General features: G+C 43.0%; 4 protein-coding genes and 1 pseudogene across 7 annotated transcripts in view; 1 reads left to right on the forward strand and 4 right to left on the reverse strand.

Moving 5' to 3' along the window:
* Nucleotides 1–508: 508 nt before the first annotated feature.
* Nucleotides 509–6,048, reverse strand: LOC115137023 (calpain small subunit 1-like). The gene is made up of 11 exons (XM_029673008.2): nt 5,920–6,048; nt 5,544–5,615; nt 5,257–5,293; nt 4,008–4,100; nt 2,551–2,608; nt 2,334–2,398; nt 2,149–2,217; nt 1,463–1,541; nt 1,170–1,286; nt 1,004–1,062; nt 509–859 (listed from the first exon to the last, which is right to left on the reverse strand). Exons 2-11 carry the CDS (start codon nt 5,588–5,590, stop codon nt 833–835), a joined length of 651 nt encoding a protein of 216 aa, XP_029528868.1. The 5' UTR covers nt 5,591–5,615; nt 5,920–6,048; the 3' UTR covers nt 509–832.
* A 1,423-nt stretch (nt 6,049–7,471) lies between these two features.
* On the forward strand, nt 7,472–18,238 carry LOC115137024 (transmembrane protein 87A-like; annotated as a pseudogene).
* Nucleotides 18,239–19,743: 1,505 nt separating this feature from the next.
* On the reverse strand, nt 19,744–29,772 carry LOC115137022 (A-kinase anchor protein 12-like). The gene is made up of 3 exons (XM_029673007.2): nt 29,563–29,772; nt 21,180–23,024; nt 19,744–20,163 (listed from the first exon to the last, which is right to left on the reverse strand). The coding sequence occupies exons 2-3, from the start codon at nt 22,831–22,833 to the stop codon at nt 20,141–20,143; spliced, it is 1,677 nt and encodes a 558-aa protein (XP_029528867.2). The 5' UTR covers nt 22,834–23,024; nt 29,563–29,772; the 3' UTR covers nt 19,744–20,140.
* Nucleotides 29,773–36,068: 6,296 nt separating this feature from the next.
* Nucleotides 36,069–53,089, reverse strand: si:ch211-137a8.2 (uncharacterized protein LOC777613 homolog). 3 transcript variants are annotated; one of them, XM_029673014.2, is made up of 12 exons: nt 52,833–53,089; nt 43,089–43,399; nt 42,684–42,834; nt 42,350–42,532; nt 42,088–42,225; nt 41,659–41,853; nt 41,159–41,378; nt 40,876–40,976; nt 39,995–40,261; nt 38,493–38,639; nt 38,230–38,288; nt 36,069–37,777 (listed from the first exon to the last, which is right to left on the reverse strand). In XM_029673014.2, the coding sequence occupies exons 2-12, from the start codon at nt 43,364–43,366 to the stop codon at nt 37,552–37,554; spliced, it is 1,965 nt and encodes a 654-aa protein (XP_029528874.1). In that variant the 5' UTR covers nt 43,367–43,399; nt 52,833–53,089; the 3' UTR covers nt 36,069–37,551. The 3 variants fall into 3 exon arrangements, with proteins under 3 accessions (XP_029528874.1, XP_064880685.1, XP_064880686.1); XM_065024613.1 differs by lacking the exon at nt 52,833–53,089 and adding an exon at nt 48,015–48,103; XM_065024614.1 differs by lacking the exon at nt 52,833–53,089 and having other exon boundaries at nt 43,085–43,213.
* A 6,462-nt stretch (nt 53,090–59,551) lies between these two features.
* LOC115137026 (CAP-Gly domain-containing linker protein 3-like) overlaps nt 59,552–71,566 on the reverse strand; it is a 25,240-nt gene continuing 13,225 nt past the window's right edge. The window contains exons 7-15 of one of the 2 annotated variants that reach the window (XM_065024615.1): nt 65,800–66,036; nt 65,462–65,521; nt 64,601–64,736; nt 64,111–64,260; nt 63,772–63,906; nt 63,538–63,661; nt 63,233–63,300; nt 63,037–63,109; nt 59,552–62,903 (exon numbers count right to left, since the gene is read on the reverse strand). In XM_065024615.1, the coding sequence (XP_064880687.1) occupies nt 62,849–62,903; nt 63,037–63,109; nt 63,233–63,300; nt 63,538–63,661; nt 63,772–63,906; nt 64,111–64,260; nt 64,601–64,736; nt 65,462–65,521; nt 65,800–66,036 (1,038 nt within the window). In that variant the 3' untranslated portion in view covers nt 59,552–62,848. The remainder of the gene's footprint in view (nt 62,904–63,036; nt 63,110–63,232; nt 63,301–63,537; nt 63,662–63,771; nt 63,907–64,110; nt 64,261–64,600; nt 64,737–65,461; nt 65,522–65,799; nt 66,037–71,566) is intronic. The other variant, XM_065024616.1, reaches the window with a different exon arrangement.

Consider the following 71,566-nt stretch of genomic DNA (forward strand, 5'->3'; position numbering starts at 1 on the left):
ACACAGATATAATTTACATACAAAGCGTTTTTGTTTAGTGAGTCCACCAGATCGGAGGCAGTCGGGATGACCAGGAATGTTCTCTTGATAAGTGCGTGAATTGGACCATTTTCCTGTCCTGCTAAGCATTCAAAATATAATGAGTACTTTTGGGTGTCAGGGAAAATGTATGGAGTAAAAAGCACATTATTTCCATTAGGAATGTAGTGAAGAAAAAGTAAGTTGTCAAAATTATAAATAGTAAAATACAGATACCCCCAAAATCGACTTAGTACTTTAAAGTATTTTTCACTTAAGCACTTTCCACCACTGACTATTAGTCGGTGATGGAAGTTAAGAGAGGTGCTGAGGAATAACAATCACCTTTATTAATGAATTGGTTTGTAAAAGTTGTGAAATTACTACAATAACACAAAAATATGAGTTATTTACAAACACATGAGAGAACATTTATTTAATGAGCAAAAGTAGAACATAGAAATGGTAATAAATGAGATAGCTGCAAGTATTAGGTAATATTGCCCCCTTTATTGAGCACTAGAATGTATATATTACATTACATAGCAGTGTGGAATGTTTGACCAAAGGTGTGTTGCCAGAAAAAAGGAAAACACAAAACGTTCAAATATTTGGACTGTAGAAAGGTAGTAAAGTAAATGTGTGCTTTCCTGGTGTTTCTGCAATGCTGCTATCTAGTGATAAATTGAATAAACATTCATGACAATGATGTATGAACATCTGTCAAACAATAATAGCAATGGTAATATAAAATAAAACTCTTAAAATGGAGAGAGCGATTAATGAAGGCTTTTTGTAGGCTTTCCCTGATGTTTTATGAGTACATGGTCAACTGAAGCCACTGTGGAGAAAGCAGAACACAAAAAGATGTGTGGTTATTTAGGTCTAATTTCAGTTCCTATATCCCGTCATTAATCTTAAAAATAGTCCCTAATCCTTAACACACTGTTCAAATGCAAAGAGAAAATAGTGAAAACTAATGTACCTCCTGGATGTTGACTTTGATAGTTCCATTATCATCTTTGTCCAGAGTCTTGAAAGCTCCTGAAAATGCACAAAACACTATTACTGAAGGGTAATGAAAAGGAAATAGTCTGAAATCAAGAACATAATCGGACTGAACAGGGGAGGATTGAGGATCAGTCACTTACGACACATAGCGTCCAGTCTGACCAGGCACCCAATGAAGTTGTCAAAGTCCATGTTGCCCTGTTCATCACTGTACCTGCGAACCATCAACTGGAAGAGCTGGTCGTTGAGAGGGAAGCCTGCACACGGACATAACAGGAGAGAGACACCAATGAGAACAAACACATTAATGCAGGGACAAGCTGGCTTTCATCAGTTGTCATGGCTGTTTGTTGTCACTGTTATAAAGGGCCTTACAGTATGATGTCAAAGATATGCAATTCCATGTTCCGTTTCTCCTGGTCTCTGAGCTCACCTGCAGCTTTGAAGGTAGCAGGAAGCTCTTGTGAGGAGATGAGCCCGGAGCGGTCCGCGTCATTTGATATGTAGATGCACTGAATCATAGCGGAAATAAAGATACACCGAGAGGTCAAAGTTCATCAAATCAAACTTTATTTGTCACCTGCGCCGAATACAACAGTTGTAGACCTTACCGTGAAATGCTTACTTTACAAGCCCTTTACCAACAGTGCAGTTCAAGAAGAGTTAAGAAAATATTTACAAAAAATAAAATTAATTATAAAAAGTAACAACAAGGCTATATACAGGGGGTATCGGTACCAAGGCAGTGTGCGGGTGGTTCAGGTTAGTCAAGGTAATTTGTACATGTAAGTAGGTAGGGGTGAAGTGACTATGCATAGATAATAAACAGCCAGTAACAGTAGTGTACAAAACAAATGGAAGGGGGGTCAATGTAATAGTCATGGTGGCCACAGCACCTTTTATAAAGAGTGTATTAACATGACATTTATAAAACAACATTCTTACATTAATGGAGTAAGAGGACTATTTGAAGTTGTAGGTGGTTTTATATGAATGCCTTGCAAATACATGCAAATCATGTATAGCTCAAGGCAAACGTTTCACTGAAATGTCCATCATTTCACACAATTGTTCATACAGTGCCGATTGTCAAAAAGGTAACAAGAGGACTGAACTCACCTGCCATTTCTTGATGTTGTTCCATAAAAACTTGAACTCATGGAAACCTAGCTTTCCTGTGCTGTCGCTCTGTGTGCCCAGGGTTAAGGTAAATCTTAATATGAACTACTCTGATAGTATAGTATAGTATAGAATAGTATAGTATAGTCCTCCATCCTAATACAGACACTGATGTGGAAGGATACGTCCATGACAGCCACCATGCTCCTGCATGACTCGATGCTAAAGCCATCAGTCTTCAGGTCACTACCTGAAATGAACACAGACAGACCACTCCTTCACTACAATACAGAAAACCATTCCCTGGAACCAGTCTTGCACTTCGACTCCATTATGTGTGCAAGAGGTGTACAAAGACAAATATAGACACAAGCATGGTGTTTGTGCAAGAATAGGACTCACGTTTGCCAATGATCCTGTTGAGGATGTTCATCAATTCCGTGGGGCTCACCTCCATGTCCTATAATGCACAGAGAGATACAGTAAATCCTCATACGCTCTATATGCCTACATGTACTTGGGTCACAATTCAGCTGACATAAGGATAAGGACACTGAGACTACTTTAATGAACATATGTTTTAGGAGTACAATCATGGACCCAATGCATCTCTCTCTCTGGATTTGTGCGTGACATATTAGAACAACCTAAGTCATTGTATCAACTTTCAGCAGACACATTTGCGGCAGCTATATCTTCAGGTTTCATTCCATATGAATCTTGTGTTCCCCCCCTTATGAGTGAGGCCTCAATGAGTTTGGGCTAGTCATCAGTTTAAAGTTGATCGTTGCCAGCTGAGCCTGCCAGTAGAACATGTATCCACCCCTATCTATGACTCACACAATCTACAACCCCACCCCCACAAAACCTAACCAGGCAAGAGAGCCGCCCTGTCAGACAATGGTAGGAAGCACATAGAGGAGGAACCAGTCCCTCTTCTTGTCAGTGGAATAAACCAGGGTTGGGTTGTCAGCAAACCACATCCCCGGTCTCTTACTCCACCACTGCCTGATCCCACAGCAGTGAATCATTGTGAGCAACCAGGCGCCCAATGAAATTGTCAAAGTGCAGTGTTTGTCACAGGAAGGAAATGTCTGTGGAGCCCTGGGCATTAGTGACTATAACCAATGGGGCAGAATCAATGATTTAAGCCAACCGGAGCTCTTCACGGTACTCTTCCAAAAGGCTTCTATTAGTTGGCAGCAGTGCATGACAGACAGCACATTTGAAGCTTCAAATTCACCATGTCTGTGTAGATAGTTGAACCCCATTCTGAAGACTGGCTCCAGATTAAGCAGGGTGGATGGCTGGAGGGGAGGGGTTTGGAATGCAAACAAGACTTAACTGGGATACAAGAGGCAACAACAGGGTTACACTGATTGTGCCAGTGTATCATCAGCCCAAAAATGAAATACCATCCATGCCATGGATAGTTGGCTGCACCTACAAAAGATAATACACCACAAACAATACTGGAACTTAATTAACACACTGGTCGTTGGTCTGCACTATATTACAATAAACCACTAACAGTGGGTTAATGTAAATCATTTTAACAACTGTGTGTTGTCCTTGTGGAAACCCACATAACGAAACAGCCTCTTTAAAACATTCAACAACAGACCTGATTATACAATGGCACACTTATGGAAACTGAATTTGGTAGCCGAAAGCCTTAGGTGAACGTCTCTCAATGACTCATAGCTGGAATCAAGAGAATCAAGAGGCACTCTTGACTTGACTTATCTGGGCTCTTTACTTCTCTGAATAGGATAGGAAAGGACAGTAGGTTTGGAGGTGAATAGGATCAGATATGATAGTAGTAGGAGTGCATAAGTTGAAAAACAATAACTACTTACATCCCCAGCAAGTTGCTGGAACACCTTGCGGAACTGTCTCTCCTCGTCGTTCTCATTCTGCTCCGCGTAGGCCAGAGGTCTGCGTGGTGGGGGCTAGGACACAAACACAGACCAGGTTCTGTTAACACTAACACTCACAGCCCTCTTCACTGCGGTCTAGCATGCAGGACAGCAACAGTTGTGGCTCCTTTGCTCAAAAGAGTAGTGTTAACTTCTAAAACTTTCCAGTCGGCAGTGAGTGCACTATCATAAGACTATCATAAGACAACCCCTTGTGTTGTGCTGTGGCGGAGATCTTTGTGGGCTATACTCGGCCTTGTCTCAGGATGGTAAGTTGGTGGTTGAAGATATCTCTCTAGTGGTGTGGGGGCTGTGCTTCGGCAAAGTGGGTGGGGTTTTATCCTGCCTGTTTGGCCCTGTCCGGGTGTATCGTCAGATGGGGCCACAGTATCTCCCGACCCCTCCTGTCTCAGCCTCCAGTATTTATGCTGCAGTAGTTTGTGTCGGGGGGGCTAGGGTCAGTCTGTTATATCTGGAGTATTTCTCCTGTCTTATCCGGTGTCCTGTGTGAATTTAAGTATGCTCTCTATAATTCGCTCTCTCTTTCTCTATCTTTAAAAAAAAATCTTTCTTTCTTTCTCGGAGGACCTGACCTGAGCCTCAGGACTACCTGGCCTGATGATTCCGTGCTGTCCCCTGTCCACCTGGCCGTGTTGCTGCTCCAGTTTGAACTGTTCTGCCTGCAGCTATGGAACCCTGACCTGTTCACCGGACGTGCTACCTGTCCCAGACCTGCTGTTTTCAACTCTCTAGAGACAGCAGGAGCAGTAGAGATACTCTGAATGATCGGCTATGAAAAGCCAACAGACATTTACTCCTGAGGTGCTGACCTGTTGCACCCTCGACAACTACTGTGATTATTATTATTTGACTCTGCTGGTCATCTATGAACATTTGAACATCTTGGCCATGTTCTGTTATAATCTCCACCCGGCACAGCCAGAAGAGAACTGGCCACCCCTCATAGCCTGGTTCCTCTCTAGGTTTCTTCCTAGGTTCTGGCCTTTCTAGGGAGTTTTTCCTAGCCACCGTGCTTCTACACCTGCATTGCTTGCTGTTTGGGGTTTTAGGCTGGGTGTCTGTACAGCACTTTGTGACATCAGCTGATGTAAGAAGGGCTATATAAATACATTTGATTGATTGATTGATGATGTTCTGAAGGAAAATTGGTGCTAAAGGGTTTACTCACAGGATCTGATGGCACAAATTGACCAGGGTCGATGTTGCTGTTGGAGAAAACAAGAAAGACCTATTACTATTTAATAAATGTTAGAAATGTCATGAATGAAGTCAGTATACTGATGTAACAGTATAACTTTAGACCGTCCCCTCACATGAACCAGGGACCCTCTGCACACATCAACAACAGTCACCCCTCGATGCATCTTTACCCATCGCTCCACAAAAGCCACGGCCCTTGCTCTTGTGTGTGTGTGTGTGTGTGTGTGTGTGTGTGTGAGAGTGTGCCAGGCCTACCTCACAACATCCAGGATGCCACCAATGAGTCTTTTGGCCAGAAACATCTTGTGAAGGGACAGAGGCGAAAATCTACAAAAGGAGTCAAGAGAGAAACATCTGACATCAAACATCTGATCGATTAAACAAAAAGGCGACAACAGAGAGAGAAAACGAGCCATAATACAGTATGTCCGGCTGTAATAAATGTGTTATTGGTGTTGGGGCTCCCTCTGAAAACTTTTTCTCCCTGGCCTGTATTGGTAAGTAGCACAAACAGTATAACCTCTGCAGCAGATGTCAAAAGTGACGAAGAAGACAAAACAAAATCAACGTCAAACAGTCTGATAAACTTGTGAAGGCAATCTGATTCCCTTAAATTGATAATAATACTTACAGGGAACAAATGCGTTGCTGAATTCGGCAGATACTGACGTGACGGCACTCCTTTTTGGTACAAACCCAATTCCGCAAGGAGTTATTTTTCAATGCATCAGAGCTCCACACCCCTGCCCAATAGAGAAGTGCGCACCATAGGGAGAGACAGGTCGGAATGACTCTGGGTCCTACAACCCGTAAGTTTATGTCAAGAATAACTAGCATTTCCCTATTGATGATATTAGGGATGATGAGACTAATTCAGACGACACTTTTACAACACTTGTATTATGTTTGAGTCACATAGATTTCAAATAATGATCAATTGAGGGTACAAGGCCTAATGTTCATTGCATTAGCTGATGCTGTTTTACAAAACAATGGCATATGATTTCATGTCCTAATAAAAACATTTTTAGAATGTCATTTTTTCCTTTCGAACTATAGGCCTATTTGCATAACCTACATCTTGCATGCAATGTAGATGTCTGAAACGGGGGGAAACATTTGAAAACGAAGAAGCTACGCTGTGTGAACTTGTCCAATAAGAAAGTACATTCTCCTTCCCAAGTTGAAAACGTTTTCTCCGGTTTGTTGTCCACGGAAGACCGCCTACATTGTGATGTCAGACAAAGGACCCAGGCAGGATGCCTGTTTACCCGACTCTGACACTGCATTTAACGGGAGTGTAAAGTGAATACAAGTTAATAAAAATGTCACTTTTATTATGCTATCAAAGCATCATAGGTAGCCTAGATAGGCTATGATATCTCGTTAAGAACATTGTTTAGTTCAGCCAGATTAATCTATTTCAACAGTTGATTAAACTGTCGCAATCTACAGAAGGAGGCATTGAAACAATACACTTGCCTTCGTTTTACGCACCGTGCACCATTCTGGCGACAATGTAACATTGTAACCGCTTCCACTGTATTATACGCAATGTAACACTATCATTCTCCCTTGATTAGGCCGGACAAATGATCCTTCTTTTTTTACTCTATCAGTGTTAGTCAATATGGGTTTGTTTCACGACTAGTCAATACAAGTAATAAATAGTAAGTGATCCGATCCATTCATTCATAGACATCCTGCCCCTGGGCAAATATTGAATCTTGGCTCACCATCATGCCTACCTACCTACGTTCCAACTATTCAGCTATTTTGTTCAGATCATTTAAAACCCAACAGGTTTTTAATCTAAATGTTGTCCAAATCTATTTGCAGTACTCATATGTTTGACATTTTTTCACGGCTTGTGTTACAGGAAACTTTGAAAAAGCAGAGCTTTTTCCTCTTCACCAAGACAATGTTTAACAATACTGTCATTCAGCTGAAATGTAAGTAGGCGATAACCTTGCTTATGTTCCTGAAAGTTAGGATAAAACTCAGTTATTTACTGAACCTTGTAGAATATCATATAGCAATAACATGATTGCCCCTTCTTCTAACTAGTATTGTAGGATGGTGTACTGTCAATGCAGGATATTTGTATGATATCATTACTGTATACAATACGCTACTTTATTGTGTCTACAGTAAGAGTATGGGGAGGTTGGGGGAGGAAGTAGTAGCCTCTAGCCCTGGCTCTGGCCCTCAGACAGGAACAGATCTGGAGAGAGCTCTGTGACTAAGTTGTTTTCATAAGATGTCTGCTGTTTCAGGGTTGACGGAACATTGTGAACCTCCGGTAAAACTCAACATCTCCTGATGTCTAAGGAGCTCCCGCTGCTTCAACGAGGTATTCGGTCTCCACGTAAGTTCCTCTCTCTCATTTAGAAACTCACTGCACTCTGAATGGGTTCATTCAGGCTGTTGTATTCCATAAACTCTCCAGCTTTTCCTTTTTTTCAGCTAGTTCCAATTGTTCTCAATTTAACAACAGGCAATGCAAGATTTAGGGTCTCGATAGGGAGAGTAGTGTCATTCATGTTTTTTGACTGTATAGACAGTGTGGTTTGTGCAAATACTTATTAACTTACTTAGTCACTTTATCATACCTGTTTGATTTGCAGCCTCTGAAGGCAGGGAGCTACTTCAGAACGACAACTGTGAAGCAGGAAGGATGCAGTGGGTTCTATGTGTTTTATCAGTACCCTGCCATTGAGTGCAAACAGCACATGACCCACAGTGAGGTACAGTATATGGCAATGGAGGGTCTCATAAGAAAGTATGGTGGCACTTTATTTTATGGTACCTCAGAAATATCCCTGCATTTACATGATCAAATATTAATTACACAGTAATGTTGGGTGCCAGACTCTACAGCTATGCCATATAATGCAATATTCAGAGATACACATCTGTCACGCCCTAACCTTAGAGATCCTTATTTATTCTATATGTTTGGTTAGGTCAGGGTTTGACTCGGGTGGGAGAATCTATGTTTTCTATTTCTTTTTTGTTTTTGCCTAGTGATGTTCCCAATCAGAGGCAGCTGTCTATCGTTGTCTCTGATTTGGGATCATATATAAGTTGTGATTTTCCGTTTGGGTTTTGTGGGGAGAGTTGTGTTTAGCTGTTTTGCTGCATGACAGAACTAGGCACGTTTGTTTTTTCTACTTTGTTATTTTGTTGCGGTGTTCAGTTAATTAAAAAACATGAACTCCTACCACGCTGCACGTTGGTCTCCTTCCTCAACCCACGAGAGCCGTTACAACATCTGGTTTTGTGAGATTAATAACACAGCAATGACCTTCTTTGGTTCTAAATAAGATAGCTACTAGCGAAGTTAACTTCCTATTAAATGGCAAGTAGAACTAGTGGGATCAGTATAGTGAAATAAAGTGAGGGAAAAAGCATACTACAAACAGCACAACGGTGAAACAAATACCACAACGTCATATGTTCCACCTCGCTCTTTCATGTCGTCTTCCTGAGTTTGTTTGTTCACAAAAGTGTGACCTAAATATAGCAGCTCGTAACTGATCATTAGGAAGTGCTTGTAATTCTGAATAAATGTTTTCATACATTACAGCTCATGGCGAGGCTATGTTATGGAGTTCACGGCGTATCATTGTCTAATGGTTGCTACTCTGCTTTGTTTTCAGTAACAGGTCTTTCTCAACAGATTTGGGGAGCCGACTAGGCTTACTGTAAACTAAAGCTTTTTTTTCTAATTCTGTAAACTAAAGCTTTGGTTATTTTACTCTCAGGCTGTCATGTCTTCTCCCTGGACCTCTTCAATGTCCACCTCTGGAACATCAGACTCTGAGGCCTCATCTTCACTGTCACTTTCCAACCTTGTTGAGGATGGCTTGTTGTCAGGATCAAAAAGCCTCAAATTGGTGGCCATCTGGGCAAATTTTTCTTCCCTTGTATTGGTCAGCCTGTTGCGTGCTTTGGAGTGTGTGTTCCCAAACAAGGACCAGTTTTGCTCTGAGGTGGCTGATGTTGGTGGGATTTGGAGGATGATGGAGGCAACAGGGGAAAGAGCCTCTGATCCACAAAGTCCCTTCCACCAGGTGGTGGATGAGATGTTGGCACGACTGCCATATTGCATCTCCATCCCAAAGCCCTTGCTTGGAAGTGTACTTCGCCAGACTGCAAAGAACCTTGCCCTCATCCAGGCCAAGTTGGCGAAACACGGTAGTGATGACACCATAGGCCTTGTTGATCTCTGCGCCAGACAGGATGCTCTTGCAGGCATACATGGGGTCCAACATGTACGCTGCGCTATGTATGGGCTTCAGGCTAACGTTTTCACGCTTTCTGATGTATTTCAGAACTGCAGTTTCCTCTGCTTGGAATAACAGTGAAGTGGGCAGGGCATTACGAATTTCTTCTCTTACATCTGCAAGCAGAGTTTGAACATCAGACAGGATGTTATTGTCTCCCTCATTCCGTGCAATGTCTAGTTTCGAGTTTCAGGCTGCTTACCACTCTCTCCCAAAATACATCATCCCGGAGGATCCTCTTGATGGGGCTGTCTATATCGGCAGACTGTGATATGGGGATTTCATGGAGAGACACCTTCCCCTCCAGGAGACTGTCTAACATGATGACAACACCACCCCAATGGGTGTTGCTGGGCAGCTTCAATGTAATGCTCTTATTCTTCTCACTTTGCATGGTGAGGTAGATTACAGCTATAACTTGATGACCCTTCACATACCTAACCATTTCCTTGGCTCTCTTGTAGACTGTATCCACTGTTTTCAGTGCCATGACGTCCTTGCGGAGCAGATTCAATGCATGAGCAGCACAGCCAATGGGTGTGATGTGAGGGTAGGACTCCACTTTACACAAAGCAGCCTTCATGTTTGCAGCATTGCCTGTCACCAATACCTTCTGTGGTCCAAGGTCATTGATGACTGCCTTCAGCTCATCTGCAATGTAGAGACCGGTGTGTCTGTTGTCCCTTGTGTCTGTGCTCTTGTAAAATACTGGTTGAGGGGTGGAGATGATGTAGTTAATAATTCCTTGCACGCAAACATTTGACCGCCCATCAGAGAGGATTTCAATACAGTCTGCTTTCTCTATGATTTACTTGAACTCTGTTGAACTCTGCATCCAGCAAATGAGTAGATAAAGCATATCTGGTTGGAAGGGTGTATGCTGGGCGACGAACATTCAGAAATCTCTTCCAATACACATTGCCTGTGAGCATCAGAGGTGAACCAGTTGCATACACAGCTCGAGCAAGACATTCATCAGCATTTCTCTGACTACGTTCCTCCATTGAGTAAAAAAAAACGACGTATAATTCCAGGAGGAACATGAGCTGTTGCTATCAATAAAGGTGTCTGTTTCATCATTTCCACCTCGAATATAAGTAGAGGGACTTTTGTCAGAGGTTGCTTGTGAGCGCTGAGGGAAATTTATGCACTTGGCCAGATGATTCTGCGTCTTTGTTGCATTCTTCACATATGATTTGGTACAGTATATGCAAATATACACAACTTTTCCTTCTACATTAGCTGCAGTGAAATTTCTCCACACATCAGATAGTGCCCGTGGCATTTTCCTGTAAAGATTAGAAACAGATTAGTTAAAAAAACACAAATGCAATTCCATGTACAGATAAATAGTTAAGCAGTTAGATTAAACAACTCCTTTGTAAGATAAATGTTTTAAAATAAAACGTATAGAAACAGGTGAATTAACACTCCTCAGTTAGCAGGCTCAAGTAAGCTAAAACCCACATGTTAGCAAAAACTAACTACCAGAAATTGTAAACAAGTTAGAAATGATAGAAACACTTTGCAGTAGGCTACTATTCGCTAGTTAACAAAAAAATAAAGTATGTCATATGAAATATATTCACCCCACCCAGTATTGTAATCAAAACTTACCAGAATGCATGTAGCCCTTGGGCCAGACAGCGTGGGCTCAATAGCATCTCATAAGTGTGTAAGATCTTGAGAATCAGCCGTACATGTGATGGAAGAATGCACTGTGCATGCAGAGGATTGCGATTCCATTGAATTGGGGATAGTTTAACCAAAATATGCCACAAGACCTATAATTGCCTTGTGTATCCCACAAAAAAATGGTTCACTGTTATAAGCTAACTTGTTTGAAACATTTAAGCAAAGTACTCCAAATTCCCGGGCTTGACTTCCCATGGAAAATTTTCTGAAAAGTTTCCGACGCTTTGCAACCCTAATAGTAACACAGTAATTCACCTAGGTGTCATTGGAATGACTGTCTTTATCCCCCTGTTTTAGCCTGTCACTGTCAAGGACAAAGAGATGAGGAAAAGGAGCGCTGGGAATCCAAAGGAGGTAAATCAACTCAAACACCGTCTGATATCACAATCAAATATATGCTAAGTGTATGTAGATGTATGTGAATAAGGCGATCTGGGTCCTGTGATTCCCAGCCTAGCAACAGGCCTCCATATCAGGGAAATCAGCTTAATCATATTTTCTCTCTTTTAGACGTTTGCTGTCAAAGCAGAGGCAGCTGTGGCCACAGGCAAAGCCCCAGCCCCCGCTGCAAAGAAAAAAGTGGTGAGTGTTTCCTTGTCCCCTAAGAGCCATGCCAGAATGAAGACACAGTTGAAGTCAGAAGTTTGCATGCACCTTAGCCAAATACATTTAAACTCAGTTTTTCACAATTCCTGACAATTAATCCTAGTAGAAAATCCCTGTTTTAGGTCCGTCAGGATCACCACTTTGTGATGGCCACTCCAATACCTTTACTTTGTTGTCCTTAAGCCATTTTGCCACAACTTTGAAAGTATGCTTGGGGTCATTGTCCATTTGGAAGACCCATTTGCGACCAAGCTTTAACTTCCTGACTGATCTCTTGAGATGTTGCTTCAATATATCCACCTGCTTTCCCTTCCTTGTGATGCCATCTATTTTGTGAAGTGCACCAGTCCCTCCTGTGGCCAAGCACCCCCACAACATGATGCTGCCACGGGTTTTAATGACTCCAACCTGAGTGTATGTAAACCTCCGACTTCAACTGTATGTATGGTGTACATACACATTGGCTAAACAAACAGTGTGATTTCGATACACCGGCACACTATTTCTTTAATTGCCGTTCTTCATTTCTTGTACCGCAGGGAAAACATTTGTTCAGCTAGCTATTTCCTAATGCCTGGCGGTCTTAGACGTAGAGATCCTATATTGTAGCTCTATGCTCCTAGACTCCCCAGCATCACTTTGATGCAATGGCTCAGACCTGGGAGGATGGCCTTACATGTTCATCATCCCACATCAAAGAGATCAAGGAGAAGAGCAGGGCCGCCACTGACTCTGTCCCACCACAGAACTGGGACATCCAACATAACGAGGTCCACCGATCACATGAAACCTGTGTCCAATACATTGAAACTGCATTAACGAATAGGCTAATATTATGTCCTTCAACCCCTGCAGTGGAAGTCAGTAGGAACAGGAACCCTTTGACTACATCTGTTTCAGAATGACTTATGATCGTAAGTCAATTCTGCCGTGGTAAGTTGTCTACATGGAAAACATTCTACGCTACAGCTTCATTACATGTAGTATAATGAACACAAGTAGCTTCTAAGGTGTGGTCCTATAGGACATACTCTCTATCTTACCGGACAATACAGACTCTCTAGTTCCTTGCCAGCTCACCTAACTGTCCCTTTTGCAGTTCTACATGGTGATGTGTGTCATCTATGTGTTGCTGGGCCTGCGCTGTGGCCTTGGCTGTCAGCCTGCAACTGGAGAGAGCTGCTCGGGATCCAGTTCTGGATCGGCGGGGTTATCTTCCTGGGCATGCTGGAGAAGGCCGTGTACTATGCCGAGTTCCAGAGCATCCGCTATGACGGCCTCTCCGGTCAGGAGGGGGAGAGACAAGAACCTTACAGAAAAGCCACTTGATTTCACTTGTGAAATTTCACTTGAAATTCACGTGATCACTTGAGAAACACGTTTTTGTCTGTAATTGGTCTTTTAAGGAAATCAACATGGGGTTTAAGTGGTCATTTTTGGTGGACACCCCTAAACACACATTTTCAGCCAATTTAGTTTTTCTACCTAAATCTTCCTGGTGGGCAAGGTTGGAATTGGGAAAAAGATAGTTGCTTCTAGTGTGGTGCTAAATGTGCTGTTGTACTCCATTTTAATCATCTTTATTTGTGTGCTGTGTCCTCCAACAGTCCAGGGGGCAGTAGTGTTTGTGGAGATCCTTTCAGCAGTGCGGACCCTGGCCCGTGTGCTCGTCATCATCACTAGTCTTGGTTATGGAATTGTCAAGGGAGTCAGTCCCTTCATAAGAGGTCACATTGTTAAGACAGTGGAGAGTGTTAAACTCTATTTCCAATTATGTCTCTCTCTGTCTCTGTCTCTCTGACTCTGTCTGTCTGTCGCTCTCTCTCTCTGCCTGCCTGTCTCTCTCTCTCCGTAGGCCAAGGCTCAGTGCATTGATATACAGGGTGGTTGGGGTGGGACTGCTCATTTTATTTTTATTTTTACCTTTATTTTGACCTTATATTCTCCGTTGTCGAGGGAATCCTGAGGGTCAATTCGGGTAAGTCTGGTCTCTGTCCTCTCCTTTCTGATCAATATACTACCTCGGTATTCCCCCAAAATATATTGTCCACCTAACTAGACTATTAAAACATTTTGATACGTTTTTGATACGGAACTAAACTAAACAATGCCATGATGCTCTTTGTTGAATATCTTCATCTTTGGCCAAAGGATGCCAGTTTGTGTGTGTAGTAGTACCGCCATTCCACTGTCAGTGTTTGCCTGTCTTTCTCACAGGGTCAGGGGGGCAGTAGCAGACTACTGTGTGACATTATTCTGGTGTTCACTGACTCGTGCGTTGTGTGGTGGATATTCTTTTGGAGTGGTCAGACATTAGAGGCCATCAGTCAGCCTGTCTGTCAGTCAGTGTGTTAATCTAGTTGTCACTGTATGCAGTTAGTCTGTCAGTATTAAGAACTCTTTTATTTTTCTCCCTCCTGGGCATGTTTGTCTTGAGCTGTGTTTCCAAAGCTTACTCAGATCTCCTCATCCCTTTTACCAGTGTCTCTCATAACTTCTCCAACAAGTTTGATTCCAACCCTCTTTGAGTGGCAGTTTGGTTCTAACCCTCTTTGAGTGGCAGTTTGGTTATACACGGGTCCTCTTGGTGTGTATCTGTCTATCTACATGGCTGCCTGAAGAGTATGTGATAATGTCCCCTCGCTCCCTCTGTCACTCCCTCCCTTTCTCCTGCCCCTCTGTGCTTGTATCCGTTCCCCTCCCTCTCTGTCCCTTTCAGGCTGAAGATGATCTGGTGCCGCTTGCTACCATTCCGTTGGCTGTGCTCGACTCTACCCTCTGCTGGTGGATATCCTGTACTGTACTTCCCTTCACATCTCACTTTCTCTCCCTCTCCCCTTCCCCCCTCCCCTCCGACTTCATCTTCCAACGCTCTCACTTCCTGAAATCCATGTGTGCGGACAGTGCCTTGGTGGTGGTTGGTGTTGGCACTTCTCCCTCTATTTCCGCCTGCCTTCGCCTTTGTCTCAGAGAAGGGAATAACCCAGAAGGGAATATTTCCAGAAAATATCCTCCGCCTCACAAAAACAAATGTAGACATCAGCCATAGTCACATGGATTAATGACATGTTTAATTACAGGGCCACTTATAGCAAGGCTATCAATAACTTTATTTTTCTCCTGCAGTTTGACAGGACAGTATTTTAGTGGATTCAGTTAGTTAACCAATTAGCCAGAAAACCAGTTAGTATAGCGATGACTAAGACCATACCAGGTTTTCCAGCCGTGCTTAACCTGGCCATGGGGGGCAGAGGGAAGCTCAACTCCTCCTGAGTGATGAGAAAATGGCTGAAAACCCTCAGAGACTTACACCCTGATTAGCTTGGGTTTACGTTCAGGTATATCAGCTCAGTTGACAAGGTAGGCAAACTCTTCGGTGTTGGTTATGTTGAAAGTCAATGGAAGAAGACTGGTATTATTGGGTTAACTGTTTCTGTTGAGAATTGTATTTCAAACGGTGGGCTGTTTGTTACCCGGGTTTGTTCTGGGGTTATGTTGGGAGTCCTTGACAGCCAATCACATCTTTATCAGCCTGGCCCAGACCATGAAGCTCCTTCGCCTCCGAAGAAACGTGGTCAAGCTTTCCCTGTATCGCCACTTTACCAACACCCTCATATTCGCCGTTATTGGTGAGGAGCTGTCTGCGGCTGTGCTACTGCAACCACTTAACAGAGACATTTCATACATAGTGTACTATACACCTTGGTGTGCCCATGATTACAAGCATTCACTAATCTAATATATTTGGCCTGTCACTGTTCTACTCTGCAGCCTCAGTAATTTTCATGATCTGGATGATGAAGACCTTCAATGTTTCAAAGTGCCAGTCAGTGAGTAGTGTTTGTTTACTACGTTACGTAACTTTTTAAGCCACGGGTGTCCAAACACGTGCGTGTGGTTTGAGTAAAAATAATAATAATCGAACTCAATATACTTTAAAATGTCTAAAACCAAATCGAAACTGTAGAAATGATAATGAACCCACATTCATAGTTTCTTGACTGTTTCCAGCGCGCTAACAAATGAAAAGCTAGACAGTCAGAGAGCATCGGAAATAACATTTTCTTGACAATTTTGACGTCGAGGAAATATAACCAATTTTCCGCACACACACACAGTTGACCTCTAGTGAACTCGTATTTGGCATTAGATATATTATCTTTCACATTCTCTTCCTCTCCCGTCTCTCTTATTCACTCTCTTTGTATCTCTCCAGGACTGGAGGGAGCTGTGGATAGACTGCTTCCTGGCGGTTCCTCTTCTCCACCATCCTTCAGGTCATCATGTTTCTGTGGAGGCCGTCTGCCAACAACCAGAGGTAAGAGGTCACGGCTAAACAGTTCAACACAAGGCCAAAACCCTCTCAACCAAAGTCATGTTTGTTTTTTAATCTAGGGATTGGGTTACTGGCTAGGATCTTTCAGTATGTCAACAGAGACATCTGTGGCAAAGTTAGGGTCAATTCAGGACATAGAATTGCACTTGTATGGAGAAATCCCATGTCCAAGTCAACTCAAATTGAATTGAGATGGCACTGAGCCTAAGTGGGCCACGTTCAGTAGCCAAATGTTGTCGACCGTTGCCGATAGGAATCCCATGAATAGAGCCGGCGTGATCCCTTAGTCTGTATGTCAGAGAAGATTGATTGTTCCACATAGACATATGCTATCTGAACGTTCCACAACATTGTGTCATGTTGAACGTGCCCCTGATCTGTGATGTCATGTCCTGTTCCCCTTAGATACACCTTCAGCCCCCTAGTGGATGAGGAGCGTGACGACGAGGCAAAGGTACAGCTGATGAATGATACATTTGGTAAGAGTCACTGCTGTTTTGGTATTTCAGTCATAGGAACACAAGTTGATACTGCATATGGTTCACTGGAGGATGAAATACAGTATCTTACCCGGTCTTGATAGGTAGCTAGACCTCTTTGGCCTAGTTGTCACACTCCCATAGTGTGTTGATAGTCTATGGGATGAATGTACCTTGGTTCTCTCTCCAAGCAGCCATTTTTGATAGAACGTAATGGACTCAGCCAACATACGGTAATCATATCTGTGTTTCTGATCCTATCCTATTTAGTGTACTTCCAGAGGGCGTGAAGACGAGGGGTCTGAAGTCCGAGACAAGTGGAACAGCCAAGCCGAACAAAGTGGTAAGAGCCTCCTCCATAGCACAGCGATACCACCCATACTAAGAATATAGGCTATAAACTACATTTTCTGGCTCAGAGAAGTTGTCTTGGTGATAGGATTATTATTATTTTTTTCCAGGATGAGGATCTGAAATGGGTCTTCAATGGCAGATGTGTAAGTGCGAACGAAATTGAAGTTATGGCAACGTTATAAAAATTAACCATGATTGACAGTGATAATATAATCACTTTGACTAGAAGTGTATTACATAGTATTACATAGTAAGAACATTGAAACTCTCAACTTAATTAAATCAGTTTACAGTCTGTGATGATGTGTGAAACAAGCACAGAAAGGATAGTTGATTTTTTTCTGACTGAGAAGACAACTGTAATCCAGTTCAGCTGTAAATCAAGTCAACATGTTTTCCTTTCTGTCCCAGTGCACTGCCCCCTCTACTGGACTGACGAGTTAAGACAAGGTGTTATTCCTGGTGTGAACAGCAGGTGGTGCCAGCTCCATGCTTATTAAAGAGCAGTAGCTCGTCTGGTTTACATCAGCTTGTTTATCCCTCCCTGTTTTCTTGCTGGCTTGAACAATGAGAGGGTGTGGAAGGGTGGTGTATCTTTTTCATTTAAAAAACTCCCCCACATCAAATAAAGCCATTAGGATTGTCAATGCAAGGGATATCTTTAAGATATATTTTTTACTTCAAAATGTGAATATACTTGTATGGAAAGGGTCGTCGGTAGATCAGATCGCATGTATCTTTTCTATTAAAGCTTTTGTGAAGATCGATTGACTTCAATGTCCATCTTTGTTTTTCAGTCCACCATGTCGCCTTTGGAAAGTCATTCCAACTATGCTTTTATTTACCCACAGGAGACCATGACAAGCAATTTTGAGATGTCTAAAATGGAATAGACCGAGGGAGACGATGTGCACTGCAGACAGAGACCGTGCGTTGGACAACCCTATGTCTGTATATGAAGGATATTATCCCGTATGAGCTTTGTAAGCAGCGATTGTAAAAACGATGGGATAAACTATGACGTAATGAGCTCACTATTTTAATTTTATTTTTGAATGCCTGCTTATTTATATTTTTGGGTATCTGGTTTCTTTTTTTTTAGCTTCTTTACTACAAATTGTATCTTGCCTTTCACCGTTTACATAGGTAATGTGCGGGAATGTGATTAAATGTGTTTTTTTTTGTCCAGTATGCTGTCTTGCACTTGGCCCAGCACAATCATACACACTCCCCTACAAATCTCCCCACACACAGACTCGTTATTTTTCTTCTGATCTCTGACTGTCCCTCTCTCGCTTTCTCTCACTCACTGTTATACACAGACACACTGCACTACAGTCCCAGGTTCACCCTTTTCTTTCATTTTTCTACACAAGTGGCCATTAGTGACATTCCACTGATCTGTGTATCATACAATAGCCTTTTTAAAGAGTGACTGTTTATCTAAGCGGGTGAAATGCTCCAGACATTATAGTCAATACACAGTGACCTGCCTGAGGGCAGAGCACCATCACTGCGTGGGTCAGAATTGATTTATTGTGTCTGTTCCCACTGATAACCACCAACTATCTGGTCAACACATCCAACAACGAGACCCCTGGGGTGTTTAGCTTACAGCTTCCACTTAGTATTTCCAACAATATTGTATTACAGTTGTGCGATATTGCAAAAAACAAATACCTTTTAAGTCCTATTGTGAGCTTCCGTTTGTTCCTAAAAAATGAACTGCTGACACACATACGCAAACAACGCCGCCTTTATTTGTCCTAATTGATTTGTCATTTGGCAGAACAACAGGAATGTAATGACTATGTAATGATCGTGTCATGAACACCTTTAGATGGTTGAAGTCCACATTCCTGGGATGGCTGTGGCTTGTGGGTAACATCCCATTTCAGTGATGCCAACCCTGTATTTGCCTGTCACTGCAGGTTATCACTTCATGCCCATTTTGTGTCCTATTTTTTATTTTTTAGCTAGCCTATAACGTTACATAACACGTATCTATTATGTTGGGTTAATATCTGTTATAATATGCTCTTACTGTCTGTCATCTCCATAATAACTTAATCCCAGAGATTTCGTTTTAACAGACAACAGTATGGTGGTGATTTCATGTATCGTGCCGTATCAAGCGTATTTACCAGAACGGTAACAGACATGTCCCTCAGCTGCCAGGGCAGTGACACTGACTATAGCAGACATGTTTATCTGCAACAGGATGTCATTTACTCTGAAGGAGCTCACCTGTTGACGTAATTCATTGTGAAATGGAAGTACTCCAGATAATGCATACTGCACAAATCTGCCATTATGTAAAAGGATGTAGGATTATCAAAATAGAGATTAATGACCAATAGCATTTCCAGAATGCCTTCCTACACACAGTACGTCAACATTTTATGCATAAATAGCCTCCACAATTACGTTTTTTTTTAGTTGTTCGATTTGAATCTTTATTGTTCTAGTTTTTGACAATTTCCTAGTGAACACGTGACATCATTGATCAACAAAACATATCAACAGCAGATCAATCTGCGTTACAGTGAGAAGATGTGTTTAGAAAAAAAAAACGTTTTGACTTCATATTTTATGGTGGTTTATTCATGTACACAACAGTCTAAAAACAACACAGAAAGAGATTAGAACACATTACTTAATTAAGGAATCCACATTGGGGGGAGGGGGGGGGGCAGTCTTTAGGGCAATCATTTCAAATGTGCACTTTGAAATATCTATTGACAAAACTACAAACAAAAATGGCAATTGATATAAAACTAAGTATTTTTGATCCTGGAATGAGAGATCATAGAGATTAAGATTTGACAAGGATGGAATGTCTTCCCTTCTGCTGACAATATAAAATCTCACTAGTAGAGGACAAGCAAAACATTTACATTGATCATGGAATGGTAAGCAAGAACTGTGCTGATTGATGACTGATTTATTGCTTTTGAGTATTTTTTCATCTATATGGATTGCATCGCTCTCACCATGAAGAATCGTGGCGAAAAACATGTGATTACTCCGTTGGGGGGGTCAAAGCTCCTTGCTGAACGAATCCCATGTAGATCTAATCCTCTTTGTGTGTCGTCACACGTTTCCCGCCTTCTTCTCTGGTGAATGATAACAGAAAAAAATGAAATGTATTAAAATATACATTTAAATCAGAACATTCATAGAGAACATTTTAATTAGTCTTTGTGAAGTGTTAGTATTACTCAAAGACTATTGGACAGATTCACAGCACATTCAACTTACTCCTTAGGGTGAATCACAATATTGTAGACATGGCCCCTGACTGAAAACTGTGAATCGAACATGCAGGAAAAACTACTTTCATCGATAAACTGGTACCCCAGGGAGAAAGGTGCTTAATCTTGTTCCTAGACAGCCCAAGTGACACTTTGATTTAACTACTAATCCTTTGATTGACTAAATGTTATTGATGTTCTTTGACCCTCTTTCCCTACAATAATGAAGTGGCCCTGTTATACACAGTGACCTGTCTATTGTGTGCTGTGACATGGATACCTATGAGTAACCGTTTGGTTCAGTGGTTCTTTCCCTGACTATTTACATGCTTCATGTTACCTACTGCAGCATTGAGTGTCCTTAAAGGGATTTCAAAGTGTTGCATTAAAGTAGGTGAACGGCTTCCAGTATCACATAACTACACTACGCTTCCACTTAAAGCTTCACCCAGCACCATATTTGTAAACGCTCAATGACGAAAACTGAGGTCAATATCACATGACCTTTTCTTGAACAGTTAGAAAATGAGAATAACTTTCTGGACAACGGTCAAAAGTGTTCCCACTATTGGCACAATGAGAACACTTTTGACCATTGTCCAGAAAGTTCTTCTCATTTTCTAACTGTCCAGTGGCCGCTGACATAATTGTCTGTACGGTGGATGCAGCAGCCTCATAGAACATCCTCTTCCGCGCTTCCTCTTGATCACGTGGCTCAGCGTTGGCCTCCCCTGACTCAGAATGGGACCCTCCATTTTGAGGAATCCCCACCCCCCTCTCAAAGCTAGTCCCTAGTTCTAATTTGGCCTGTGTCATCATGTTAGCTCTATTTTTCTGTAGGTCACCATCACCACAGTCTATTTCTACTGCAAACTCACCAATTTGGGCAACTGCATTTCCTGTACCGAGGTTCAGCATCTTCGTGTCCTTCATGGAGTTTGTGTTTTCTTGTTTGGCCTCGTCTGTTGGTCCGTCTTTCTTCGGGGTCGTTTCATGATTGTGTATGGCGTCTTCTTCGGGCGTGCCGTTCGAGCACCCATTCTCACCGTTGATTTTCACCTCTGCCACGGGCTCTGCTGGTGCTGCGGGCTTAGCTGAGTTGGCCTTCTCTGGCTCAGGACCAGACAGTGTGCTCGTTGTGGGATCCTTTGCCTCTCCGTCGGCGGCTGTGTGCTCATTGACCACCTGAACCTCTCCTTTGTCGTTGCTCTCGCCCTGGGCAGCGTCTGCTTCTCCCTGCCGGCTGTCAGACGTGCCAGCTGGGGCAGTCGCGCCCTCTGTGTTCTTCGCCTCCCCGTCTTCTGCCTCTTCACCCTCTTTCGGAGCTCCGTCTCCCTGGTCCACGCTGGTGCTTTTCCCCTTTCTCATGATGAAGTTTTTCAGCGAAACGGCACGGTTGAAGTGCGTTCGCTTGGTCTTGGCCGACTTGGCCTGCTCTTTGCCTGCCTCTTCCGTCTGCTCGGCCAGTTCAGATGCGGCAGCACCTTCCTCCTCCCCGCTGGCAGCCACCGTGTCTGCTGACCGCTTGGACTTGGGGATCACGCGTTTCTTGAAGGAGGTCCAGATCTCATCTGCGTGTTGGTTCATTGATTTGTGTGGGGCGGCGGTGGCTCCTTTCTCCTCCTCTCCGTCTGTGTTGGTCTTCTCCTGTGTTTCACCGTCTACCTGTGCCTTGGCTTCGTCTGTTTCAGGCGCAGCCGCTTCATCGTTCTCTGTGGGGTTTTCCTCCCCTTCCGCCTTCTCGCTCTTATCGGCTTTGCTGATGCCTACGACTGACGGGTCTCTCTTCAGCCCCTGGAATGTCCATGACCTTTTCAGTTTCCACCGTTTCTGGCCACTGGATTCTGAAGCCTTGGAGTCCAGTGTACTTGTGTCACCAGGTGTGCCCCCAGATGCACCCTCGCTGCCCTCAGCGTCCTTAGACTCTTCTGTGCTCTTCTTGTGACTCTTCTGGGCCATAAGCTTCTTGAAGGAATGCCAGCGTTTCATGTGTTTGGTCGCTGCACTAGAGGCAGGCTTCTCTGACTCTTCTGCTGCCGGGGCATCTTCCAATGTGTCCACTGTGGCATTGAGGGCCTCAGGGTCCTCTAACCTGTCCAAGGATTTGGAACGGACCTTCACCTGGTTCTCCGGCACTTTCTCATTGGCCTGGTCCTCTGCCGCTGCCTCTGTGCCATTGGCTGCCGGCTCTTCTGCTTGGGCAGAGGCCTTTTTCTGCTCTGTGTTGCCCTCTCCATTAGCCTCCACAGCCTCAGTGCTCTGTTCCTTCTTCTTCTTCCCTCCCATGACTTTTCCCAGTCCACTCTTATTCAGGAAGGAAGAGAAAATATTCTCAGAGGCCTGTTTAGCTTTGCCATCGGCCGGCTGCTCTGTGCTCTCTGTGGTCTCTCCGGCAGGTTGTACCTCTTCGGGTGGAGACGTGACAGCCTCTGTGACAGTGTCTGAGTTTGTGGGCTCCACCTCTGTTTTGGTCTCGGTGGTGGTGGTGCCATCTTCCTGTACAGGTGCTGCACATGCATCTGTCGCCGCCATATCCGCAAAAAGTTGTCTGTGTCGTTATATCCCCTCTTTTTCTTCAGTAGTTCAGGTTAGTTCCGTTTGTGCTTGAATGGACTGAGTTCATTGATCACGAGCAGACACGTATGGCAGTATTCCCATCCAACTTCCCTTCGGAGAGGAGGACCTCTGCATCATATTCCGTGGTGAGAATGGGGGTCACGAACCTGGTGGAAATGAAATGAGAAAGGATTCAATGTATAAATCAACAACACAGATAGTCCATTACTTAGTCTAGGGTACTCCAGACAGAGCAGATGCAATACACACTGCATCTCTAAAACAGAAAAGCTCTGCTCAAAAGGATTTAAAGTCAATGCATCCAACCACAAACCAACATAATGTAACGGGACAAATTCTACGTGAGAGGCGATGGGTAATTTGAAGAATGTGGAAATGACATGTATGGCCCAGAGCAGTCAGAGGGGAATAAACACAGGGCATAACATGCCCCAGATAATCTCATGTTGCCACAAGGGTTTGACTCCTGTCACCTAGAGGCTAGAGAGCATTGCTGTTTAGAAAGTGGATCAGTGGTTTTGTTTAGTATTCAGCACCATTTGAAGGGTTTATGTCTGGGCTTTAGTATCCAGGAAAAACAAGCTGACATTCTAGATAGTACGCTTACACAATAACATGCAATGACAGCAGAGGCGAGTGAAAATCTAAAATCTTCAGCAAATCTCCATAATGGAAAATGACAAAGAAAAAGGCGTAGCTAATTTTAAAATGTCTATTGCTTGAAGACATAAAATGTCTGCTTCCAAAGTAAAAGCCACCTTGATAAATGTCTTTATCTGGGAAAGTGTTTATATAAGCATCATAACATCATTACAAGGTTATAGGCAAAACAGAAACGAACAAATGCCCTATTTTCTCTGGCCATGATTTTCTATAGACTCGACCCCCCTTATAATAGACATCTCTTCACCCACAGACAACCCCTTTATCTCATATTGTGTTTTGGAGCACTGCCCTTGTTTTCCAGTCTGCATTGGGTTATTTTGCAACGTAGCAATGTCATCCATGGTTAAACTATCTTTATAGATTAATACCGATTTCACGTTCTCTCCGAATCATCCATCTGAGAATTTGAAATAGATTCTCTCTCCAATCTAAAACACCAGAGGTGCACCTTATGATGTCGGCTAGTCATACTTTGGCATATTCGATGATTCAAACGGTCCCTGTGACTGCATGTGACGTAAAATGAATACAGCAACATACATTGTAATACAATGTTCTTGTATTTCGAGAAAGGAGCACGATACCAATAACACATTTTAATCTGATTTCCCAGTTAGGTTACTACTGCGTGCAAATGTGCGTCTGTGTAGGGAGTGGAGACCACGCTTGCATGTCCTGCCACAAGGACAATCGCGCGCTTTAGCCTTTTTGTCTGGTTTTCATCCGAGTACTCTATTCCCCCTTTGTTATCTTAAACCGGCAGTGAGAGCGAGGGGGTTTAAAATGCCCCTGCGATTGAGTTTAGCTGTGAGCTCCAATCATGCGCTGCAGAAATAGAACATAATTTTAATGAGGGAGAGACCAACAGTGTGAGCAACAATAGGGGCATCGGCAGTTCGCATTCAAAATAAAGGTACCCCATTGAAACTAATGCAAATAGATAACAAAATAGTGGAATCATGCCACAATTGGACTAGATTTTTCTGGGCGAATGTTGTTATATAAAGTCAACAAAGGACAATTATTAGTTTACCTCTCCCCCAAAAAAAAAAATATATATATCTTGTAATTGCACTGCATAGCCTACTCATCAATGTTGTAAAGTACTTAGTTTAAAAAAAAAAATGAAGTACTACTTAGTGGCAGAATTTCACTTTTTGGGCGACCCGACCAAATTCACATAGAAATGTGAGTTATAGATCTATCATTCTACTTGAAGGCAAGTTTAAGAAGCGGTAGATTTGTTCTATGTGCCCTATTTCTATGCTTCCCGTTTTCAAGTTTTGTTTTTGCATATTTTACTTTCAGTTTTGTACACCAACTTCAAATGGCTCAAACAAAAATGTTTTTTGTTATGGAAAAAATATTTCACAGATGGTACAATGATTCTCTACATTTTGTCACGTAAACTCAAATTAGGTGAACTGTTAAGAGTTTTAGCAACCAGGAAATGGCAGAGGGATTTCTTTATAGTGTAACTAACTAAGTAGGGAAAGAGGGATACCTAGTCAGTTGTACAACTAAATGCATTCAACTGAAATGTGTCTTCCGCATTTAACCCAACCCCTCTGAATCAGAGAGGTGCAGGGGCTGCCTTAAATCGATATCCACGGAGCTTGGGGAACAGTGGGTTAACTACCCTGTTCAAGAGCAGAACAACATAATGTTTATTTTATCTTATCAGCTCGGGGATTCGATCCAGCAACCTTTCGGTTACTGGCCAAACACTCCTACCCTCCAGGCCACCTGCCGCCCCATGTAGGCTTTGGGGTATTTGTACTTTACTATTTACTAGGGATGCACCGATATTACAATTTTGGCCGATACCAATATCCAATATAGTTTTTTTTGGCAAGTAGCTCACAGATGTGCATTTCAACTAGAGGTCGACCAATGAATCAGAATGGCCGATTAATTAGGGCCGATTTCAAGTTTTCATAACAATCTGTAATCAGCATTTTTGGACACCGATTATATTGCACTCCACGAGGAGACTGCATGGCAGGCTGACTACCTTTTACACGAGTGCAGCAAGAGCCAAGGTAAGTTGCTAGCTAGCATTAAACTGAACTTATAAAAAACAATCAATCAATCTTAACATAATCACTAGTTAACTACACATGGTTGATGATATTACTAGTTTATCTAGCTTGTCCTGCGTTGCATATAATCGATGCGGTACCTGTTAATTTATCATCGAATCACAGCCTATTTCGCCAAACAGGTAATTTAATGAGCGCATTCCCGAAAAAAAGCACTGTCGTTGCACCAATGTGTACGTAAACATAAACATCAATGCCTTTCTTAAAATCAATACACATGTATATATTTTAAAACCTCCATATTTAGTTAATATTGCCTGCTAACATGAATTTCTTTTAGCTAGGGAAATTGCGTCACTTCTCTTGCGTTCTGTGCAAGCAGAGTCAGGGTATATGCAGCAGTTTGGGCCGCCTGGCTCGTTGCGAACTGTGTGAAGACCATTTCTTCCTAACAAAGACCGTAATTAATTTGCCGGAATTGTACATAATTATGACATAACGTTGAAGATTGTACAATGTAACAGAAATATTTAGACTTAGGGATGCCACCCGTTAGATAAAATACGGAACGGTTCCGTATATCACTGAAAGAATAAAAGTTTTGTTTTTGAAATTATAGCTTCCGGATTTTCCCATATTAATGACCTTAGGCTCGTATTTCTGTGTGTTATATTATAATTAGGTCTATGATTGGATATAACAGTATGACTGAGCGGTGGTAGGCAGCAGCAGGCTCGTAAGCATTCATTCAAACACCACTTTCCTGCATTTACCAGTAGCTCTTCGCTGTGCTTCAAGCATTGCGCTGTTTATGACTTCAAGCCTATAAACGCCCAGGACTAGGCTGGCAATACTATAGTGCCTATAAGAACATCCAATAGTCAAAGGTATATGAAATACAAATGGTATAGAGAGAAATAATCCTATAATTCCTATAATAACTACAACCTAGAACCTCTTACCTGGGAATATCGAAGACTAGTGTTAAAAGGAACCACCAGCTTTCATATGTTCTCATGTTCTGAGCAAGGAACTTAAACGTTAGCTTTTTTACATGGCACATATTGCACTTTTACTTCCTTCTCTAACACTTTGTTTTTGCATTATTTAAACCAAATTGAACATGTTTTATTTGCGACTAAATAGATTTTATTGTTGTATTAAGTTAAAATAAAAGTGTTCATTCAGTATTGTTGTAATTGTCATTATTACAAATATATATATTGGCCAATATATTTTTTGGTCCTCCAATAATCGGTATCGGTGTTGAAAAATCATAATCGTCGACCTCTAATTTCAACAATACTGTGTAACTCCGGTAGGGCAACATCTGAAAAATAGCGCCTACTTGGTTAGTGTGTACTGGGGCTCGAGGTGCTCGACCAGTCAGCGAAAGCCAACATCATCCACGACAGAGAACAGTTGATTGTCAAGGGCAATGAAAATCCATCATCTTGACAATGGATTTCGCCTCTGAGTTGTCTCGCTGAATTTTTTTACTCTTTCAAATGACTGCTCGGCTTGAACTTGTTTAGTTGTTGGAAGTGTCCGCTTAGTAATTTTCTGCTTTTGTTCTGTGTAACGCTGTATTTTCCGTGGCGTCATTACGTCATCTACCTACGTTATATAGGTGCGCACGTCAGCATTGACATTGGTTTTGCACATCGGTGTTAACCTAGACAATCGGCCAATGTCGATGTTGGCATTTTTAACTAATATCGGCCCGATTCCGATATGCTCACCGATATATCGTGCATCCCTACTATTTACTTTTAGTCCACTATATTCCTAAAGAAAACATGTACTTTGTACTCCCATGTATTTTCCCTGACACCAAATAGTGTGTTTGTAAATGATGTCTGAGTGTTGGAGTGTGCCCTTGTACGTCCGCAAAAAAAAAAAAAAAGCAATTTGTGCCGGATGGTTTGCTTAATATACTGAACAAAAATATAAACACATGTAAAGTGGTGGTCCCATGTTCCATGAGCTAAATCCATGGCACACCAGCCCCGTAACTCAGTAAAACACTTGAAATTGTTGCATGTTGCGTTTACATTTTTGTTCAGGATATAAGGAATTTTACTCAAGTATGAAAATGTTGTAGTTTTTCCACCACTGATATTTATATATGCACTGCACAACCTAAGGATTCTGAACCCATTAAATTGGGTATCGGCCTACCCAGTGACACACACACAGAACACAACTCTGAGTTTACACAAATATTAGCGTCTTAGCTCTTTTTGCAGGGCTTTGACTGGGGAAAATCACCTCCCCAGTTAGTCTATCATGCGTATTGAAACTCATATTGCACTCTACAGCCTAACCCAGCGTTTCTCAAACTCGGTAACCCAAAGGTTGCACATCTTGGTTTTGGCCCTAACACTAGACAGCTGATTCAAATTATCAAAGCTTTGTGATTAGTTGAATCAGCTGTGTTGTACTAGGGCAAAAACCAAAACGTGCACCCATTGGGTTCCTGAGGAACGAGTTTGGGAAACCCTGGCCTAACCTATGGATTGTGCACCCATAAAATGTATCAGCCTACTCAGTGACACCCACAGAACAAAAATCTGTAGAGTTTACACACATATTAGCGTCTCAGTACACACATATTAGCGTCTTTTGCGCAATACAAGCCAAGTTGGGAGTTGATTTTCTACAGTCAAAGTCCCGCAATAAGAGCTAAGATGATAATATTTGTGTAAAATCTACAGAGTTATGTTCTGTGGGTGTCACTGGGCATGCTGTTACCCCATTTCATGGGTGCACAATCCATAGATTAAGCTGTACAGGGCATATTAGTTGAATGTAGTCCAATTGTGGCAGGATTCCACTATTTGTATACATTTCAATTAGGGGACTTTTATTTTGAAAGCAAACCGTCGATTCCACTGTTGTTGCTCACGCTAATGTTTTTCACGACACACTGGTGAAAAAGCCAATGCATATGCTTGAGACAGCAGGTGCCCGTGCTTTTCAAACGCTCATTTGCATTGCTAATGTAACAAAGCCACAAGCCCAGTTTTGTGTAGGCTAGCCTAAAATAAACGTCTACCGAATTATTTTAAACTGATGTTTTCCTCTAGAAATGTTTGGGCTATTGCCTATGTAAGGGAATTCAACCCGTTAATTTAACCACAACAACAGAAATGATTTCCAAGTTTTAGCCAAAACGCATTCCCGAACAATAGATGGGCTGGCCTATTGAGAAAGCTGTCCCGCGTTATAACGCGTAAATGCATCATCACTGGCAAAAGTCATGTCGAGGGAAAAAAATGCTTTGTAGCCATATTTTCGATGAATGAGTCAATATTACATTCATATAATCCTGGAATCAACACATGCGTGATTAGTAATATGAAATCCTCACTGATAAAAAAAACAACAGCGCCACATTCCCAACAAATCCAGCGCTTGTCTATTGTGAAGCTCATAGACTAGGCTACACATTCTCTTATGTTTTCCCTCTCGTGAGAGATCACATTTGTAAAACGGAATTAAGGTCCTACTTGGCCCCGTTAAAATTCACACTTGAATGCCCTTAAATTATAACGTGTAAGGATGCAGTCTGGCGAATGGGAGTGGAAGTTGATTTAATGAGGAGCCTCAGGTCCTCAGGCACCAAAGTACGTTTTGGAGCGCACAATTGTCTTCCCAAACAAGTGTCTATCGAACCAAAGCAATGCCAGAAAAAGACAAACATTTAATGTATGTAGGCTATCCAGAGTTGCGATGCACCGAGGGCGCACGTATCACCCATCAACAGCCTGTTCATAGTCCCTCAACGTTGAGATCCTCCAACAAAAACCAAGCTTTGCTGCCCATCCAAGATCTTCATCATCAATAGCCATATTGTATGACTATAAAGGTTAATTAAACGGTAAATGTAAATCACATGAATTAATCATCATATGCATTTAATAGCTTATTTAACAAACAGGCTACAAGAAAAAAACGAATAATCTCTGCAAACCTTGTTTCGTGTGGCTAAATCCGTTTCTGTGTGCGGGAGAAAGGTAATAAACTGCTCCAGACGGGAAAAGACACAAACTAAATCCCTGCTCGCATCCTCATGCCTTGAAGCAGCCAACCCAGTGTGGAGAATTGCGCGGGGACGTGAGGGTCGCGTTGGTATTAACAGACGCGCAGCTGCGGCTCCGCAAATACAGACCATCTATCTCACCCGTTGCCCTTAGCAACCATGGAGATCACCCACCCCACCCCCACTACTAAGCGGGTTAATTTGAGTAATTTAACCTTTATTTAACTAGGCAAGAGGGTTAGAGTACGGTTCGGATTTGTTTCCCCTCAGTAATTTGCCCAGTTAGAGCGAAGAGCCACTTGCATTTGATATGCGTAAAATTGTGCGATTTAAAGCGCAAAATCGTGTAATCTTAGGACAGGTTATCCTCCCATGTGCTCCCATTCCCATAATTGTGGTGTGCAGCCAACCGTTGCTTTGTATCTTAGTCTTGAACTCATGTGACTTGGGAACAATGGCCCTTCAAGCACATGAAGAACAATTGACACCTCGAGTGGATGAACTGTCCATTGAAAAGTCAATTCATTTAATCAATCACAATGTCCACCACCAATTAAATACACAGAGGAAAAGCCCTTTTATTACATGATTTTTCTTCTTCTGGAAACCATCTCTTGATTCCACAGGATGTATCCGCCTTCGCCTCACCAATCAGCATTGTTCAGCCATGTTGGAGAGCCAAGTGGCCATTTGCTTGCCACACAGTGAGACAGCAACACAGAAGACAAATTAAGGTGTATGGAGAGAAATAGCCAATCACAAAAATTCCATCAGTGGGCCTGGGGCACCGGAGCAGAGGGAGGATGCAGTGGAACATTGTGCCGTGGGCTCAGGCAGTCTGTATGGATGCCATCATATCTGTCTGTGCCTATCCGTTTTCATATTGGACAACATTTGTCCCCTGGATAGAGTAAATTGTGCGCTGCACTGGAAAAGCATTGCTGCGTGATTCATATTTTATAAGACAGTACATCTGCGAGGACTTGGTCTCTTTCGTTCCCTGAGCCTTCATTTCCTTGTGGAGGATGCCAGCGTGTCTATCTGTGCAGGCTAGGCTACACTGCTGGCTTTGAGTCAGCAAGGCATCCATTTAATGGTTAAAAGGGCACAGGGGGCATGGTGCAGCCGAGCTAGCCCTGTGTCATGCATGGCTCCATGTGAAATCCTCTCCTTGTATGGGATGTTGCATGGTGAATCAAAGGGTTTAAGAAAGGTGCAGACATTAGCTGAAGCGGGAATTCAGAATGTTACCAAAGTTTGGCACAATAAATCATTTGGTGGGCATGGCTTGGTAGGGTGGAGGATGGCGCCTCTGTTACAGTAGGTGGAGTTTCTACCATCTATGCTTCCTCAACAACAATACACAGTGGCTCTTCCCAGTAGCCCTCAGTTAGCTGTTCTTTTTGGGGTGGTCATTTATCTCCAGAGTGGGGTGTTTGTCTTTTGTGTGGGATCACCCGCTAGAACTGCTGGCTCTCCTATGCCTCTGACCAGCTTAGGCAGGTTGGAGCCAACGTGCCTGAAATATTTCATCATTCCTTCCCCTCCATCACTAGCTGATCCAATCAGAGAATACATTATTTTCAGCCGCTATCCGAGTGAGCAAATCCCAATGTCATTTGGATGTCGCAGACAGGCAGAGGGAAAGCTGTCTGTGCCTGGAGAGGCTCTTGCCGCCTCTAGTGACGTGTGTGTAGGGTAATGACATATTTTCCATTCAAGGGCTTGATCATAAATAACACCCATTCAGATGCACCACTACCTTTCAGTCATTTAGCAGAAACTCTTATCCAGTGATTTACAGGAGTAATTAGGGTTAAGTGCCTCACTCAATGGCACACCAACAGATTTTTCACCTAGTCAGCTCAGGGATTCGAACCATCAACCTTTCGGTTACTGGCCTAAAGCTCTTAACCGCTAGGCTACCCGTCACCATAACAGTCAGTACAAATTAAGTACCAACCTACAAGGTATGGGAGCTTTGAACAGTGTCAAAGTAATGGCTTTAGTTTTTGGCATTCTGTATCGGATGTCTGTCTGCTCTCAGATCCAGACATCCCACAGCCAGCAGACAGCAGAGTCCCTACAGGGACTGAAACATAAAAACAAATGTCCCCCAAGCGGAGGGATTTCAGTGTGAACACATTTAAGTGAAGCCTCACTAATGCCAGGCGACAGCGTGTGCATGCATGTCAGGCTCACACTTCCTGTCAACTCCATTTCCCGGTCTCTTGTCCAGGGCGACAAGGTCTTATTTTAAGAAGCCGGTTTCTGCAGCCTGATGACCAGCACGTGCTCTGACACCCAGCCGTAAACACTCTGGCTTGGAGGCACTGGCAGCCAATCTAATTGTATCTGCAGCCCCTTCATTTACTGCAAATAGATTTACAATAGGTCGACATCACTATCTATAAAAGTATGGTGTTAGAAGGATTAAGCCTTCCATTTAATCAATGTGGACTGCAGAAACAATCACGAACAATAGGAAGACCATGGAGGAGGAGTCAGGGTTAAAAAGAGGAGGGAGGGGGTTACTTTTCAATGCCTGTGCCATGATGCATGCCTCGGTCAGCCTCCGAATATTTCTCACAAGACATCCATTCAGACGAATTACAACAGAGTGGAGGCGATAGGGAAGGGTGAATTTATCTGGGCTAACAGTCATTGTCAACTGAAGTAGCCTAGGCACTGGAATGAAAGAGTGCTCAAAATCGTATCCATCTTAGGAGAGAGCAAGGCAGTGCAAAGATAGGTTTTTTCTTCTGGCCGATTTGAGGCATCCATTAGCATTTAGACCGAAAATGTTTGGGTTTTGATGTGCGCAGTCCTCCACTCTCTTTTTGGGTCCATTTAGGTAATGGCACTTTCCACGGTACATTAATCTGTGTAATTAGGTTTGAGCCACACTCTCCTCTGAAACAGATCGTGACGGGCCAGGGTACCTCTTTTTTTTTTGGAGTTTCTGCCCTGGAGGAAAATATGTGGAATGCTTTATTATTTTTTATCATCTGAATTCAGTGCTCATCGAGAGCAGGGAGGAAGCAATGGAGTACATGACTGTTTGACAATGTTGACTGATGGACCCGCTGATGTACCGTGATTCACTGATGAGGCAAATATGGAACACACCTCTGGTTATCTATCCAAATGAGGGAGGTGGTTTGCTTCCTCTGCGTTGTCAGACCATCCCAATCAACCTTCCCATAACCAGACAAACCAATGATTGGTTAAACCATAGACTATCATCCCATACCTCAACCAATGGCCACTTCAGAGTTCATCCGCACCAAAATGGATGCCATGACTGTGTCTTCACACGTCCATCCACCACCACCTGTAGGTGTCTTATGGGCACGTCTCCCCTCATCGGTGTTCACAATGCATTTAGATACTTCATCTGGATGTCCAGGGAACGGTCCACACACACACACAGCACAGAAAGCTGACCTTTCTAGATGTGCCGACTGGTTGTGTCACTCACAGCGGCGGCCACGTTGACGCCACTGCTCATGCATGGGAGACTTTGGCGTTGCAGCTGTCATAGCCACCCAATACTACAACAATCCTGTCCTGAAGTGATGCCTTCCCAGGGATTTCCCTATAATCTCTTTATGTGTGCACAACCTGTCAATCTCAATCATGGCTGTTGTTGTGCCAGCCTCCCGCTGAGGGTTGGATGGGAGGGGTGTGATGTGGGGCCCTGGCCAATGGTGATCCATTCTGTCGATTAGCTGCATGCTATCTCTCCCCACCAGTGCTAGGCTGAGGGCAGAGATACGATGGGGACCAACCATGGATTTAGCCATTGTGACATAGGGTAGGGGACCTGTCACAGAATACCTATGGAACAACAGAGCTACACAACTGTGAAACACCATTTTGTTAGTCAATCCCGCTGCCAACCCTAGTGGACGTGAAAAACCTCTTTCCACAGGTGGGGAACATGTAAACCCTGTGCCCTAAATCTCAGGAGGTCAACATGTGTGTATTCCTCCAACACTTGACATTTTCATTAGCTTAGTTGTAACCAATAGTGTAAAGTACTTAAATAAAAATACTTTAGTACTTTAAAGTATTTTTGGGGGGGTATCTATACTTTCCTATTTATATTTTTGACAACTTTTACTTCACTACATTCCTAAAGAAAATGTACTTTTTACTCCATACATTTTCCCTGACACCCAAAACTACGTTACATTTAGATTTCGATTTTTTTAACCTTTATTTAACTAGGCAAGTCAGTTAAGAACAAATTCTTATTTTCAATGATGGTCTAGGAACAGTGGAAGGAACTGCCTGTTCAGGGGCAGAATGACATATTTGTACCTTGTCAGCTCGGGGGTTTGAACTTGCAACCTTCTGGTTACTAGTCCAACGCTCTAACCACTAGGCTACCCTGCCGCCATTCTGTCTCCGCTTTGCAGGACAGAAAATGGTCCAATTCGCACACTTACCAAAAGAAAATCCCTGGTCATCCATACTGCCTCCGATCCGGTGGACTCACTAAACACAAATGCTTTGTTTGTAAATTATGTCTGAGTGTTGGAGTGTGACCCTGGCTATCCATAAATTAAAAATAAAATTGTGCCATCTGGTTTGCTTAAAGGAATTTTAAATGTATACTTTTGATACTTAAGTATATATAAAACCACATACTTTTAGACTTACTGGATGACTTTCACTTTTGAGTCATTTTCTATTAAGGCATCTTTACTTTTACTCAAGTATGACAATTGAGTACTTTTTTCCCACCATTGTGTGTAGTGCAGAAAGCAGGATGAAGGAGTTACCCTCACGAAATATCCTGACAACTAGCCAAGTGAGCCAGCATGACAACACTCCCTCCCCTCCATATTGTTTTTTACATGTAGACGTACTCTGACAAATATGCAAATAATTAAATATGTGATATGAGAAAGTTGATACTTTTATAGCTGACAATTTAATCAGACATAAAATTCAAGGCAAAGTATGGAGTAAAGTAAAGGATTTACAACTCAGGAAGCCCAATGGCTTGAGCAATGTGTGTTGTGATTCAATTAACTTGTTTTTCTTATTTACAGTGCTAACAATGCCTCCTTGTTAGAGCTCTGTTGGAATTTTGGACAGCTTATTCACAAGAGCAGCTTCACAATAACATACATTTTTTGCTTCTCTTAAGTTGAGGTAAGATACCGTATAACCTGTGATATATAGTGGGAACACTTCAGGTAAGGCTTCTATTGAGCGTAGAGACTTGTAGTACTGTCTGTCTATGCACTTTTTTTCTGCAAGGTCAGTTGCTCCTTCTGGAGTCCAAACTTCAATAGTTAGCCTGATCATAGCAGTCCTTCTCAGGAGCCGTCTCAAAACTCAGTTGGCGATGGTAACTAACGTGAGTCATGCTAGCTCATATATATATATATATAACACATACATACACACACACACACACCACACACGTATACATACATGTATTTATTTTATAGGCTCTGAAATATACTGCTGGTGCTTTAGCAGGAATATAGCAAAACAAATCACTTTGCTGCAGAGAACCATATCCACAGAGAAAAAAAATAAGTTCCTTTCATCTCAGCTTTTACTAGATTGGCCTAAAAACATTGGCCAGTACTGTACAGTTAGAAGGATTCAGGGACAAATCCAGGGGTATAAAGCAGACATTCTTCACACTGGCTTTTACAGTACGCACACTTGCTGTGCAAACGGTACATCAGTGTCAGTGCCTTAGAAGTCAGCTGGAAAAGTCTGTTTACTCAGAATGTCTCGGGGGACAAGTCTCAATTACTCAGCAGACACCCGTTTCTCCACTGGGCCCGCAATGCTTGTCCTTCAAGGGATAATAGCAGCATTTACTTGTTCCGTTTTTAGTCATATGGCCGGTGGCACCAGATCCCCGGCAGTATATCTCGGTCCAGAGTCCAATCTAGCGTACCATGCCCTTCCATCTTTACACAGGTCCTAAATTGTTGTAACAGTTGTGCCAAACACACAAACCAGCAATTTGCTCTCTATAATCGACTCCCCCTCTATGAGTCATTGGGAAAATAGGACAAAACAACCAAAAAGCATAGATTGAAAACATCACAAATTTGCCTCATTAGCATGGGTGAACTGAGTGGCCCTGTTAATCAAGACTATGTCTCCTCTTTAGCCACACAATCCTGATTCCCTCACCCTATGCATCAGAATTCACTTTCACTGGCCAGCCATGGACAGGTCAACAGCAAATTCTTCCGACATTCTCTCATTTGCGTACTAATTGAATTTATAACATTCTTGGGTGCATTTTTTGCATGCACCAGCACAAAACCCCCTTTCAGTTCACCCACTAGCCCAGATACTTGTAGGCCGTCGCACTATGGAAAAAATCAGAATCACACGACATACCATTGCACACACAGATTCCATAGTAGCAGAAAAATAGATCTATACTCCTCTGTTCACACTGTTCTTTAATTTCATGACGCATGTACAGATCTTGAACTCCACATATATAAAAAAACAAAAAACAAAAACAGGAAACCTTTACTGTATAAAGGGGAAGTTTAAAAATCATCCATGAAAATGCAAGAAGCTGAGGAATCTGATTTGAAGAAATCTGATTAGTTATACTTCGCTACATTTCCACGCTGATACACACTGGATGGACAAGAATCAACTCTGTGCAAATACTTCCCCAAAAACAAACACACACACCTACAAGCATAAGGCAGACATATTCTAACATTTTCAGATGAGCTGCATGTACCTCACATAATATTATGGAGTTTTGATCCATTCACTTCTTAAGACTGACATTACATTTGTGACATACGGATGAGATCCAGGATTGCATCCACTATGTCAAAAACATAGCCATTGACCATAAACCATTACATACAGTATGTTTAGAGGCTTACACGGTCTTCACTGGCCTCAGATGAGTTGGCTTTTGCCTGATTGTTATCCAGCTGGACCCCGTTGGCGTCGCAGCAGATGTAAAAGAAATTCATTGAGTATATACTAACGACCCACGCACATGCAAACAAGGTCTCACCCACAGCGGCAGCACAAAAGGAGTGCTAATTTTTCCTAAGTGCATTAACCAGGTCACCTATCCCATTGACCTACAAATGGGTTATCTCTGCAAGTCGCCCTAGTAAATCCGAACTCGGGCATTCAGTATTATTCATTTGAGGAAACCCCATGTGAAATGGAGAGCTTGGGACTAACGATTACCTGCAAAAAGATGATTCTGAGATAATTGGCTTCAAAGTTCCGAACCCTCAATGGTTTGAAAGGTGTCAGCAATGTTTGTCTGATATTCTTTTGAATTGAACAAGATTGGGGTGTTGAGTACTATATGGGTAGAGAACATTGAACAGAACAAGGCTTGATCAATAAAATTTGGACAAAAATGCAGATCGAACCAATAGTCCCAAGCTCTTGCAATATAGAGTGCAGAATAAATCGAAATCTCTCTCTAGCTTTGACATAATAAATATTGATATACAGATCATTTCAAATGCCCAAAAGAGAATTGCTCAAAGTATTTGCTGTCATTAAGTCGTCCATATAGATTATAATCACCACATAAATAAGTTACAAATCCATCATGACAGACCAATCAACAAAAGTGCTAGCCTGGCATAGTAAGACATTATGAATGCCATTAGAGAACATTATAAAATGAGGCCTATTAAGTCATGAGCTACTTCTGCCAGCAGGCTGGTGGAGGGATTCAGATAATAAATACCAAGGCCACATTTTTATTGGGCCTAATAGTTCTTAATTTCTCTCTTTTCTCATACGGCCTCCTTGTTAATGCCTTACTCATGGTTTTGAAATGGAAAGGCTTTCTGGGACTGTCCCCCCTGAATAAGGTGTGTTCAGGGCTCACCACGGATTTAATGTGACCACCTTCTGGGACACTTCTGTCCCTCAGGTTGGTGGGGGCCCGTTGACGTAGCTCAGGGCCAGTTGGAAGGTACGGGAAAGGGAGTTGGAGCGGTGGCACTCTGGGTCCATGAAGAGTGTTGAGGGCCAGACCAGCAGGGCTAGGAACACAGCCAGCAGGACGACCAGGAACACTGGGCTCCTCAGAGTCTTTAGTGCCCCCAGGGGCCACGAGCTGCACTGGGTTTGTCTGTCAGGGCACTCATTTGGCCTAGAGGAGGAGGGAAATGGATAGAAGGAGCATGATAGAATTACAAAGTCTCAGCATCGTTGAAGTCAGGGGTTGTTATTGACCTTGGGGACTGGGAGTGTGTGCTGTTTTTAATGTCTATAAATCACATGGAGGAGTGAGATTTGCTATCATCTTCTAATTGGTATAGAGTAGAATATCAAATGTCACGACGGGTACTTGCAGTGTTGTAGTTATGAAAGTTAAGCCTAATTGAGTGTATCTACGTATAATAAGTAAAAACTATGATATATTACTGTACTAAGTTGAACCAAAGCATTGAATATTAAAACATATAGGCTACGTTTACACAGGAAGACCAATGCTGATATTTTGTACAATTATTGGCAAAAGATCCGATTGGTCAAAAGATCAGAATTGGTCTTCCTGTTTAAAGGCAGCCAAAGTTTACACGTGAATACGACTTTACTCACAGTTGCTCACTATGGACCACCTCCCATGAGGCATTGCACTGCAGCTCTTCCTCTGGAGACTGGCAGATAAACAGGGGAATCAACAGAGAGGGACTGTGTGCGCACACACACACACCCACCCTCCGACAGGGGATGCATTCATTTTGGCCTCTGCTCTGTAGGCCTATACAACATTTTACAAGGCAGCTGGCAAAGGTTTTTACTTATAGTGTGATCTGCATGCATACAACCTGCCATCTTCATAAATAATGTGATACTGTTACCTGTGGGTTTGATTGAAGTTTACAAGTCATCGTATCAGACTGGAGGTCACATGACTGTGAGTTGCAGGCGGCCAAGCACAGCTCCTGGGTGTGTGTCTGAACAGCTATGTCCCCAAGACTGTGGCTTCCCTCAGAGCAACAAGCACACTGACACACAGCAACAGCAGTTTGGGTTACAGCACAGGCTAGACTCATTCTACATGCAGTGTTTCTATGCAACAAAGGCCAATTGTAAATGAAAAGAGACGTTGAGATGTGGTCCAATGAGGTTCCCGTGCACCCCCCCCCCCCCCCCCTCCTCTCTCTCATGGGACCAAACCACCAGCGCCTCTATCCACTCACTGGGTTCTGACGACCGCTCGTGGCCTATGGTGTGCCTTTATTCGCTCGTCTGCAATTACAACAGACATAAAAAAAATCCAGTTAACGCTAGAGCGTTCCGCCGTCCCTGTAAAGCTGCCAATTAAGCCACGAGCGCAAAGAAATGACAAGAACCCCTTTGAATTGGAAAAGTTTCCTCTGCAAGGCTTTGCAGTGAAATCAGGCTTTCCATCAGCACAGCGATTCACTTTCTTATGGACGTGTCCCCCTCTGGCGAACAGAATGCTTTAGTCAGGCTGGGCTTCAGACAGCTTAATTAGAAAGTAAAAAGCACCCTCCACACAAAACAAAAAAAACAGAAGGGAAATGTTCCTGGGCTGTTTCTGTTCTGGTGACACTTAAAACATGGCCTCTGCTACACCGATATATTTATAAATCTTAATTTTATTGTTTTGTTTACGAGTGAGACGAGGTATAAGATACTCTTTGTAGGCGGTGACACTTCCAAAATAGTGGGCAATGAATTTAAAGCTGCATGCAATGACACAAAACACAAAAGTGTGGATGAGTCTATGGATATTCACTTTGTTCGTGATGCCACTGAATTCTCCATGCATTTTTGCAAATATTGAAAAAGTCGATTCCTAGAGCTCGTCACAGTATAATTTGTATTAATTTTTTTATTTAAAAAAAGTGAGCCTTTTCCACAAAGCAGGTCTGCATAGAACCAAACACCTTTGTGTGTATGTCTCACTATACATGCCCCTCTCTGGACCAATGCTAGTAAAGAGGAACATAAGCAGAATCTAATGAGTGTGGAAGGTCAGGAGTCTTGGGAGGCTCCAAGGCACATCTTCTCAGCCGTTCCAGAAAGCCACACACACACACACACACACACACACACACGAAGATTCTCATGTGATGCAGTACGCCGCTCAATGTAGGCTACTGTTGCTAGTAGCTCATTCCTCCAACTTTACTCGTTTGACTGCAGAGGCTATAATTTTTTGGGTGTGGGCAAAGTCAATGTCCTCAAAGGATCAGAGGGTTTCTGTCTAAGTCATCATTTCCACCAATTAACTGAGACGACAATGAATTCTAATTTGGAGGAGATATGGGTCAGAGGGGACACTAGATCAGTCTTAAAAAGGCAGAGGAGTTTTACTGGGTTTAAGGCATACCTTCCCAGTACTGTCGGTCTGGACAGCCTTGGAGTAGGCTCTGTGCTGTTGGACCGAAAGGACCCTAGAGGGGACGGTGTGGCCACGCGTCTGTCCCAGCCAAGCGCTGATGCGAGCAGGGTCAAAGGTCACAGGCTCTGGGGAGGGTCCGTCGGGCGTGGAGGTCGTCCAGCGGCCAGAGAGTAGAGGTCTGTCATCTCTGACACTCTGGGTTGTGGGAGGTGAGAACACCTCTGGACCTGCATACTCAAACCTCCTCTCCAGACTCTGGAAACACCAGCCACAAGTGAGGATAGATTGTGTAATTTTACCTGGAATGAACTAACACATTTCATTGAGGTTTTCTGCTTTAATGTGCAAAATCCTCAGAGGCTTTGATGTCTTTATATTGCTGGCTTAATCAGATGCTAAAAATCAGTCCTACACTAATGTATCTTCCACTATTAATTCCAATGGGTTTTGGTTTGAGTTCAACAGCAGTGCAACACAATCAGCATTATATTAGTCTCACCAGCAAAACAAAACTTCTCCCTACTGACACCGATGATAATGGAAGTATTGGCTTTAGGGTTAACTAGAAACAGAGCACTAAGATTGCTTTCGCTCTAACACACACATTTTCCACCTCTCGCACACACACACAATAACTCCTTGTTAATCAAATTGAACAACAACATTGTGCCTCATAATTTCAATGGATCATTTGTTTCACCCTGACAGGCGGCTGCACATACTTCAGTATACACCAAATTCCTTTGCCGGTTGAACATAAGTTTACATTCCTGATAATATTGCAAAAACATGTTGACCTGCCTCTGAGCCTAAGGGAACAGTGGCCGAGCGAAGCGCCAGAATACAGATCAGTAGGAGGAGCTACTCACCATGTCCTCTGCTGCGCTGTTATTTAGATCAGACTGAGAGCCTATGGAGCTGAGGTAACTCCGCCTCTTCACAACATCTCTGGCCAATGGCTTCTCTCGATCTGTTTGAACGACACAAGCACACCTCAAATCTTGTGCCAAGCCTCACCGAAAACAGTGACAGCGTCAATCATTTAAAAATGTTCTAATGGTATCCCAATGTTTGAGGATAGAACACGTGGATTATTCTAGAAGCGTCATTAACTTTAAATTTGAATCCATTGTAAATGGTTTCATTGCCTACCTGTGTGAGCGCTGAAATATGACAAGTCAGCGTCGTATTGGGAGACGGGGCCCCCGATGTCGACGGAGGGGTCCCACTCCAGCACCATGTGGTCCAGGTTGGGGGGGTTACGCTGGTCTGGGGCGCTGCTCTTCTCAAACACACCGTCCTGCTCCAACAGGATCTCAGATGGACAGCCGGAATCAGAGGCTTGAGTCAGTACCCAGTCATCCTCATACACCTGACATAGGGAGGAGGGAGCAAAGGGGGAGGTATAAGCGGAAGGTAATAACGATGCTATAAAAACACACTAATGGTAGAGTTGTTCTCGGTGTTTGGCCTGCAACAGCTGATCAGAGCCAAGAGAGAAATTTACATTTCACAACCCAAAAACCACCTCGCTTTTCTTCGCTAGCTTCCTGTAACCCATATATGCCTTTCAGAACAGCGGGCAGAAGCTTAGAAGAGCAGGGTCTTAGAGTGGCAGGTGCAGTTAAAGATACAGGTTAAGCAGACCATACCAGTCTCATGCTGAGCAGGCGTGTGTGCAGACGGCCCACTCCCTCAAATACTTGGGCACAGTAGAGCAGCAGCTCCTGCAGCCCCGCCTCGATGTCCTGGGCGTCCTCTGGCTCGCTCCTCTGGATTAGCGCCTCACCCCGCTCCAGGAGATAGTTCAGGCGCCCCGCATTCTCCCCCACTGCCTCCTGGAAGGTCTGAGGCCACACACACACAGCAGTCAAATCAGAGAGGAGACATTTACCAGGGGAAAGGCCTGGTACTGGCATCTGGTAGCAGCAAGTCAGGGACAGTTCATGGGAATTACAGATAAATTACCAGGTAAAGCAGACGCAAAATTATGTTAGGCACAAGTGAGGACCGCTGATTACGTGGTCAGATTACTTAGCTGGTCAGTCCTGTCCAGTACAGTCTCAGGCCATGTCCTTTACCTGCAGCTCCCGCATCTTGTCACAGGTGTCCCTTCCAGAGAAGTGTTCCACCTCGGTCAGCCTAAGGTCCATGTCAGCAAGCCACACAGCCATCTCCTCCCTCTGGCCCTCAAACTCCTCCCGCTGGGACACACGGTGCTGGGGGAGGTGCAGGAGAAGACAGGGTAGGAAAGAGAGCATGTGAAGCGGGAGGGAATTGGATGTAGCGCAAAAAAATAAATGTCCCCTATATACACTGCCTTAGACATCTTGTGCCTTCTACCTTGAGTCTGCGGCAGACACTCTCAACCGTTCCGTGTAGGCGGTCCCAGCGCTGACCACAGTCCTTGGCAATGCCAAGCAGGCGTGACCGCATGGCCCCATCAAAGAGCCTGGTCAGGGTCCTGTTCCTAAGGGTCAGACTGTCCAGCTGCACTAACCGAGCCCCAGCCTGTGTCCTCAGGCTCTGGGAGGGGAGAGCACAACAACTGGGGGTTTAGATAGAGACTTGTTGTTCTGTCTGTTCTATTATACAGGTGAACAAAACAGTGCCTCAATAACACCACCAACATGGGGCTTTAGACGGCCATTAGACAGCCTGATCTGGTCTCTTTTACCTCAAATTTCTTGAGCTCCTCCTTGGCAGTGACAAAGAGCACATTGGCAGATCTCGGGGAGTCGGCAGACTTCTCAGCCAATTGGAGCCAGTCGCCGAGAGAGGAGCACTCCTTCATGAACTCATGCCATAGCACCCATTTTCTTTCCAGCCTTTGTGAGATAAAAACAAAGGCCAGACTGGTAAACAGAAAAGCACATTGATTAGGGTAGTATGGTTCACTGCTAGGAGAGACTGCAGAATCGCCCCGTTGATCAATATAATCTACTATCCATTAATTAACTGTTCACGTTAATTAGGTCTTAATCCTTCAAGTCAGCAAATACAGATGAGAAAACCCCATAGGGGAAGAGCAAACAAATGTGTTGAGGAGTTGAGAAAGGGGACTTTTCTGATACCCACTTACTGGACACATCCATCCAGAGACAGGCTTCCATCTTGGATCAAGCAGCTTCCCAGTGGCAGACAGTCTTGGGGCTCCTCACTGATATCTAAAAGAGGAAGGAAGTGAGACTCAGAAAGTAGGGGCTCAGTGTGCTCTAGGATCAGGTCCAATCCCAAGGGGCTGTTCACAGACTGGGTAGCGACTCGACGTTCATCCTCCTCCGACATTATGTCACTTCCAATGCTGCAGGGACAATGGTGTCCATGACTACCGGCTGGGAGTTGCACCTCCACAGGCATCTTGGGCTCCACCTGTCACCTGGGCAGCTCCACCTGTTTGGGGTGGGAAAGTGTCGCTGCATTACAACACTCCGAAATGAGGGAACAATCACAACGCATATACCCAATGCAATTCATTTGAAAGCATTTTTCACACGAACGTGTAACAATGTCTATAGTATGTTATCAGATGGAACCTACATGCTTTCAATGCACTCCGTAAAAAGGTGCGATCTTTGAAGAAACTATAAATCAAGGGTTGGATGTCTTGGAGCACTGTGTTGGGTGAGCACCTGAGTTAACCCATCCGGGTTATTCATAGAAGTAATTACAAACAGAGTTCTGAATGACTGCCCAGGAATTGAGAGAGACAGCGCAGATGGTGCGTAGCTGAATGCCTCTCCCAAAGTGTGGCAACTACCCGAACGGTCAAGAGGTAATTTTCTGGGCCATCTAATCGTTTTGTAGTAGCAATCCCTCTTATGAATTATGACTCAGCAGTCCCACACTTCAGACCATTCTAAAAAAAAAGAGGTTAGGAGCTGAAAACAGAGGACGTTTTCACATTACAGACTGTTGGATAGGAAATTATAACAGTAAAGAGTAGTCTTTCAGTCCCGTCGATGTTGACATTAACCATTTCTGCCTGCCTTTAGAAAATCATACAACAAAAGCGGAGGGTGTGTAATTAAACCAGTCTGAAACATGCACTTGTCTGGTCAGTGCATAGGAGATGATGTACCCACCGTGACAATTAAAACCTACCCAGAAACCGTGGATGGATGGCGGCATTCACGCAAAACTGAAAGCACGAGCCACCGCATTTAACCATGGAAATGTGACTGGGATTATGGCAGAATACAAACAGTGTAGTAATTCTCTCCGCAAGGCAATCAAACAAGTGAAATGTCAGCATAAAAGTGGAGTTGCAATTCAATGGCTCAAACACAAGACGTATGTGGCAGGGTTTACAAACAATCACGGACTACAAAAAGAAAACCAGCCACGTCACGGACACCGACGTCTTGCTTACAGAAAAACTAAACACCTTCTTTGCCAGCTTTGAGGAAAATACAGTGCCACTGACGCGGCCCGCTACCAAGGACTCTGGTCTTTCCTCTGTGGCCGACGTGAGTAAGACATTTAAGCGTGTTAAGCCTCGCAAGGCTGCCAGCTGGCTGGTGTGCTGACGGACATGCTTCAATATGGCCGCCACTGTTCCGCAACCCAAAAAGGCAAGAGAACTAAAGGACTATCGCCCCGTATCATGCACTTCTGTCATCATGAAGTGCTGAGTCTAAATAAGGATCAGATCACCTCTACCTTACCTGACACCAGAGACCCGCTTCAATTTGCTTACCGCCCCAATAGATCCAGACGATGCAATCGCCATCGCACTGCACACTCCTCTACCCCATCTGGACAAGAGGAATACCTATGTAAGAATGCTGTTCATTGACTATAGCTCAGAATTTAACACCATAGTAACCTCCAAGCTCATCATTAAGCTAGAGGCCCTGGGTCTCAACCCTGCCCTGTGCAATTGGGTCTTGGACTTCCTGACAGGCCGCCCCCAAGTGGTGAATGTAGGAAACACATCCACTTCACTGATCCTTAACACTGGGGACCCACAAGGGTGCGTGCTCAGCCCGTTCCTGTACTCCCTGTTCATCCATGACAGCGTGGCCATACACGCATCCAACTCAAACATCAAGTTTGCAGACGCCAACAGTTGTAGGCCTGATTACCAACAACGAGAGCCTACAGGGAGGTGGTGAGGGCACAGAGTATACGGTCTGCAAACCAACCTCTCAATCGCAACAAAACATTGGAGATGATCGTGGACCTCATGAAACAGGAGAGGGAGCACCCACCTATCCACATCGACAGGACAGCAGTGGAGAAGGTGGAGAATTAAGTTCCTCGGCGTACATATCCCGGACAAACTGAAATGGTCCACCCACAGACAGTGTGGTGAAGAAGGCGCAACAGCGCCTCTTCAACCTCAGGAGGCTGAAGAAATGTTGCTTGTCACCCAAACGTTTACAGATGCACAATTGAGAGCATCCTGTCGGGCTGCATCACCGCCTGGTACAGCAACTGCACCGCCCACAACCGCAAGGCTGTTCAGAGGGTGGTGCGGTCTACACAACGCATCACAGGGGGCAAACTACCTGCCCTCCAGAACACCTACAACACCCGATGTCACAGGTAGGCCAAAAATATCAAAGTCAACAACCACCCGAGCCACTGCCTGTTCACCCCGCTATCATCCAGAAGTTGAGGTCAGTACAGATGCATCAAAGCTGGGACCGAGAGCCTGAAAAACAGCTTCTATCTCAAGGCCATCAGACTGTTAAACACCCATCACTAACACAGAAAGGCTGCTGCCAACATACAGACTTGAAATCATTGGCCACTTTAATAAATGGATCACTAGTCATTTTAATAATGTTTACATATCTTGCATTACTCATCTCATATGTATATACACTGAATTTTAGATAATCTTGCCTATCCTTTACTTAGATGTGTGTGTATTAGGTAGTTGTGTAAATGTTAGATTACATGTTACATATTGCTGCACTGTCGGAACTAGAAGCACAAGCATTTCACTACACTCGCAATAACATCTACATGTGACCAATAACATTTGATTAGATTCATGCAGGCCGGTCTGTTTAATCCTGGTTGTAGGCCCGGTCTGTTTAATCCTGGTCTTGTCTGTCATTTTACAGTATAGTATAATAGTTTCTCTTTCCTTCTTTCTCTCGCTTTTATTCAGTGATTGATGGCACATTGGGCAGCAGCCTGTGAGATAACGTTTCAGAGTGGGCACAGGTTTCTGAGGCTGTCAGATCTTTAATCGTGAATTATAAACAGAAAAGATTGGCAAAAGGACTAACGTTTATCTAAATACCATTTAGAGCAGTGATATTCAAAGTCGGGGTCGTGACCCCTAGTAGCATTACGAGGGAACTTCAGTGGCGTTACCAAAAACAAAACCTTACGAGTACAGATCATTGTATGGGACAACAAAATGTTTGAGAAAGATAATTGTATTTATTGGTTTCTTTCATTTTGATGTAATGAATTGATGGTTATTTGTTGATGTAAAAATGTAAATTTGTCATTCAATTTTGGGTGGGGTCGCAAATAATTATTGGGAGAAAAATATGGGGTCCCTGCGAAAAAAAAACTACATTTGAATACCACAGATTAAAAATGGATTTTTTTTGCATTCATTAGCTACGGAGGATACTTTTTGATGCAGTCTTCTCATTGTCATTCATTACTAATTTCCATGTTGCCATGCTTCAGGGCGGAAGGCATGTTGCCATGTGAAAAGAATGACAGCTCCTTCCAGGGGAAGTAGAACAGTGTGGAGGATGTTTCCAACACACATCACTGGCAATCTGCAAACACACTTGTGAGAGTCCATCGACCCAACTGTCTAAACTTCGTATTCCTTTCAGATCCTCTTGAGGAACAGTCAGGATTGCAGAAGTTCTTTAGTCAGTGCAGAGATTTCACTATCAAGTTTGAACTCTTGGCAAACTTCTTACGTGGTTCTCAGTTTGTTCATTTATGTGGCACAAAGACGTGAGGAACTCTCCATTTGAGCCAACCTCTCAGACAGTGACATGCACACAACTAATGACTAAACTGAAGTCCATAGGTCAAAGAGACTGCCAGGAAAAACTTTATGTAGGGCAGATGTGAGACCAGGCTGTCGGTGGAGTCTGAACTACTATCATGTGCGATACAGTTATGGACAACATCAATAAAAATGGAAGGGGATGATTATATGACCCAAAAGTAAATATTGCTTATCTTACGGTGACATGAAACAGGGAACACAAGGTTCACATGGTTACCACTGCGTTATGCCAACCCAATCTGCTCACATTACTAGTGTTGTCAATCAAAATGTCCCGTAAACAACTTGATTGAGATGCCCTGGAGACTTAACACTTCACAACAAATCACCACAGGACTGTTCTTTTCCATGGCAGCCATTTTGTTTATGCAGTTAAATAGAAATACAGATTGTGGAAGTAGCCTGTAGGCTCTTTAAGGATTCCATCAGCCTTGGAGGCCGATAAACCACTTCTTCACACTTGTGTCCGGAGGAGTTAAGTGGGCACCACTGTTTCCCTGGTATAAAAAAAAATGGCAAATAGATTTCCCCCGGTCCCTTACCTGATGAATACGCCATGGAAGGTTGGCTACTCTGGTACCAGGGGCTTATTGTTATCATCGGCAAGTCAACGGCCCTCTCCGGACTAATGTCACACTTGATAATCCGGCACAGCAGACTGCTGCCGCACCGACCGGCCTGAGGTTGACCTCTGCCCTTAGACTAATCATCCAGAGTGAGACTGGAAATAACACTACCAATCAGACAGATTTCTCAATGGTCATCTTCTCTTCATATTCAGATAGAAGAGAACGCAGGGCTCTCAAAATGGCTGCCAGCCATTGGTTAAATATGAATATGAACACCATGAAACGTCCTTTTCTTTTTACTCGAGAGAGCAGCGTCAGTCAGTCGCATCTGAATATTCATATGCGTGTGTGGCTGACTGCTCCATTGAAAGAGGGCAAGGAGTCACTGGATTGGGCCTCGAGGCGATGGGAGTTGAAAGCAGTTTTATTACTTTCGTACCTGTTAGAGGAGCTCAGTCCATTCTGGAGTATAATGGAACATGCAGATGTCACAGCTTCTGAAGGGCACTCGTAATTTCTGCAGGCTGGGAGGGAGAGAGGGCTGGGCGGCAACGAGGCTCCAGATCTATGGTGAGAGGTTAATCAATTCTCCAGTGTTGAGTAGTGTGTTTGTGTGTGTGAGGGGGTTAGGGTTGCAGTATATGATGGAAGCTGACAGCCAGTAGTTGAGTAACATGTAATTCCATGGGGACTCGGGTCAGAAGCTCAGGTTTCTACACATACATGCCTGTATCATTTACGCCCTCCATAAAAAAAAAGAGAAAAAAAGTGTCATGTTAGGTTTCAGTCCCCCTCTAGACAGCACAAAGGGCAGGGGGCTTCTCTGTCTGCAGGTGATGATACAGTCTCAATAGGCTACCTCTCAATGACATTACATTTACTCTGTTAAAACCTTCCTCTTTACAGTATGGCAAAGGCCATCCGTGTATATAGTACAGTCCCAAGACACTGGATGTTAAGTCACCATTTCTGCACAGATTAGAGTAACTACCTGCCCATGAATAAATTAATAGGGATATGACAAGTAAACTAATGTCAGCTTACGCCCACAATGTGCATGAGTCATATTACTGTCGGGGTAGGGGTGGAGGGGGGCAAAGCAGGTGCATGTTGGTAGTTTTCCATAACAATACCCGCATTTGAATAAGTGAGAGCTGAATGAACCCAAACAGTGAAACTGCTGTCTGCTATGGAAGAAAAAAAACTATACCTCTCCGGCTCAGACAAAAGGTGAGCTGCTGACGTCATCAGCCAACGATTGCCCAGACGAGCCCTGCTGCGCGAGAGACACATGAAAAATAATGACAGTGTCAACACAGCCATTAAAGCATGATTGGCCGCTGACATTTCCTTGATGGATGCCTCATCAGCTGACACCGGTAGCATCCTGGACCACCTGACGGACAGGCTGGGAGCGAGAAGCAGGAACATTACCAGGGAAAAGAGGTTAACCCGCGGAGTCAGTCTGCTATTCAGACTTTGACAGAAAGTATCAACTGTCATTAGCCTAAACATTGACTCAACCTCCAGGTCACGTACTGCTGGCTACATGTTCTTATTGGGACAGTGTTCGGGGACAATTGCATCCCTTTAGCCATCTGACTTGTGGTGGACACAAAGTTTATAAGCAACTGGGACAGGTCGTTCTTTGTCCGGGTGTGTGAAGGCAGCTCCTCTCCTCTTCTGATGGTGAAAAAAACAAAAACAAAAACAGCCATTGGTATGCAGGTCCTATGCCTGGAGAAGAGGCTCAGGGCTGAACAGACCGAGGCACCACACCGCTGCATGAATCACATTTATCTGCCTGGATACTATTAGATGGGCTCTACAGCACCACCAGTGACCACGTAGTTAGTCTTGCTCAACAAAAATTTACTTTGACTTCAGCACTTTTTAGTCCATGCCAACTAGTTCAGTACTTCAACAACACTCGGAGGGCGAATGCAGTTCAGTCGAAAGGACTAGGCACAGCAGGCAAAATTAAACAAATAACAAGTACAGAGCCATTGGAAACACAACATACTAGTTGTGAAAAGTGACAACTGTGCACGTCACCATAGCTGAAATAATGACATCTTAACAAAACACCTTGATCTGTTCTCATCCCAACAGTTAGCATGCCTATCGACACGTTTACAGTGCTCGTCTCTTTTGCAGCATGTCTCCCTTCTGTGCCATACCGCGGGCAGAGTGAGGAGGAGCAGCCGTGGGGGACATCCGGTGGGACAGCCAGTGCGTAGCAGAGAAAATGGAGCGCAGCGTCACGTCGTCAACTGCTCCCAACCCATCCCCCTCAAACTCGCTCCCCTCACCCCAATGGCCCAGAGACTGCGGCCATTGTCTCGGTAGCACAAAAGACTCAAAGTGAACAAATGTGCCTTTCTGCTGTCCGGATGGAGTGCGGAAGACAGGCCTGGGACACCTGATCTATCCCTCCATCTGCACAGAGAAAGAGGCAGCCAGGGAGAGAAACTCAGCGTTAGTCACCCCCGAAACTGATCCAAGATCAGAACACTTAACACAGTCAGTTGCGGGAGAGGAAAGGAGCAGGTCCAGAGGAGTGATCTGGTGACCCTCAATGGAAACTTTTTCACCCTCCAACTAAGTCTCTGCATTAATTGGAGTGAGAACGAGAAAGAAAATGGCAGAGACAAAAATGGAGGGCGAAGCAGAATAAGAGCGAAAGGAGAGAAACAGCGATTGAAAGACAGGAGAAAGGATGATAGAGTGAGTGAGTTGTGTACTGTAGTACCGAGACTGTAGTATTCAGCCCGAAGTGACTGAAAAACAAATATTAGTTTGTACCACTACTGCACTCTATTCAGCCCTCAGTGACTGAAAGACAAATATTAGTTTGGAACTACTGCACTCTAATAAAAAAATAAAAAAAAGTGGTTAAACATCAAATAGACTACAAAAGCTCTCTCATATTTCATAGGCTGCTAGAATTACTGAGCCTTCCCTACTAATATTTACTAAAAAGGTGCGTTTGGAAGCTATGCTACGTTGGTTAAACCCGACCCCATGTTTCCAACAGCAATACCTCAGTATTTAGATTTCAAGTCTCTGTATAAAAATGCCTAAAGTATGTGATGAGTACAAGACAACAAAGACAGAAAACAGAGAAATTACGTGAACACAATGGAACAAGAGGCCTGGCCGGGAACAGGAAGAGATTGTGTGGTCAAGTACACTTTAGGTTACACAGATTATGTTTGGTGTCAGATAAAATAGATTTTAATGAGGGCTGTATCTAATGTTGTGCTTGATCAGGCATGGGAAACTGGTGCTCTGGATATCATAGCTATACTATCACTAAGAGGAGAGAGAGGGAATAACCCCAGTCACACAAGAGCCCAGGACTGAAGAGAACAATGTTATTTTTTTATTTTGTGGGGGGGGGGGGGGGGTCATCTTTCTCCAAATGCAGAGCACATTCCTCCGTCATTGACCGCACCTCTCGTTAGGGTGACCATCATGCAGCCACACACAATGCCATATAGGATAAGGGAATGTAACTCAATTCTTAGAGGGCTAGAGCACTAAATTAGACTCAGTGGTTCGCAATGTTCCTTGTGTCCTACAATTCATTTATTAGACATCAGGGAAATTAACAGAATGAAATGTGTTTTGCTAAATAACTAAAAGAGCAAGCTAATGAATGCAACAGAAATTGACTGGAATGAAAGCCAAAAACAAAAAACCTTTCTGGAAACAATTTAGAGGCCTGCGATGGACGTCTGTAAGAGGGGCATAGACGGACAGATAGACTTAATCAAAATGGATGTCTGGATGGAAACCAAAATAAATCACAACACTTTAGAGTCCCTGTTAAACAATACAGTTTTGGTTATAGGAGAGCAGCAGGTAAATGAAACAGACCCTGAATCCAGTTCAGAAATCTTTAATCTGTTTATTTTCCCTCTCAGCTCCATGTAGGGAGCTTGGAGAGACACGCTACTGCCAGATGCTATTCTTGAGGAGCTGAGCCCCTGAAGAGGGGACATTTTGTGACCACGATTAAGAGATCTGTAACCTTCAATGATGAGAGGGTATCATATCAATACCGAAATGAGAAAGGCCTGCAATTCTCCTTCTGATTAATGTCCTTACACCCTTTATCTCTATGTCAGGGATAGTAGATTAAATAGCTATCTAAGATATCCTGACATCTGCTCACAAAATCATGAGTTGGGTTTCACCGTTTCAGAGACAGCACCGTTGTCAGCTTTCTGGTCCAGGGCCTGGCACTTGTCTGAGGGATGTTGCTGACCGATTCAGTAGTTAATTAGCCGACACCAATTTCTTCAGGTCAAGCACTGCTCAAAGGAGCAGACTCCTTTTTATCTAATTGCTGGTCACTAATGAAAAAAGGACTGTCAAAGGGCTGTGAAGATACACGGTCATTCCCATTAGGCCTATACAAACTTGCTTTATTCACTGGCATTACAAGGTTTAGACATCGGCCCGCAAGCGATGTGCAATTTGTTGTGTAAAAGTACTCTACCTTTTTTTATTTCACCTTTATTTAACCAGGTAGGCCAGTTGAGAACAAGTTCTCATTTTCAACTGCGACCTGGCCAAGATAAAGCAAAGCAGTGCGACACAAACAAGAGTTACATATGGAATAAACAAACGTACAGTCAATAAGACAATAGACAAAAATCTACATACAGTGTGAGGAAATTAGGTAAGATTAGGGAGGTAAGGCAATAACTAGACCATAGTGGCAAAATAATTACAATTTAGCAACTAAACACTGGAGTGATAGACCTTGTGAAAAAGAGCACAATTTTCAGTGAAAAGTTGATGGCTGAGGAGTATTTGGTTCCACTAAGAGTTGTAGGTCCAGCAGTAAGGCTATTGATGCCACATCCTCAAAAAAGTAATAACCTCAAGGCATGACAGGGAATTCACTTGTAAAAATGAGTCATGCATACTGTAGTTTCATAGTACAGCAGCCAGACATTAACGGTTCCTTGTGAAAACAATTTAAGTGGAAATGACACTTTAGGCCTACATGTTAGTACTACCTGAGATAAACACCATTCCTGCCTGCTCTTGGAATTTGTAATAACATTGACGAAACTCGAATGTTGTTAATGACCCACTTTGTCTCTCGCCAAACAAAACGTGAATGAAATAACATGTTATAATTGTACATTTTAATAGACCTAACCGAACGTTTAAACTATACTGACGTCAAAAAAAAAAATCACCAATAGCATTGAGACAGTGAAACAAACCGGCAACTTACGATTCTACTTCGTCTGGATTCACAGGTGGAATTCATACAGCTGGGAGGTCTTGACACTTGGAAGCCCCATTTCGCTTGACGCCTAAATATGACAAATACCTATTCGAAAATGCGGAGGGACGTTTGTGCACGCTTAAAGAAACAACCATAGGATGTCATTTGTGAAGTTGATCTGCTTTCTCTTGTAGATGTAACCACTATCGAATGAGCACACCGGCGTTATGAATGTAGCAGGTAACTTGACCTGTCACAGGGAGTTTGAAACCACACCCCTCGCGTTCTACTCACCTGCATTAAACTTCCGCCTACCTGCATGTGTCCCAAACAAAAATAGGATCTATCAAAAAATGTTGCCTTATCCATTCTTTCATCACTGAAAAATACAGTGGACAATTCAATTGAAGTTTCTCTTATAGATTTAATTTTTTTTTAACTCAAAAGGTTATTTCCGGACTGTGATACAAAAAATATATAATTCAAAGACAGATGTCTGGATCAATTTAAATAAATGCAAACGTTTACATGTATTATACAGGCCATGTGCACAGCTCTTCTAGCCCTTATATGTAATTATTCAAATGAAGGCATATTGTAGGCCAGTTACATAAGGATGGTATAAAAAGAGGTTGAAGTGGCTTGTATAAGATTTTAATTGTAAATTGCAGTCATTTTATACTCATATGAGTATAACTTCACTGACTTGCCTAGTTAAATAATGGTTCAATACAAAAATGAGTATATTATAATTTTCACCCCAGTTGTCTTGAACACAGAGAATATCTTGGTAAATATATTTGGCTCCACTCAAGTGGAGGACTAGTATAAAGATGTGACTCATAACCCCCATGATTTACAGTAGATCCTGTGGTTTTAGGGGACAGTGAAATAAGATAGAATTTATACAGATTCAGGGTGCATTGTAATTGTATTTGTGTCATTAGAGAAGGCACAGCTGATTAACTCACACTGTACTAATAGGTAGCCCCCCCCAAGGAGTCCCTTTGTTGTTGATTACAGTGAAACAAAGGAGGGGCATCAGCAAGGCAAACATTCCCCTCACTGTAGTCACATATACAGGCTACAGAGCGTCAGTGTGGGGCATGATCCCAGCATGCCAGAGAGAGCGATTGTAATGTCTTTATTCTTTTGAAACTTCTGCGAGTGTAATGTTTACTGTTAATTGTCATTGTTTATTTCACTTTTGTATATTATCTACCTCACTTGCTTTGGCAATGTTTTCCCATGCCAATAAATCCCCTTGAATTGAATTGAGAGAGAGACAGATTCAGGCTTTTACATTGATGGCTTCACTCTCTCAGCTCATGTCTTAGAGGAGGGCTCAGTCAGACGGTTTTCGTTGGTGCTTCAGCAGAAACAGGGGGAGTGAGTGAGAGAGATAGAGATTATATGCTTACCGCGTTCCCTCTCCAACCGAAGCTAACGCCAAATCTCTTTTTAACAAGGGGAGAGGGGAGATGGGGGAGGGGCAAGGCATACGAGATAACTCACTGAGCACGTCCGAATGGATTACCCAATCGGCGGCTAATTAAGACAAAAAACACTGTAAATATACATCAGAGTGGTTTTACTCTCCATGCTCTCTCTCTCTCTGTTTTAATTATGCTATGGAGAAGGAAGGGGGCTTATCAATTGGCCTTTCCGGAGAAACAAAAGAGAAGAGCCACCGGTGAGGAGGCCACAGGCTTCCTTTGGACAGAGTGCAGGGAGGAAGTTCATCATCAGAGCTCCACAGAGAGAATGAGATGGCATCTCAGTAGTCAATACAGAAGACGATGACAGCCCTCACTGGACGGTGTGCGTTAACTCTTTTTTTTCCTACCTGATTTGAGACACAAGGAAGAAACCTAGTTTGAATGGTCTTCTGTGGCCAACTTAATTCATTCCATTGAGATATGTAATGTACAGTTAGTACTATAAAGTGGACACGGTTGTGAGCAAGGTAGGCAGTCAATGGCAGAGTAGGTGGGATAGTCGTTTAGCGAGGCATGCCGAGTGCAGAGGTCTGACAGGGTTCACAGCAGCATCAGCAGGAAGGCGACTCCAACAGCGGATCCCTTCCATTCCAGGAGACACAGCCTTTAATAAAAGCCACATCTAATGGACAAAATGTCTGTCCCTGGTCTGGCCTATTAACCTAGAATGAAATGGTGCCCCTATTCTGTTGATGTTTATGCTGATTGGTCCCTCCAATGTAATTCACAGCCTTCATTTTTGTGACTGACTTGTCTACTGCCTTTGTTAGACTTAGCACATCTATAGGAGTTCTCTAAAGCATGGAATGTTATGTAATGGCTGTGGATGGTATTATCATTTTGGGGCATGTGTATTGCCTACTACTGCCCATAGCCTGAACTACACTAGACAGACAGTAGGTAGGCACATTGAATCTTTGATAAGCAGAATCATTATGTAAGTGGGCTGGCAAATTGAGCTACTTTTACATGCATACTTGATGCGATACTCACATAAAATTCACATTCCCTGTATGGTGACGAATTGAAGATAAATTATGATTAAGTCATTGCCATTGATTTGTAGAGCTAAAACACGAGAAGAATACTACCATTTCGAGCCACTACATATCTATTACTGGTGTGAGACACAATGTACAGTATGTACACGATTCTTCAGGCATTAAGATTGTTTTTAAGATGCCAGTTTAACAAGTCACATCATCTCGATAACCCCAAGAGGATATAATTTCCACAAATTAAACCTAGTAATAAACACTGAGAAAAAAAAAATCTCTTTAACATGAACTCTCCCTCCCTATTTTAGAGTTTCGTACTCCCATTGGAAAAAGCTGCAGTTGTCAGCTCAGCTCTTCATCTCAACCAAGAGTAAATATTTTAGCGTTACACTTAGCGGGAGCAAGGCAAGTAGAAGCCTTGGTTAGCATCCTAGCTGATTGAATCTTAGAGGAGTCAATGATTAAAAAAAAAAAAACATTCCAATGCTGTGCTTTGTCAGGGAGGAATGCTTATGCTGACCAAAGATGTCTCTTAATTTGCCACGCAAACAGACATTATGTATGACTGAATGATTGGTGCAGAGGACATAATATCTCATCGGGAAAGAAGACTCCCTGTATTTTGATTATTCAGTTTAACGAGATTGGCCCTGATGGTAACATATTGTACAATATGCACATTTTATTTCTGTATTTCACATAGGTTAACTTTATGAGAATTAGGTCATTTCTGGGTTAAAGCCCAAAACTCTAGAATAGTCAACTCTCAGTGTGTGCAGACAGGGAAGCTGAGTGATGACGTGAGTCTTGTTAAGTGAATGCTTGTCCAAATCATTCACAGCAGGCAGAGGAAGTCAGGTGAAGTAAATTGACATTGAAGGGTAATATTTTGTCAGAGGTTGTACCTTCAAACTAGGGTACTCGGTAGTAATAATGAATCCTTGTAGCAAAGGCCCGGAATGCTTTCTCCTGTCTGGTTGTGTTTGTGCAATGATGTCTGGTTTCACATGCAAGGATGTCATATGCTTTTCTTTGGCAGCATGTACAATGTCACATACTGCAATTGTCAAGACAATGTAACCACATAAATTACTACGTTAACCATAGAATCCCATTCATTATACATTAAACTGCCACTGGGAGACAGATCACTCCATTCAAAATGTTGTTTTTTATACTTGCGCTCCCATTTAGAGTTCATTGTTACATATAGTTTAACATCAAAGAGCCAGCTATGGTCTGGTTTCTTATCTCCTTCATTGATGAGCATTTGAGTTTCTTTACATTGACGATCAGTACTGTCAACATTTGCAAGTCTAACATGCCTGAGATGACACCTCTTTTATCTAAAACATGGATGTACATATAACCTACATATGATCATATGGCATCTAAATATCATATGGATACTTGTGTCATAACTGAGTTCTAACAGACACATCTTTCTTTGAACATAAACTACCCTTTGGTCAAAGGTCTGAATGGTCATACATAATGTATTCCTACCGATACAGTATGATTTTAAAACAAATTTCCCAAATATGATTGATATTCCTATATAGTATCCCCTCGTGATTGAGGATGCACTGCCTCCTATGTACAAAACAAACCGGATCATATGTTAGTCTATTGGACAGATATGAATAGCGTACATAATAAAACTAATAGAAACGTTAACCTATACTCGGTTATTTACGTAGGGATTTACAAAGCATCTCTGATTGGCTCCAGTAATTGACTGGAATGGAGTAGGCTAGGCGTATTACTCTTGATCCATTCAATGCGTAAACAGTGACATGTGCCGTCTCACACCACCGATCAAAAGGTTTCAAACACGACAATTTGGGGATTAAATATTTCACAAACGTTGTTCGTGGATAGGATTCGGGTGCTAGTATCGGGTAGTTGATTATTTCCTTGTCTCGTGAAGTGTTTTCGCTTTGCTCAATTGATTGTGCTCGTGCCCTACTTACGCTTCTAATCAACAAAGTAAACAAACACATTTTTAGTCTTTAGGAAAGGGCACCACCAGCTGGTTACAAAGATAATTGCAGCATATTTCAGACAAAGGCCACACATAACTGGGTTATGAATAACTATGCCAACAAAAGGCTACTGTGAATGCTCACAATATTATTTTGACGTTGAAAATTGAAGTTTGGGTAGCCCACATATACGAAAGATCACAAGACTCACTCATGCGACTGTCTTTTCTAGGCTACAGGTGTAGGATCTTAATTTGAGCCAGTTTGCTACCGCAGGAAAATAATAACGGTACTAAAGGAAATTTTGAATTATTATGTGCACTATAATTCGACATTTTTGTAGGGGTTGATGCAATTTTAGTAAGGGAAAATCAAATATGACATTTCAAAGTGTAAATGAGAAACTTCAGAAGCCTTTGAAACCTCAAATACACTACAATTTATCCAGCAAAAGGGTGATCAAATTAAGATCCTACACCTGTATTTATATTCCAGAGCGTGTAAAACCTGTCTATGCGTAAAACAAACAAACAGTAGGCCTTTCTTTCTTTGAAGTCTCTGTAGTATGCAGTGACACCTAAATGCACTGTACATAACTGTACATAACCTAGCCTATTATTTAACTTGATAGCACATCTGACATTATAGTTTGACACCATTTTAACATAAATGATTGACATGTTAATCCACTTAAAAAAATAAAATTAAAAATGTATAAACCAAGAAGCACCATAAGGCACCATAAAGTTAGTATCATCCGTTTCGACCGTACTATCTAATCAGTCAGTAGACAAATTCCAAGCAATCACGTGTATTACTTTGATTCAAGGACATCAAAGTCATCATCCTTTGAACCAAAGATGTATATGTTATTTTATGATGAACCAGGACAGTTTGAGATGGACATCTTCAAGAAAGGTGAATCCATGATGCGCCATTAGGCATTTCATTTGACAGCTACTCTTATTTTTGAAGTGTCAACGGAGGAGTATATAATCTGGGGTTCATCATAAGAGTGCACATTTGAAGGACAGTTACCTTGGTTGGAGAGGTGAGACAAAAAGTAGCCCTGAGCACCAACCTAACAATTTTTAAGGACTTTTAACTCTGAGCATGGATGCGACAAAAATCTCAAACTTAAGTATCGATCACATTTTAGGCACTGAATAAGGACCTTCTTTTCCAACTTGGACCGAATCTTTACAACATTTTGGATGTTTGTCTGGCATCTTTCTGCACGGACACTCAAAAGGACATAATGGAAACTGGAAATATGGTATGCCGAGGGATCAACCGCCCACATGCTGCAGGTTTCGACCACACACGTTTGATTATAGTAGCAGTTACCTTAGCTATGGGTCATTTAATTGTCATCATGCAGATATAAAGCTGTATTCTAGTGCAACTCAAAACAGAGTTTTCAACGATGGAAGAGGTGAGATCGTGTTACATTTGATTATTTCACAACATAGACTGCTGAGGCCACAAAGTATTGAACTGTAGAGCTACATTGTTACAAAGTATAAGGCCTATTTTTCAGACCTACCGTTTTTTTTCTCTCTCTCTGCTTGCTTTCGACTACTTAATCATGTTTATTTTATTTGTATCTCAGGGTCTCAGCCTCTGTGCACTTACTTGCACCAAGATGGAAACCAGACCAAACCAGACCAAGATGGACAGCCAGACCAAACAACTGGAACAGCTGTTCGTATAAACGGATTACACTGTCGACGGACGGACGGGCCTAACTAGCCAGGAACACGGGCCTCACGGATGAAACCGTTAGAGCAAGAGAAGGATACGTTTGCTCTTAGCTTAACATTTGTTTAGAAAGTGGTTGTGAAACTGTGTAAGTCACACGTTATTTTCTGGACTTCTCTTAGGTATGGTTAAAAAAAAAGAGCGGCACCAAGGCAAAATCCCCAGATTTGGCTATGACGAAAAGAGATTTGCAAACAGTCTATAACAACCGCAGTTTCCAGGGAAACAGCTTCTCGCGATTCTTCAGACGATAACAAGCACATTTGCTTTCTTTACTCTAATTTATGTTCACTTGAGTTCATAGGTGATTAGGCCTACTCACCATGCGCAAATATCCCCAAATAGCAATTCATTGGTGGACATTTAATGTAAAAACTAAATTCAATTGTTAGACCTGCAATAAATGCACATTTGAGCAATTACAATACATGTCGGAGTGATTTACCTCTAGTTGTTTGAACAAAAGCAAGCAACAGAAAATGTAGAAAACAACATAAACTTTTATTAGATTCATAGTCAGAGTTGTAATTAGAAGCATTTTTATGCTGCGATACACTGCTGGAAAAAGAAACTTTCAGAAAATAAAGAGCATGCAATAAATATTATTCCTGACACTATAATAAATAAACACTATAATAAATCCAACATTACCAACATCCCCTTTACCTGTTTTGGGACACAGACACCAACACACTATAAAACTAAATAAAAGTACACTTAGTGAATTTATCAAAATATATTTTTAACAAACTGCTATGACATGTCTATGAAGAAAATTAACCATTGTTGCGATCACGTTTTAGAATAACATCATGTGTTTAAAAAAATAATAATGACAGTACACCACTTAATAAGATTATATCAATGTTCATAATGTTGAATAAACAAAACATTTGAAGAGTGGAGGACTCCTCAACTTTAGATTCTTGTCATGTTGTTAGTTGTAGAGATGATAAAAGTGACACATTAGTGACATCTACTGGCATATTGTGGGACTTATTATGCTACTAGAGCGTAAAGGTCAGGCAATAACTACACCATTTTGGTCACTTTACTTGAGCATTAAATATGCCAGTCAACCAACTACTCAACTCGACCATTTAGTAAATATGAACAATGTTGCTATACTTATTTCTAATGAAATTTTTCCAACATAAGTAGTAAAGACAAGACATGGTGATGTATTCTTACTCATTATCAAGCACTTCAGCATGAGGCGAGGATGATTTTCTTATCTACTAAACAATGCTCACAATAGTAAAGAAACTCAGTCCTTCTTGACACAATATCATTTTAGTATATTCGGCTAACAGAAGATTTGAACAAAGTGAGCTGTCCTGACAAAGTTTGCAACACTTTGTGTTGACATAGTCATAATTCAATTAAATAAAACAGGAGAAAAGTTCCAATTGCCACAGGTTCCTAAGTATCCCATTACATGACTTTGAGGTGTAATGAATGAGTTCCTCTCAAACTGGATATACTAATGTCCCTTATTCAGATCAAATGAAGCTGAAGCCGACTCCCTCATAGCATCCTCGTTGTTCTGCGGCTCTCTTACAGACCTAGTCATAACCGTACGCTAGCAATATCAAAAACAACCACACATTGTTGCCTTCAGTTCCACATTGTTCAGTACCACATTGGATAAGTGGCGATTTCGGAATATGACATGGTGCACGAGTTTTTAGACCCTTCCTGATAATGAGTATTTCTTGCCGTTTCACGGCGCTGTTATTAACACAGGATGCTCACAACGGTGTTCAAAGAGTGCAGGAGCAAGTTCAGGTGTTTTTTTCTCCTCCTCGTGATGTGCTTACATAGTGTTCAGTGGACAAAGACACTATCCATATCCACATAGCTAAGTACACAGGTTAAACATTTCTGTTTTTATGCACACTCGTAGGTTTTGACATTAAGCACACACAAGTTTAGAAGGTCAGATTGTTATCTAATGCTCACCCTCACAAACCTACCAAAGTCTAACGTTGAGAGAGAAGGAGAGAGAAGCATTGGAGGATAGCCAACAACAGGGGGTGTAAACTGTGGTAGCACTGAGCTAGCAGGTGTTCCGTCTGTGCAGATTTAGCCTGAGATGAACACCATTGCTGCAACAACAAACCTAGAGATGGGGAGGAGGGCACTGGTTTATCAAGAAATGTACCTTTAACAAGTATATTGTGGTACCCTTGTAGATTTCATATTTCTATAAACAAAATGTAACTGTGGGAAAATAAAGCTTTTTGCTAACAGTACGTTTAAGTTAAAGTTAAGCAAAAGTTATGTTATTGGTACTTCATGCTACACAATAAAGACAACAGCTTAAACAATATTAATCTAGGTGGTTTTCCCTTACATTACCTGCCATTACATTTTGGGGTTAGCAGACATTTTGGTTAGCTTAACTTGGATTTGAGACCAACTGGCTCAAAGTGCAATAAACACCTTAGACCAAGTTATGAAAGTCTTATTTGACCCAGTTATTGACAAATGGTGCTGTCTATATTACCACGATTTAAACCATTGCTAGAAAATTGTCTTTCAAGGGTACAGAAGATATCTGCGCAGATAAAGTTCTCCTTCTGCAATTAAGTTGGGACATTATGATGAACATATATGTACGTGGTAGCATTACCTTACCTAAAACAGGTAACTAGTATTTAACAGGGCTCTGTCAACAAATTTAGTAGGCTACCAGAGACCATGAACCTTGTTTTTGTATCACCTGTGATCATACTATAATTTACACAAGCCCATTAACAAGCAAATCAATATTATATACATCATTCCAATTGCATATTTGGGAAAATGCTCAGAGTGCAAGTGGAGAAATAGCAGATGTCGGAATCCTGAATAATATTAAACCCTGTTTACTTTTGAACATACAGCATCAGAAGAACATGACCATATGTTCATATCACATCTTTTCACAATAAAAGGCATCACTCTGTGATGTGCACATTTATTTGGAACACAATTTGACTCACACATCCACATTTTGGATAAATCCCTTTAGCGCAACATGGCCATCTACAGTCGGTTCACACTGACAGACCATGTATTACTTTGAGGCCCTTGGTCTCTGAATTTTTTAAATTTTTTTTTAAATTTTACCTTTATTTAACCAGGCAAGTCAGTTAAGAACAAATTCTTATTTTCAATGACGGCCTAGGAACAGCGGGTTAACTGCCTGTTCAGGGGCAGAACGACAGATTTGTACCTTGTCAGCTCGGGGGTTTGAACTTGCAACCTTCCGGTTACTAGTCCAACGCTCTAACCACTAGGCTACCCTGCCGGGAATACAGGGAATTAGGATGAAGCAGCAGAAAAACAACAACGTACAGCATCATGTACTTAGTCATTTGAAAGGTTCCCAAGTAGAAGCTCCATGGCATAAGAAGTTGGCTGACTGGACAATGGGTGTTGGCAACTTCTGACGTTTTGGCAACTTCTGAAATAGAGTAACTTACAAAAACTAAGTGATTATATCTATTAGATAATTGCTTTTGTAGGGTTTGTATCCCAGATTTCGGGTTACAATGATTTAGTCTCATTATTAGTGTTACAAACGGAATGCGGGATGTTAGTTAACATACAAGGCACTAGGTTTTGCTATAGGACTGACTGAGATCATGGGGGGGGGGGGGGGCTGGGGCGGTGGTTCACTACTGTAATTCTGACAGCAACAGCCAGAGGAAAGCATAAATGAAAGATGGACATTAAGAGGAGGAGAGCAGTAGATCTTTTGAGGAGGAAGAGGAGGAGGAAGGAGAGTGTGGTTAGGACTGCATCTCAGCACGCAGCATCCAGGGGAACCAGCAGCAGAACAGTAATCTGAGAAAGAGGATGAGCAGGAGGAAGAGGAGAGGGATTCGAATCAGTGGACACATTCATAAACAGGAGCTTATTTCTAATCTGCTATTTGTTGACTCAGAGACAACAGAGGCAGGAAAAGTAGAGGCTGTACCTTGATATTGAATTCTCAGAGGTGATGTCCTTGGGTGACCTCACCGTGTTGAATTTACGCCTTGGCTGGTTCACTAGAATAAACAAAGAACATCTTTGGATAGAATGCAGACGTGGGAGTAGAATGTACATCATGACATGGGGTGGCGTGGCACGCTGGCTAACATGGCCGGACGGATTTGACCTTAGATACTTACTAGACACCTGGTGGACTTTCTTCACCATCGTGCCGTCGCCGCTATGACCATCCTTTGGTCCGCAGATTCTGAGAGATTATTAACAGCATTAGCTAGTATTGTTCCGGACGGTCAGTCTGTTCAGAATGAACCTTTACAAATCACAACAGAGCATGTTGTATATTGTCTAGCTCTCCATCTGAGAATGACCGATAAGCATGGTTACACAAGGTAACTGTAAAATGCTTTCTTATCAATAAAGTTGTTACGTTATTTTATTTCCGGGTCCTTTTTTGAACCAGGCGTTAAAGTAGGTGTTATGTTACCTCTGCACGCGAGATGGGGGTGCAAAGACGCCGTACTTGGGCATGCAGTTGAAGTAGCGGACACCAAAAACAGACCCATCATGCTTTCCTGTGGGATTCTCCAGCTCCACACCAAACCAGTAACCTGGACACACACACACCATCAATCATTAAACTTGATTAAACATCTATAATAATTTGTCAAACATTTCGTAAAAACATTGTTGCAGTGACTTGATTTCACAACAGACCCACCTGGGGCAAAGTCTGTCTTTCCGTAATAGCGTATGATTCCCTGCTTCACACCAGCAACCAGCACCTGATCTCCAAGTTCCACCTTCACCCCATCCGGGTCCAGACTGGCTACGGACATAGACTTCTTCCTCAGAGCTGACGGAGAAAATCAATCAAATGTTTGTTAACATAATATATAATAGTGTGTTATAACGTCTATGAGTCATGTGTTATTTATGTGCTGTGCTCCTATCAGAATGAATGCAATGGCCCTTGATGGGAAGACTCTTGTACCTCTCAATTCAATTCAAGGGCTTTATATTGGCATGGGAAACATATGTTAACATTGTCAAAGCAAACCTTTCTCTCTCTCCATTATTTCCTTCTTTTCTTTCTTGTTCTTTCCTGTGACGCGGGAGAAGTCCATGCGGGGCGTCTTGGGTGTGGAGGTGACAGAGGAGGGGGCCAGCTCAACAGCTTTAGCGATTTTTGACACTGGAGCAAAGATACCTTCAGGACAATAGAAGTGATTAGAGAAAACACTGAAAAAAGCTGTAAGCTCAAATCAGGTTTACCACAGCTGTTTTTCTGGAAACTAGCTGTACACAAAAGTCATGAAATCAAGTCTTCTCTTTGCTCTTTTCTCAAAGGGAATCTTGACACACTTCAACAATAGATTCAATAAAAAAAATCCCAAAATGGTCATGAGAAATAAGAAATCAAAATCAAATCAAATGTATTTATAGAGCCCTTCTTACATCAGCTGATATATCAAAGTGCTGTACAGAAACCCAGCCTAAAACCCCAAACAGCAAGCCATGCAGGTGTAGAAGCAATAACAGGTGGTTACCCAGTTTGGGGGGGCAGATGAAGTAACGCACCCCTCCCACACTTCCGTCGTTCTTGCCCTCTGGCTCGTCCAGCTCCACCCCCACCCACTGGCCACTGGCGAACTCCGTGGTCCCACAGAAGCGCAGGGTGCCCGTCTGTGGAGGAGAGACTGTGTGAGGGCCAGGATTCAACATCAGCTCTGACATTTACCTCTGTTGTTCATGTTGGATTTTTACTAGCAAATTGAAATAACCTTGTTGCTCTCCACAGGGGCCCATTGGAGAAAAAAAACATATGATTTGTATTCTTGAAGGTGATACCAGGCAAGATTAAATAGTTAACAACACTTCTCCACAGCACTCAGACTTCTCTAGACCAGGGCAGCATACTGATCTGCTGTTTTTCTGTCATACTTGACTACTGACATACTAGGCTATGGTTAGTAGAGTAGTCTACAGATCTCAACACAATACCATGTTTTAAGTGGTTATATTGTGGTCAGTAGGACATACACTATATATGCAAAAGTGTGTGGGCACCTCTTCAGGTTGTTATAGCAGCAAAGGGGAGACCCTCCCATTATTAATGCCCATGATTTTGAAACGAGATGTTCGACGCGCAGGTGTCCACATACGTTTGGTCACGTAGTGTATGTTTGAACACAGTGAGAGGTGCAATACAGCTGCACATTATAGACAGAAAAAAAAACACATAGTTGAACTGCAGTGAGTGATGCATAGTTAATGTCAAATGAATGCATCAAGTGAGACTACGTCATTTAGTGCAGTCAGTAATGCAGTCAGTCATGGAAATACACCTGAAAACACAATTAAATGTGTTCAGTTACGCAAGTAGACACACAGGTTGAAGGGCTACCCACCTGCTTCAGGTGATGCAGAGCTGAGATGTCAATTTCATCACTGCTCGATTTTTTGGGGAGCTATACGTGTTAACACAAGTTGGAATAAATGTTTGCTAGAATTCACATTTTCTCTTCTCACACAGTACAACAAGCAGCAGGGCTCCACCACATAGGATGAATGCCTCACACTGGCCACTTAAAAAAAAAAAGATAAAGATAATTGAAAGCCATTTAAATGGTCTCATGCACATAAACGTGCTCACAAAAGTCTGCAGTTGATTTTAATTGACGGTTTCAAATCTTTGAGGCTCCCATCTCTCACCCTTTGCTTCCCAATCCCGACAAAACACACAGACCTTCATGTCGTCCAGCACCACACGGTCGCCCAGTTTCAGGCCGATGGAGGTGAGCATGAGGTTGCCAGGGATGTTGTCGAGGTTGAGCAGGGTGGCGCGGGGCAGGTTGCAGCTGAGTGGCACAGAGTCCAGCAGCAGCTGCTTCAGCTCCTTGGCCACCATGGCCGCCTCCGCTTTGTCCAGAGTCATGTCCATGGGGTCAGGGACCACCTCGGCTGGCCCCTGCCCTTTATCATTCTGTCAGAGAGAGAGAGACAGACAGACAGACAGACAGACAGACAGACAGACAGACAGACAGACAGACAGACAGACAGACAGACAGACAGACAGACAGACAGACAGACAGACAGACAGACAGAGACAGACATAGGAGCATGGAGGGAGAGAGAGAGATGGAGAGAGATGAAGAGACATGAGGAATAAATTGGCATATTTTTACTGTTTTGTGTAGAAGTCATCCCTACATATAACAGACATAATCTGTTTTTATCTGAACAGTGTTTTCAAAGAGCGACTGCACCTAAAAAGCAACTTCCCATTTTGAAAATGGCCTATGTGGCTTCAATATGAGCCATAAACATTTATTCTAGTGTCAAAATTTACTACAAAATGTAAATGGGATAATTTGTCTCGTCCAAAACTGAGAGTTAAGAGATGATAGGAAAATATTGTATGTCACGGAATGAAGGCAACTGTAACAGTTTTCCTTGGATTGGGTTTACTTCAATCCTGCTCACATGCCTACAGCTGGCAGCCCCCAAGTAATCATCAATTTGGTTGCGCGGCTGCACGAGACCTGATCATAATGTCCATGGTCAATTTGGTTTGACATTCGATAGCTCTATGGGGCTAGTTAGGGACCATCAGTAAATTACACAATGCGCACAGAACAATATTTGAAAATGCCAATAGCTCCAAATCGCTATGTCTTAACCAACTATAAATTGTAGAAATCCATATACAAATATTGAAATCATTTAATGAGACAACTAAAATATGTGCAACATGAAAATATTGTGCCATTTACATTGTGTAATTTATTGATGGTCCCTAACTAGCCCCAGTGGTATCTAATGTCAAACTAATTTTGCCACGGTCGCACACCAGCCAGCTGAAACTAAGTGGTGAAAGAAGTTGGCTAGCAATAGCTTTCCTAGGTGACTTCAAGACATAAGACCTGGTTAGACTGTTTCATGTTATCTAGAAGGGTGAGTGGCTGTAACTGTGTACAGTTTCGGGAGAGTGAATGTACAAACCATACACTGCTTGCCACGTGAGAAAACACACAAAAGAGACACATATTAACCCCCCCCCAAGACAACTCTGGTTTGGCTTCAGTCATGTCTTAATATCCAAGCTGAAAAACAAAGCCATGATAATCGAAAACTTCAACAAGCATTTCTCAACCTCGGCCAACAGCCCCCCCGCAGCTACTCGCCCAAGCCTCCCCAGCTTCTCCTTTACCCAAATCTAGATAGCAGATGTTCTGAAAGAGCTGCAAAACCTGGACCCGTACAAATCAGCCGGGCTTGACAATCTGGACCCTCTATTTCTGAAACTATCCGCCGCCATTGTTGCAACCCCTATTACCAGCCTGTTCAACCTCTCTTTCATATCGTCTGAGATCCCCAAGGATTGGAAAGCTGCCGCAGTCATCCCCCTCTTCAAAGGGGGAGACACCCTGGACCCAAACTGTTACAGACCTATATCCATCCTGCCCTGTCTATCTAAAGTCTTCAAAAGCCAAGTCAACAAACAGATCACTGACCATCTCGAATCCCACCGTACCTTCTCCGTTGTGCAATCTGGTTTCCGAGCTGGTCACGGGTGCACCTCAGCCACGCTCAAGGTACTAAACGATATCATAACCGCCATCGATAAAAGACAGTACTGTGCAGCCATCTTCATCGACCTGGCCAAGGCTTTCGACTCTGTCAATCACCATATTCTTATCGGCAGACTCAGTAGCTTCGGTTTTTCTAATGACTGCCTTGCCTGGTTCACCAATTACTTTGCAGACAGAGTTCAGTGTGTCAAATCGGAGGGCATGTTGTCCGGTCCTCTGGCAGTCTCTATGGGAGTGCCACAGGGTTAAATTCTCGGTCCGAATCTTTTCTCTGTATATATCAATGATGTTGCTCTTGCTGCGGGCGATTCCCTGATCCACCTCGACGCAGACGACACCATTCTGTATACTTCTGGCCCTTCCTTGGACACTGTGCTATCTAACCTCCAAACGAGCTTCAATGCCATACAACACTCCTTCCGTGGCCTCCAACTGCTCTTAAATGCTAGTAAAACCAAATGCATGCTTTTCAACCGTTCGCTGCCTGCACCCGCACGCCCGACTAGCATCACCACCCTGGATGGTTCCGACCTAGAATATGTGGACATCTATAAGTACCTAGGTGTCTGGCTAGACTGTAAACTCTCCTTCCAGACTCATATCAAACATCTCCAATCTAAAATCAAATCTAGAGTCGGCTTTCTATTCCACAACAAAGCCTTCTTCACTCACGCCGCCAAACTTACCCTAGTAAAACTGACTATCCTACCGATCCTCGACTTCGGCGATGTCATCTACAAAATAGCTTCCAATATTCTACTCAGCAAACTGGATGCAGTTTATCACAGTGCCATCCGTTTTGTTACTAAAGCACCTTATACCATCCACCACTGCGACCTGTATGCTCTAGTCGGCTGGCCCTCGCTACATATTCGTCGCCAGACCCACTGGCTCCAGGTCATCTACAAGTCCATGCTAGGTAAAGCTCCGCCTTATCTCAGTTCACTGGTCACGATGGCAACACCCACCCGTAGCAGGCGCTCCAGCAGGTGTATCTCACTATTCATCCCTAAAGCCAAAACCTCATTTGGCCACCTTTCCTTCCAGTTCTCTGCTGCCTGTGACTGGAACGAATTGCAAAAATCGCTGAAGTTGGAGACTTATCTCCCTCACCAACTTTAAACATCTGCTATCTGAGCAGCTAACTGATCGCTGCAGCTGTACATAGTCCATCGGTAAAAAGCCCACACAATTTACCTACCTCATCCCCATACTGTTTTTATTTATTTACTTTTCTGCTCTTTTGCACACCAGTATCTCTACCTGCACATGACCATCTGATCATTTATCACTCCAGTGTTAATCTGCAAAATTGTAATTATTCGCCTACCTCCTCATGCCTTTTGCACACAATGTATATTGACTCTTTGTTTATTTTTTCTACTGTGTTATTGACTTGTTTATTGTTTACTCCATGTGTTGTTGTCTGTTCACACTGCTGTGCTTTATCTTGGCCAGGTCGCAGTTGTAAATGAGAACTTGTTCTCAACTAGCCTACCTGGTTAAATAAAGGTGAAATAAATAAAATAAAATAAATATAAATAAAAGTTCAGCCCCCATTTAAGTTACCATGAAATCATATCAAAGAGGACATGAAACCTCAACATGTGCACCCATTTTATTAGGTACACCCATCTAGTACTGGGTTGGGCCCCCCTTTAACCCCAGAACAACCTGAATTATTCTGAGCATTCTAGATGTCGGAAACGTTCCATAGGGATGTCGGGTACATGCTGACGCTATGGCATCACACAGTTTCTGCAGATTGGACGGCGGTAGATTCATGCTACAAATAGCGCATTCCATCTCATCCCTAAGATGCTCTATTGGGTTGAGGTCTGGGGACTGCTCAGGCCACTCAAGTAAACTGAATTCGCTATCATTTTCTAGGTGATGTTTTTCCACTCCTAAACTGTCCAGTGTTGGTGATCACGTGCCCACTGGAGCTGCTTCTTGTTTTTAGCTGATGGAGTGGAAAATGGTGTGCTCGTCTGCTGCAATAGCCCATCCATGACAAGGATGGACGAGTTGTGCATTCGGAGATGCTGCTCTGCACACCACTGTTGTACTGCAGCGTTATTTCTCAGTTTGCTGCCCGCCTGTTACACTCTTAGAAAATAAGGTGCCATCTCGAACCGTAAAGGGTTATTCGGCTGTCCCCATAGGAGAACCCTTTGAACAACCCTTTTTGGTTGCAGGTAGAACCCATTGTGTTTCTACAGAGGGTTCAACATGGAACCAAAAAGGGTTCAACATGGAACCCAAAAGGATTCTACCTGGAACCAAAAAGGGTTCTCCTATGGGGACAGTCAAAGGACCCTTTTGGAAGCCTTTTTTCGAAGAGTGTAGCTTGCACGATTCTTACTATTCTCTATCGACCTCTCTCATCCTTTTGCTCCTCCCTTCCTATCGGCAGAAACTCAAAGGGCAGTACCCATGCTAAGGTCTATTCAATGCTGGTCTGACCAATCAGAATCCATGCTTCCAGATTGTTTTGATCACGCGGACTGGGATATGTTCCGGGTAGTCTCTGAGAATAACATTGGGCAAATACACGGATACGGTCACTGAGTTCATCAGGAAGTGTATATTAGATGTTGTACCCACTGTGACTATTAAAACCTACCCAAACCAGAAACTGTGGATAGAAAGCGAGAACCACATTTAACCATGGCAAGGTGACTGGGAATATGGCTGAATACAAACAGTGTACTTATTCCCTCCGTAGTTCATTGACTACAGCTCAGCATTCAACACCATAGTACCCTCCAAGCTCATCATTAAGCTAGAGGCCCTGGGTCTGAACCCCGCCCTGTGCAACTGGGTCCTGGACTTCCTTACGAGCCGCCCCCAAGTGGTGAATGTAGGAAACAACACCTCCACTTCGCTGATCCTCAACACAGGGGCCCCACAGGGGTGCGTGCCTAGGCCCCTCCTGTACTCCCTGTTCAGTCATGACTGTGTGGCCATAAACGCCTCCAACTCAATCATCAAGTTTGCAGACAACACAACAGTAGTAGGCCTGATTACCAACAATGACGAGACAGACTACAGGGAGGAGGTGAGGGCCCTGGGAGAGTGGTTCCAGGAAAATAACCTCACCTCTCCCTCAACGTCAACAAAACAAAGGAGCTGATCGGGACTTCAGGAAACAGCAGAGGGAGCAAGCCCCTATCCACATCGACGGGACAGCAGTGGAGTAGGTGGAAAGCTTCAAGTTCCTCGATATACACATCACTGACGATCTGAAATGGTCCGCCCACACAGACAGTGTGGTGAGGAAGGCACAACAGCGCCACTTCATCCTCAGGAGGCTGAATAAATTTGTCTTGGCCCCTAAAACGTTTACAGATGCACAATTGAGAGCATCCTGTTGGGCTGTATCACCACCTGGTATGGCAACTCCACCCCTTTAACCGCAGGGCTCTCCAGAGCGTGGTGCGGTCTGCACAATGCATCACCGGGGGCAAACTACCAAGACACCTACAGCACCCGATGTCACAGGAAGGCCAAAAGGTTAATCAAGGACATCAACCACACGAGCCACGGGCTGTTCACCCTGCTATCATCCAGAAGGCGAGGTCCGTACATATTCATCAAAGCTGGGACCGAGAGACTGAAAAACAGCTTCTATCTCAAGGCCATCAGAGTGTTAAACAGCCATCGCTAGCCGGCTTCCACCCGGGTATGCAACCCTGCACCTTAGAGGCTGCTGCCCTATATACATAGACTTGGAATCACTGGACACTTTAACCTCTTCAGTCGACCCTCTACTTTTTTGAACATTTAGTTAAAAATCGCGCAACATTTCAGCGCCCTGCTACTCATGCCAGGAATATAGTACGTTCATATGGTTAGAATGTGTGGATAGGAAACCCTCGGACGTTTTTAAAACTGGTTAAATCACGACTGTGGCTATTA

This window comes from Oncorhynchus nerka, linkage group LG11 (genome assembly GCF_034236695.1).
Source record: "Oncorhynchus nerka isolate Pitt River linkage group LG11, Oner_Uvic_2.0, whole genome shotgun sequence".
In the NCBI taxonomy this organism is placed as follows: Eukaryota; Metazoa; Chordata; class Actinopteri; order Salmoniformes; family Salmonidae; genus Oncorhynchus; species Oncorhynchus nerka.

Bases quoted from the DNA above. Each gene is read 5' to 3' on its own strand.
- LOC115137023 (XM_029673008.2), bottom strand. From the start codon at position 5,590: ATGTTTCTGGCCAAAAGACTCATTGGTGGCATCCTGGATGTTGTGAG. The intron at 2,218-2,333 runs GTATCCTTCCAC...CTGGGCACACAG, and splicing joins GCATGGTGGCTGTCATGGAC to AGCGACAGCACAGGAAAGCT. The intron at 1,542-2,148 runs GTGAGTTCAGTC...GCTATGATTCAG, and splicing joins ACAACATCAAGAAATGGCAG to TGCATCTACATATCAAATGA.
- LOC115137022 (XM_029673007.2), bottom strand. From the start codon at position 22,833: ATGGCGGCGACAGATGCATGTGCAGCACCTGTACAGGAAGATGGCACC. The intron at 20,164-21,179 runs GTGAGTTTGCAG...ATCATTCACCAG, and splicing joins AAATGCAGTTGCCCAAATTG to AGAAGAAGGCGGGAAACGTG.
- si:ch211-137a8.2 (XM_029673014.2), bottom strand. From the start codon at position 43,366: ATGCCTGTGGAGGTGCAACTCCCAGCCGGTAGTCATGGACACCATTGT. The intron at 40,977-41,158 runs GTAGGCAATGAA...TCGTTCAAACAG, and splicing joins ATATTTCAGCGCTCACACAG to ATCGAGAGAAGCCATTGGCC. The intron at 38,640-39,994 runs GTATGCCTTAAA...GCTGTGTGTCAG, and splicing joins AGACCGACAGTACTGGGAAG to TGTGCTTGTTGCTCTGAGGG.